This window comes from Chiloscyllium punctatum, chromosome 33, assembly GCF_047496795.1.
Source record: "Chiloscyllium punctatum isolate Juve2018m chromosome 33, sChiPun1.3, whole genome shotgun sequence".
Taxonomy (NCBI): domain Eukaryota; kingdom Metazoa; phylum Chordata; class Chondrichthyes; order Orectolobiformes; family Hemiscylliidae; genus Chiloscyllium; species Chiloscyllium punctatum.
This window is the reverse complement of record NC_092771.1, coordinates 61,141,715-61,202,662: the sequence shown is the minus strand read 5'-3', so window position 1 is coordinate 61,202,662 and position 60,948 is coordinate 61,141,715. Positions and strand designations below refer to the sequence as shown.

General features: G+C 40.2%; 1 long non-coding RNA gene across 1 annotated transcript; it reads left to right on the top strand.

The window, feature by feature from the left end:
* Nucleotides 1-2,797: 2,797 nt before the first annotated feature.
* LOC140458615 (uncharacterized) lies at nt 2,798-23,308 on the top strand. Its single transcript, XR_011953614.1, has 6 exons — nt 2,798-2,890; nt 3,554-3,719; nt 3,881-3,974; nt 9,439-9,564; nt 15,996-16,111; nt 22,643-23,308. It is a non-coding gene; the product is annotated as an uncharacterized lncRNA (long non-coding RNA).
* The last annotated feature ends 37,640 nt before the right edge of the window (nt 23,309-60,948 follow it).

Sequence of the window (60,948 nt, the reverse complement as noted above, 5' to 3'; positions counted from 1 at the left end):
ACTTGCGCCCACACCTCCCCCCTTACTTCCCTCCAAGGCCCCAAGGGATACTTCCGTATCCACCACAAATTCACCTGCACCTCCACACACATCATTTATTGCATCCGCTGCACCCGATGTTTCCTCCTCTATATTGGGGAGACAGGCTGCCTTCTTGCGGAATGTTTCAGAAAACATCTCTGGAACACCTGGACCAACCAACCCAACCACCCCATGGCTCAACACTTCAACTCCCCCCCCCCACTCCACCAAGGACATGCAGGTCCTTGGACTCCTCCATCGCCAGACCATAGCAACACGACAGTTGGAGGAAGAGCGCCTCATCTTCCGCCTAGGAACCCTCCAACCACAAGGGATGAATTCAGATTTCTCCAGTTTCCTCATTTCCCCTCCCCCACCTTGTCTCAGTCAAATCTCTCGAACTCAGCTCCAACTTCCTAACCTGCAATCTTCTTCCTGACCTCTCTGCCCCACCCCCACTCCAGCCTATCACCCTCACTTTGACCTCCTTCCACCTGTTGCATTTCCAACGCCCCTCCCCCAAGTCCCTCCTCCCTACCTTTTATCTTAGCCTGCTGGACACACTTTCCTCATTCCTGAAGAAGGGCTTATGCCTGAAACGTCGATTCTCCTGTTCCTTGGATGCTGCCTGACCTGCTGCGCTTTTCCAGCAACACATTTTCAGCTCTGATCTCCAGCATCTGCAGTCCTCACTTTCTCCTCCAGTGCGAAGATAAAATCTAATACCTTGGCCCTGTGCTTGAACATGAGGAACTAAAATAGAATGAGGGAGAACCTGGATAATGTAGACTGGAAACAACGATTTTATGGTGGGACAGTTGATGAGCAGTGAAAGATTTTCAAAGACATTTTAGGAAGTGCTCAGCAAAGGCATATTCCAGTGAAAAGGAAGGACTGTAAGAAAAGGCGGTGGACAAAAGATAGGGAATTCTAAACCAGTTAGTTTATTCTCCGTAGTTGGAATGATGTTTGGCTCTATTATCAAGGAAGAAATAGCAGGGAATCTCAATACAAATTGTCCCATTGGGCAGACAGAGCATGGATTCATGAAGGACAGGTCATGCTTGACAAATCGTTTGGAATTCTACGAAGACATTTTGAGCAAGGTGGACAACGGGGACCCAGTGGATGCGGTGTACCTGGATTTCCAAAAGGCCTTCAACAAGGTGCCATGCAAGTGGCTGTTGCATCATATAAGGGTGCATGGGATAGAGTATTAGCATGGATAGAAGATTGATGGACGAACAGGAAGCAAAGAGTGGGGATAAATAAGCCTTATTCTGGCTGGCAATCAGTAACTAGTAGTGTGCCTCTAGGATCTGTGTTGGGACTGCAATTATTTAGAATTGATACAGATGATTTAGACTTGGGGACCACATGTAGGGTGTCAAAGTTTGCATATTAGACTAAGATGAGTAACAGAACAAAGTGTGCAGAGGACTGGGAAACTTTGCAGGGGAACATAGATACATTGAGTGAGTGAGCAATGGCTTGGCAAGTGGAATATTATGTTCATGTTTGGTTGGAGTAACATTAATAAAAAGATTATTACTTGAATTTTAAAAAAGTTACATTATTTGATATGCAGAGGCACCTGAACATCCTTCTGCAGGAGGGTTAGTCACTAGGTATAACAATCAATTCAGAAGGCAAATGGAATTTTGTCCTTCATTTCTGAAGGGATTGTGTTTAAAAGCAGAGGTTATGTTCTAGCTATAGTGGGTGCTGGTAAGGCCACACCTGGAGTACTGCATGCAGTTTTTAACTCCTTACGTGCTCAGGGATGTACTGGCCCGAGAGGGGCTGCAGAGGAGGTTAACTATATTGATTCCGGAGGTGAGGGGTTTGGCTTAAGAGAGACTGAGTAGGTTGGGATTATATTCATTGGAATTCAGAAAAATGGATAGATGTAAAATAATGAGTGGAATAAATAAAATAGAAGTAGAGAGGATGTATCCACTGGCAGGTGAAGCTAGGACAAGAGGGCATCACAACAAGGTTAGAGGCAGCAAATTTAGGAGTGAATTGAGAAGGAATGTCTTGACCTTGATGGAGTACATTGCCCAGGGAAGTATTTGATGCTAGTTCAATGAACATTTTTAAAGCTAAGTTATTTTTTTTTTATAAAGAAATAATTAATTAAGGAATACGGTGAGAACGTGGGTAAATCGTTTTGCATCCACAAAATGATCAACCATGATCTTATTGAATGGTAGAGCAGGCTCGAAGGCCTGGACGGCCTTCTCTTTTTCCAAGATCTTTTGTTCTTATGTTATGCATTCCTCCCTCACTCGTGACTTGGAGGTGCTGGTGTTGGATTAGGATGGACAAAATTAAAATTCAGAGAACACCAGGTTATAGTCCAACAGGTTTATTTGGAAGCACTACTTTGCTGGTCCTTCATCAGGTGGGTGTCTGATTTTTAACTTTGTCCCTCACTCTTGTAACTGAGAAACAGCAACAAAAGCCACGAAGCAGTGCGCAAGCTCCAGCCAACAGTTGGTATTGAGGATAATGAAGAAGGTTATCTCAGAATACAATGGGATATTGATCAGATGGGCTAATGGGCTGAGGACAGGCAGATAGGATTTAATTTAGATAGATTAGGTTAGGATATCTGGTTAACATTGACAGGTTGGACCGAAGAAGTGATTGATGTCAGCGGCGGACCAATGGAAAGGCAGGGGAGGAGCTGGAGGACCGGGCGGGGCATTGGTCCTCCGGCCAATCAGTGACTGAGGGCGGGACTAGACTATACCACGTGATCATCCTCGCGGTGGGCGCGGATGTTTGGAATGTGTGTGCGCGCGCGGAGTGCTGTCGGGAAGGAAAGAAATAAACAGCAGGAAGCGGGAGGGAAATGGTGTTGGTATGGGCTGAGAGGTTTTACAATCATTTGCTGCACGTCGGAAAATACAATTTGGAAACTTAGTTCCGTTTTTGCAGCAAACGGGAATATGCCTCGTTGAGTAATCGGCCCGAGTGATCGCCGCCATCTTTATTCGGGGCAATGATTCACTGGACACGTGCGCGGCCGCCAGCTTTGTAGGGGGCAAAGTTCAGAGGGATGTATGTACAGCCTTCCCTGGTAAAAAGACTCATAGGGCAGGATTTACACAGAGCACATTCAAACCCAGAGAAATGGATTTTTTTTCTGGACTCGTTTCGTCATTTATTTAAATGATTTAGGTGTGAATAGAGGCCGTATAGTTAGTAAGTTTGCTGGTGACACCAAAATTGGAGGTATTGTGGACAATGAAGAAGGTTATCTCAGAGTACAGTGGGATATTGATCAGATGGGCCAATGGTCTGAGGAGTGGCAGATAGCTTAGGTTAGGATATCTGGTTGGCATAGGTTGGACCGAAGAAGTCTGTTTCTGTGCTAGACAACTTTGACTGTGGGATCATAAAAGTGAACTCTGCTCTGGTTCATCTCTGGGTTCTCTGATGTCCACTTGTTCATTATCTAGCTTCCTCAGTCTCTCATGGGTATATTTTTGCTCTGTATAGTATTTTACTATTATTTTCACAGCTGTTTTGTAAATGAATTGAAAAATGTAGAGCTGGAAAAATACAGCAGGCCCGGCAGCATCCGAGGAGCAGGAGAATCGACGTTTTGGGCATAAGCCCTTCTTCAGGAATGTAAACGAATTGTCCACTGCTGCCTGGCTCCTGACCATATGCTGTTCCATTATCAGGTTATTTTTTCCACAATATCTTTGACAGTCAAGAATTCTTTTGTCCAATAAGCGAGTGCATTTTCCTTCAATTTCTGACAGTCAAATTCTGCACCATTTTCATTCCCTGTGATTCATATTGCACTCCCTGAAACATCAACTGTGTATTTCTCCTTCCACAGAAACCAGTGATCAATGCCAAAGCCTTGTTGCCTGTGGAGAGGGTGATGTTTGACTTCCTTGTACTGCTGCAGTTTGTGTGGTGAAGGTGTTTGGGTAAGAGACATTACAGATTATTCACTCAGCGATATTGAAGAGTAGAAGATATCATCTGTACAAATCATCATGGTTTTAATTTCACAAAAATATTATTGAGAACTTTTGACATAACGCTACAGATGGAGAATATTGCGTCCAGTGATCAAAACCATTGCCAAATAAGCAGTTTTTCAAGAATGCCTTAAAGGAAGAAAGTAGATCTTAGTGGGTTAGAGTGGGGATTCCAGACCATGTTCCCTTGGAGTCTATAGAAACAGTCACACAGGTGAACTCAAAAATAAACACATGATTGAGAGTCTGATCTATAATGAGTTATTGAGATATGAAAGGGTGTGTGGTACAGGGAGATAGGAATGATTACAACCAGCAATTAATTCAAAGGTGCGAAAGTAAATTGTTGTTGATTATAAATGGGAGTCTTTTGATTGATCAGCAAGTTCTGGTACAAGTGAGCACTTCAGCAGTAGAGTTTTCAATATTCTTGAGATTATCGGGAGGGTGAATGTGGGATGCTGGCCAGGAGTGGGTTTAGATAATGAAATCTAGAGTCAACAAAAGGAATGAATGAGAGTTTCAGCAAATGAGCTGAGACTGTGGTGAGGTCAGGTGATATCACTGAAGTCGAAATAGAGGACTTGGAGGGGGTCTGGCCTCAGCCTCGACTCCCCTCTGGGATTCAGAAGCTTGTCGGTTTGTGAATCAAGTCTGTAACAAGCTCAGGAACTGAGTGGCCCAGGCAGAACCCAAACTGGGCATCGCTGAGCAGGTTATTGCTGAGCAGTTGCTTGACAGCACAGTTGATGACACCTTCCGTCACCTCACTGCTGAGCGAGTGTGGACTGATGGAGGGGAATTGGCTGAGTTGGATCTGCCCTGTGTTGTTGTGTTGAACATCCCTGAGCAATATTCCACAAAGTCGGTAGGTGCCAGTGCTGGAGCAGTACTTGCCTTGGTGGGCAGCAGGTTCTGGAGCACAGCCAACAGTATTATTGCCAGAATATTGGCAGGGTCCATAACCTTTACACTGCTTATCCATTTCTTGATCTGATTTGACATGAGTTTTAAACCATTTCGATTCATATTTGTGATGTCAGGGACCAATTGAGAAGGCTCATCCACTTGGCACTGCTGGCTGAAAATTGCTGCAAATGCTGTCCTCTTATCTGTGGAATGGATGTGGGAGACCCCTCCATCAGTCAGGGTGGGATATCTGTGATGCTGTAATTGTCCATCACCATTCCTGACTAGGTGTGGCACAACTGCAGAACTCCGATCTAATCCATTGTTTATGGGATCACTTAGTTCTATTTGGTGTTGCTTGTGCTGCTTGTAGCTGCACCAAGTTGGCACCTCATTTTTAAGTATGCCTGGTACTGCTGGCATGCCCTCCTGCATTCACTATTGAACCAGGGTTGATTCCCCTGGCTTGATGTTAATGGTTGGGGGATATCAGGCCATGTGATTTCAGATTGGGCTGGAGTACAGTTCTGCTGCTGTTGTTGGTCCACAGTGAGGCAGAAGTTGCAGAGTCAATAGGGCTGATTGTGTGGTTGTATTTGCTAGTTCATTGGTAGATGTAATGTGGTCCATCCAGTTTCATTCCTTTTAGATTAGATTACTTAGTGTGGAAACAGGCATTTCGGCCCAACAAGTCCACACCTACCCGCTGAAGCACAACTCACCCAGACCCATTCCCCTACATTTACCCCTTCACCTAACAGTACGGGCAATTTAGTATGGCCAGTTCACCTAACCTGCACATTTTTGGACTGTGGGAGGAAACTGGAGCACTCGGAGGAAACCCACGCAGACACGGGGAGAATGTGCAAACTCCACGCAGTCAATCGCCTGAGGCAGGAATTGAACCCGGGTCTCTGGCACTATGAGGCAGCAGTGCTAGCCACTGTGCCGTCCTTTGTTGAGACTGTGCAGTGATTAATACAATGAGTGATTTGATGGGCCGCTGTCAGGTTTCTTTCCCTCAAGGACATTGTCAATGGCAGAAAGAACATCCCCAGTGGTTCCGTGGCAAACAGTAGATTCTTCATTCCAGTTTCTTTTTTTTTCTTGACTTCAGAGCAACCCTCTACCAATTTGGGATTCAAACCTGAACTTCAGTTGTATATTTTAATATTCGTGATAAATGCAACAGGTTTGTTCACTTATTTTTAGAATCACTATCACAGGTTTTGTTTTTTTTTAATTTCGAAAACAATGTCTATTATCCTGTCTCCTCCATCCTCCCTTCCAACAACAAGAGTGAGGAGCACATGGGGTTTCTCTGTCCATAACATTGAGACAATCCAATCAGCTGCCTCTGCTTCTTTCCTCCCTCTCCACTAGCCCACCGAGCCACAGTGCCTCACAAGGGTGCTCCTCATTTTAGTCCTAAACTTGCATTTCCTAGAGTCTCTTGTCAAGCCTTATTAGAGATTTTCTTGACCATTTACCCTAGTGTAGCTAAATGATGGACATTCCAAATCTCTGTCTCATCCTCCCGCTTGTCATCGCTCTCTCTCCTGCCCCCCAGCCCCACGCCCCACCCCCCCCCCATTGCAATTCACAGATATTGTTCCATGATCTGTCTGTCTGTCTTTTCTGGTTTTGTCCTTCTCTCCCATTCTGCTAAAACCTAATATTTGACCTCACCATCATTGGCAAATCCTGCTCCATCTCCACTCTCCCTTTCCTTTCTGAATTCATTGTATTTGGTGTCCCTCCAGGATCTCTCCTTGGTCCGTCCTGTTTCTCACCTACATACTGCCAGGAGGTAATTTCGCCCAAAAGCACATTGTTAGGTTTCACATGTACACTGACAATGTCCAGCTCTCCCTCCCCATCATCCCTCTCCATTACTCCACTATTATTCAGTTATCAAACTGCTTACCACGCTTCAATTGGCTGCAATTCACTCCAATGAAACACTGTAATTCTTAAACCCATTGCCTTCAGTTGCTATTCCAAATTCATTTCCCTTACTGCTGTGTCCCTCCCTCTCACTGGGAAGTGTCTGAGGCAGAACTACATTCTTCACAATATTGCTCTCATATCTGAGCCCAAGGTGACCTTCTGATCAGACATCTACACAATTACAAACACCAGGAATTCCAATCTCAAAAACGTTGCTTATCTCCTTCTCACGCCAGCTCCATTGCTACTGAAACCCTACCCTGTATCGGTGTTGACTTTAACTTGACAAATCTGAAACAGAACCCTTGATTCCGCGAGTGACCCAGAATCTGGTTCAAGACCAACCTGTAATGGGACACATCCTCTCCATATTTACCCTGTCAAACCTCGACAGAATCCTGTATGTTTCAAAGAGATCACCTCTCATTCTTCCAAAGTCCAGTGAGTAGATTCCCAATTTATTCAGTCTTTGCTTACAGAATAATCCCTTCAAAACAGGGATCATCCCAATGGATCTTCTCTGAAATGTTCTATTTGGTTAAATAAAGTGACCAAATCTGTTCCCGTTACTCCAGATGTGGTCTCACTTGTCATTTGTTTAGTTGCCCTAAGGTATATACTCCAAACTCTTATATTGCAAACTCTTTGAAATAAGGGACAACATTCCATTCCCTTTCCTGATTCCATGTTGTAACTGTGTGCTCGCTTCCTGTGTTTCCTGCTCATTTTCCCCCAGTCCCTTTGTGGTGCAGCTTTCTACAGTTTATCCCAAGTTATACTCCATTTGCCAACTTGTTGCCCAGGTAATCCTGTGAATATCTCTCTGTAAACTGTTTATAACCTTTTGGAACTTTCCTGTTATGCCTTTTCTAGGAGATTTCCCCTCTCATTATTCGAAACATGTACTATGAGCATGCTCAGTTGCTATCTTTCAGGGATACTCTGTTTCATGACTGGGAGGAGCTTGCTGCCCATTGGTCAGAATGGAGACATCTTGCCCATCAAGGTGCATGAGCCTTTCACACCCCATGTCTTACTGTGGAGGCACAGCGGCAGCACGGAAGGAAAGAAAAGGAAGCAAATCCTGCTCTCTATATCTCACTGAATCTTGGGATATTCTGTCCCATGTTCAGTCACATGAAGTCCCAAGGTGGAAACTCATAGAAACCCACATAGATTTGCCCTTGAAGTGCCTGCTAACCTCCACCAGGGGTAATGTGTCCAGTCGTCCTGGACCAGGAGGAGGGGATTGTATGAGTTTCAAACTTGAACTGACAGTGACAGATTTTATAAACTTGTATTACAGGCAGATATTCAGATGGTAAGCTCAGTCATTGTAACGCCAAACTCTGACACAATTACTCCATTCATCAGGACCTGGATATTCATATTGTGTGAGAGTATTGTGTTCCAGATCAATACCATTTGCTGAATAAAAGTTCTCCTTTGAATCAAACCATCCTCTCAATAGATCTTCCCAAATCTTCAACATGTGTCTTGTAACCCTTGTATAATGAGCTGATGGGCCTAAGGTTTATTATTACAACGTGTAACTTTTGTAAACCGCTTTGTCACAGCTCCCCAAATTTCCTTTGCTACAAGGAGAACAATCTCAGTCTTTTCCAAACCCCTGATTCCCCAATCTCTGTTTGCTCTCTATAAGGTACACATCAGGGTTGTGTTGGAACATTCTCCATTTGCCTGCATCAGTGCACCCCCCCCCCCAACAATATTAAAGAAAGTGAACATCCTCCAATTTCTGCAACTAAAATCCCCCATTCCTTGAACCACCCTGGTAAATCTCCTGTGCCCTCTCTCAGGGACCCTGCCACCCTTCACAATGTGTGGGCGATCTGTGTTTCGCACAGACCCAGCTGCTCTGAACCCTGTGGGTGATAGCATAGAGCAACAGTTGCACTAAACATCACTGTCTGGAAGAGAGTGAGAGACAGAAATCCCGATGGCATTTAAAATCTATTTAGGAACACACTTGCAAGGGCAAGGCTGACAGGTCTATGGGCTCAGTGCTGGAAAATGGGATTAAAATAGTTAGCTGGGAGATTTCTTTACAGCATAAAGCCAATGGACCACAAAACCGTTTTCCGTCATGTAGACCACAGACGTGTAATATAGGAATATGACAAGCCACAATAGAAACCAGGTCAGAGAAGGTGATATTAGAATAGTTGATACGTGATTGATTAATGTTTTTTGGAGGAAAATGTGACAGAGGTTAAGCGGGTCATTTTGGAGCTCTAACTGCAGGAATCTGAAATAAAAATGGGTTTTCTTGAAGGCTGGAATTAAAGAAAGGTACATCACAGAGATTAGTGAGGGTGGACAAGATTAAAGATAGAGAGGGTGTTGAGACTGGAGGAGATTAGATATTGGAGGATGTTGCAGAGATTGAGATGTTTTTGATGCAGAGATAGTGATAGTTCTGAGACTAGAGAGGAATTACAGAAATAAGGATAAGTTGTTAGCCTTCCCAACGCTACCTCTTTACTTATAATGATTGTTTCTCTGTCCTCCTCTGCCATTGCCTCCATAGGCCTGCGACAATGAGACTACACAGACAGTATGTTCCTGTTAAGGCCAAGGCTGGGAGGTGTCGAGAATGCTGCATGACCTGGAACATTGAGGCTCTAGTCAAGAAAATGAAGGAAGGATATGGCAGGTACAGACCACTGTTTGTGTGAATCCCTAGAGGACTATAAGGGCAAGAGGAGTATACTCGCGGGAAACCAGGAGGCAAAAAAGGGGACATGAGATGGCTTTGGGAAATAGGTTTAAGGAGAATCCAAAGAGATTCTACAAATACACTAAAGACAAAAGAATAACTAGGCAGAGAATAGTGACTCTCAATGATCAACAAGACTGTCTATGGAACAGCAGGAGTTGGGAGAGATTCTGTGAGTATTTCACGTCAGTTTTTACTGAAAGGGGATGTGGAAGTTAGAGATGTTGGAGAAATAAATAGTGATAACTTGGCAAGTGTACAAATTACAGAGGAGGAGGTACTGGATGTCTTAAAATGCATAAAGGTGGATAAATCCTTGTAATCCGATCAGGTGTATCCCAGAACTTTGTGGGTAATTAGGGACGCTTTTGCTGGGCCTCTCGCTGTGATATTTGTATCATCGATCACCACAGGTGAGGTGCTGGAAGATAGGTGCCATTATTTGAGAAAGGTGGTAAGGAAAAGCCAGGGAACTATAGACCGGTGAGCCTGAAGTCAGTGGCAGAGAAGTTGTTGGAAGGGATTCTCCGGGACAGGATTTACATGTCATTGGAAAAGCAAGAAATAATTAGGGAGAGTCAGCATGGCTTTGTGCATTGAAATCAGTAACTTGGACTTGAGAAAGACACAAGGTTTCACATAACACACTGGTTAGCAGGTTCAACACCATAGAAATCTGGCGGAACTAGCTGTTTGGATACGGAATTGGCTGGAAGGTCAAAGAGTCATAGATGGACAGCACAGAAACAGAGAACTGTCGGTCCAACCAGTACATGCTGATCAGATATCCCAATGCAATCTAGTCCCACCTGTCAGCACCCAGCCCATATCCTTCCTATTCATATACACGTGAAGATGTCTTTTAAATGTTGCAATCATAATGGCCTCCACCACTTCCTCTGACAGCTTATTCCATACACGTACCACCCTCTGTGTGAAAACGTTGCCTCTCAAGTCTCTTTAAAGTCTTTCCCCTCATACCATAAACCTATGCCCTCTCGTGCTGGGATCCCCCACGCCAGGGAAAAGACTTTGTCTATTTATCCTATCCATGCACCTCATGTTTTTATACACATAAATAAGATCACCTCTCAGCCTCTGACGCTGCAGGGAAAACAGCCCCAATCTATTCAACCTCTATTCAACCCCCAGCCTAGCTCAAATCCTCCAACCCTGGCCATGTTCTTGTAAATCTTTTCTGAACCCTTTCAAGTTTCACAACATCCTTCCAAAAGGAGGGTGACCAGATTTGTATGCAACGTTCCAAAAGTGGCCTAACCAATGTCCTGTACAGCTGCAACATGATCTCATAACTCCTGTACTCAATACATTGTCCGATAAAGGCAAGCATACCAAATGCCGCCTTCACTATCCTATCTACCTGCACTCCAAGGCCTCTTTGTTCAGTAACACTCCTCAGGACCTTACCATTAAGTGTGTATGTCCTGCTAAGATTTGCTTTCCTAAAATACCACTCCTCAGCCATTCACCCATCTGATCAAGATCCCATTGTACTCTGAGGAAATCTTTTTCACTGTCCATTACACCTCCAGTTTTGGTGTCATCTCACTCACTATACCTCCTATGTTCACATCTAAGTTATTGATATAAATGACGAAATGATCCAGCAGTGATCCTTGTAACACTCCACTAGTCACAGGCCTCCAGTCTGAAAAGCAACCCTCCATCACCACCCTCTGTCTTCTGCCTTTGAGCCAGTTCTGTATCCAAATGGTTAGATCTTCCTGTATGCCATGAGCTCTAACCTTGCTGAGCAGTCAGTGTCATAGTGCAGGATGCTTTTTTGACTGGAAGACTGTGATGAGCAATATGCTGTCAGGCTGGGTACTGGGTCCACTGCTTTTTGCCATTTATATAAATGATTTCTATGTGAATACAGGAGCTATGGTTAGTAGGTTTACAATAGTCACCAAAATTGGAGGTGCAATGGATAGCAAAGGTACCTGAAAATACAATGAGACTCCGATCAAATGGGCTGAGGAGTGGCAGATGCAGTTTAATTTAGATATATGTGAGGTTCTGCATTTTGGAAAAGCAAATCAGGGCAGGACTTCGACACTTAATGGGAAGGTCCTGGGGAGTGTTGCTGAACAAAGAGATCTTGGAGTGCAGGTTCATAATTCCTTGAAAGTGGAATCATAGATAGGCAGGGTAGTGAAGAAAGTGTTTGGTGTACTTGCCTTTATTGGTCAGTGCATTGCGTACAGGTGCTGTGACGTCATTTTGCGGCTGTACAGGACATTCATTCAGCCACTTCTGGAATTCTGCTTTCAGTCCTGGTCTCCCCGCTATTAGAATGATACTGTGAAACTTGAAAGGATTCAGAAAAGATGCAAAGATGTTGCCAGGGTTGAGGGATTGAGCTATAGGGAGAGGCTGAATAGACTGAGGCTGTTTTCACTGGAGAATCGGATGCTGAGAGGTGACCATAGAGGTTGATAAAATTGTGAGGGGCATGGATAGGGTAAACAGCCAGGGTCTTATTCCTGTTTAGGTGAGTCCAAAACTAGAAAGCACAGGCATGAGGGAAAAGATTGAAAAGGGATATTTGGGGGAAAGTTTCAAGCTGAATGTAGTATGTGTATGGAATGAGCTGCCAGAGAAAGTGTGGAGGCTGGTACAGTTACAACATTTAAAAGGCATCTCATTGGATATGTGATTGGGAAAGGTTTAGAAGGCTATGGGCCAAGGGCTGGCATCTGGGACGAGATTAATTTAGGATATCTGGTCGGCATGGACAAGTTGAACCGAAGGGTCTGTTTCTGTGCTGTACATCTCTATGGCACTAATAAATTAAATTAAAATTAAGATAGGTTTCTCTTTTATGGAGAGTTAGCAGAAGGTCAGACAATTCTCCTTGGAGCTGAGAAGGTTAAGCAGTGATTTCGACCAGGAGTTGATTTGTTTCCAGGGTATTTCATTTACAGAGAGACAGAGTGAGAAATCTTTAACGTCACAATTTTTAGTAACTATTTTCAGGGAACTGGCAAATAATGCAAAGAAAAATGTGAAGATTATTTTACTCACTAAGTTCTGAGCATCTGGAACAGTTTGACCGACAGCTGGATGCAGATTCAGTAGTTATTGTCAAAACAAATTTGAAATTTAACATTTTTAAGGAAGGATTTGGAGGGCTATGTCCAAATGGGAGGTGAGTTGGGACTGACTGGCACCATCTCCAGAGGGAGAGAGTACAGCCCCAATGGGCTGAATAGCCTCCAGCCCCTGTGCTCTGTGATACTGACCCATTCACTGTGAATGATGAAGCTCATCACAGGGCAGAGCCGGAGAGATGTACAGCATGAAAATAAACCCTTTGGTTAAACTGGTCCATGCTGACCAGATATCCCAACCTAATCTAGACCCGTTTGCCAACACTTGGCACATATCACTCTACACCCTTCCTATTCATATACCCATCCAGATGCCAAATGGTTTAATTGTACCAACATCCTCCACTTCCCGACAGAAGATTCCATACACGCACCAACCTCAGTGGGGGAAAAAAATTGCCCCTCAGATCCATTTTAAATTCTTCCCCTCTCATCTTAAACATATGCCCTCTCATTCTGGACTCCCCGACCCCAGGGAAATGACCTTGTCTATTTATCCTACCCAGGCCCCTCATGGTTTTATAAACCTCTATGAGGTCACCCCTCAGCCTCTGATGCACCTGGGAGGATCCCACCACTCAGGTCACAATGGGGCCTGGCTGATTGACACAGCTTCAGACCAATAGGAGAATTGGCATGATCCTCCAGCCAATGGGAGTGAATGAGGGGTGGGTCCAGCAGGCCAACACATGACCATCAGCTTTGCAGGCGCAGTGTCACTGTGAGGGGGGACTGAATGTGAAGGAGTGGGAGAGACAGCAGATACTGGGAGAGAGATGGAGTTAGTGTGGACTGGGAAGGTTGATAAACGCTGTTTCAGTCTGCTGGACCTGAATTAGATACTCCGGGTAAATTAGAACCAAAAGAACTTCGGATGCTGTAAATCACACACAACAACCAGAAGGTGCTGGAAAAGCTCAGCAGATCTGGCAGCATCTGTGAAAAGAAATCAGTTCATATTTTTGATCCAGTGACGCTTCCTCAGGAACTGATGTTACTGAGAAAAAAAAGTCTGTTTTTATGCAGAAGGTAGGGGTTAAGGAGTAAATGATAAGTGGGGATAGAGTCCAAAGAGAGAGATAAGAGCAGTTGGACAAAGGAGCGAATAACGATCTGACGGGGGGAGGGTGAATAGCTGTTTATGGGGACTGTTAGTGGCTAACCATAGGTAATGTGTAATGGTAGGCAACGTGATAACAAGGCCTGGTATGTGGGGTAGGGGAGAAAGACACTAGGACGTGGGAGAGTTCAGGACCTAAAATTATTGAATTTGATGTTGAAGCCAGAGGATTGCAGGGTCCCTGAGTGGGAGATGAGGTGTTGTTCTTCCGGTTTGTGTTAAAGTGCGGCTCTGGAAAACTACAGATGTCAGGCAGCATCCAAGGACCAGGAGAATTGATGTATTGGGCATGTCATCACTTCATAAGAAATGTGGGTGCTGGAATACGGCTGAGAGATAAATAGGGAGGGGGGTTTGAGGTTGGGGGGAAGGGAGCTAGGGAGGCAATAGGTGGTTGTAGATGGAGGGTCGTGGTGAGAGGGTGGAATGGATAATTGGAAAGGAAGGTGCACAGGTGGGACTGTTCAAGAGGCCAGTGCTGAGTTTGAGGGTTGAATCTGAGATAAGTTGGGGGATAGGAGACGAGGAAACCTTCATGCCGTGTGGTTGAAAGTTCCCAAGATGGAAGATGAGGTGTTCTTCCTCCAGGTGTCGGGTGGCTCGGATTTGGGATGGAGGACTTGCATGTCCTTGGCAGCGTGGTGACGGAGGGGCTGGGGGTAACCGAAGTGGTCGGCCACAGGGCGGTGGGTTTGGTTGGTGGATGTGTCCCAGAAATGTTCCATGAAATATTCCACAATTTGGCGTCCTGAGAGCATAGGACACAATAGGTGAGGTGTTTGGGTGGGCAGGGAAATCTCTACTGGATGTAGGAGGATCCAGTGGTGCCTTGGATGGAGGGGAGGGGAAGGTGTGGGCACAGGTTTTCCACCTCTTGCAGTGGCAAGCGAAGGTGCTTGGAGTGGAGGGTGGGTTGGTGGGGACCGTGGATCTAACGTGGAAGTCACAGAAGGTATGGTCTCTGTGGAATGCTGAAAGGGGTGGGGAGGGAAATATATCTCAGGTGGTTGGATCTGATGGTGGAAAGAGCAGGGGATGATGCGTTGTATCTGGGTGGAAGATGAGGATGGTGGGATTCCATCTTTGTTGCATTTGGAGGGGTGGGGTTCAAGGGCAGTGGTGTGGGAAGTGGAGGAGATACACTGGAGGGCATTGTTGACCACATGTGAGGGGAAATTGCAGTCCTTGAAATAGGAAGCCATTTGGTATGTTCTGAAGTGTTCTTCCAGCTTGCATCAAGCTTCACTGGAACACTGCAGTAAGCATGAGACAGAGATGTTGGACAGGGAACAGTCTTGTGTGTTAAAGAGCAGGCAATTGGAAGCTCAAGGTCTTTTTTGCAGGCACAATGTAGATCATCAGCCGCCATTTCCACCACCGCCACTGAGATTCTAGAAGGTTCCTGTCTCCTCCATTAACAGCTTTCCACCTTCCCACTCCTTTATCTTTCCAAATGTTCCTGTGTCTCTTTGGGCTCTGTCCCCACCTATTATTTACTCTTTAACCCCTATCTCCTGTAGTCCAATGATCTGTAGGTGAGGTGAATTGGCCCAGCTAAGTTTCCCGTAGGGTTCGGGGATGTGCATTAGTTCGGGGGAAATGGAGAGTAATAGAATAGGAGAATGGGTCTGGGTGGGATAAACTTCGGAGGGTGGGTGTGGAATTGTTGGGCCAAAGGGCCTGTTTCCTGAAGGGATTCTAATTTTCCCAGCTGTCATCGGTTCTGAGGAAGGGTCACTGGACCCGCGATAACCCATGGTGTGTGCAGGAGGCGGAAAGGGGAGAGTGGCAGCAGAAACCAGATGAAATGTATCAGTGTAGACTGGGAGGGTTTAGTTACACTCTGGGCAGGTCGTTCGTCTGAATTAGAAACTCTTGGTCCCACGTTTGCAGCAAAGGGGAAGATGGCTTGGGCCTCAGGCAGTGAGAGGTCCTGGGTTATGGCCACCATCTTTATTTGGGGCAAGGTACAGCAAGGAGCATGAACATGTCTTCTTCCTGGGTGGGGGCGGGGTGATTTGAAGAGGAGCATTTACACATCAAACACATACCAAGAGAAGTGTTTGTCTTCACTATTCATCTTGCACTGACTGAGCTTTGTTTTGTGAATTCAGTTTATAGGATATTAATTGAGGATAATTGAGACTGGGATCTCAATAAACAAGTTTCTACAGTCAGCGGAGTCATCGGGATCTGAATATCATTGGCATTTAACTGTGGAACGAGAAAGGTTTGTCTGTTCTGTATGTGGGAAAATATCTTCAATATTTTTGTCAAGCCAAAAGCAGAAAGATGTTCAAGTCCATGGTTGGATCACCCTTGGGGTATGTGTTCAATTCTTGGCCCTGTAGCTGCGGAAGGAGGTATTGGCCTGAGAGAGAACACAGACTTATCCAAATTACACCTCGTCTTTTTGCAGGAACTGTCAGATTTAGTCTCAATCATCCTCTTTGTAATGTTAAACTGTAAACTCCCTACTTCCAATTCTCTGCAAATTTCTCGTGGACTCAAATTCCAGCACCATTTCAGGTGGAACGTTCCAGATTCTGACAACTGTCTGTTCATTCAGAAACTGCTGAAGTCCATTTTGACTCTGGGGTTACAAAGGGCTGAATTGAAAGATGCAATGCTGGTCCTGAGCTCCCATTGAGGTGCATTGGAACAATACAGTGTAGGTGTGAGCAGACAATGAAAATGACAGGGCTGCACTATGAGGGCTGCTTGGCTCAATGAGAGTGTTTTGGAGTTGGGTGTAAATAGTGAGGTGAGACAGGGAGAAGGTGAAGCTGAAACTCTGTTTTAGTTCAGGCCTTTCAGAAATTCACATTCCCAATGGGAATAGCCAATTTGTCAGTGATACCTGTGGAGTATTTAAGTTTTTAAAGTATGACATATCAGCTTAAGTAAAGATTTTTTTTGTTATTATAATGGACATGTTTGAAGTGAAGGAAGGTTACTCACTCATTTAAATTCTCTTAATAGGAGTAACTAGATGAATGTAGAGAGACATTGTGACGGGAGCCCTCAGACCCGTGGTGTGCTCCTCTTGCACAATGTGGGAAATAAGGGCCGCTTCCAGTGTCCCTGACAGCTATGTGTGCAGCAAGGGTTCCCATCTGCAGCTACTGGGAAACTGCTTTTCAGAGCTGGAGCTGTGAGTGGACTCACTGTGGAGCATCTGCAATACTGAGAATGTTATGGACAGCACGTTTAGTGAGTTAGTCACACTGCAGGTGAGGGTTACACAGGCAGAAAGGGAATGGGTGACCATCAGATCTAGTAAAAGGCTCAGGAAGTGAGTACAGGAGTCCCCCGTTGTTATCCCCTTCTCATACAGATACTGTATATCACTTGGGATTCTGTAAGGGCGGGAATGGGTGGGGTGGCTCCTCGGCAAATCAGCATCAGCCAGGTTAATGACACCACAGAGAGCTCTGCTGATCACAACAAGAGGAATGAGAGTGGCAGGGTTATATTGGCAGGGGATTCAATAATCAGGGTACAGCCAGGCACTTCTGTGCCCACAGACATGAATCCAGGATGGTATGTAATCTCCCTGGTGCCAAGATCCATGATATCATGGAGTGGCTGCAGGACATTCTGGAGCTGGAGGGTAAACAGGCCGTGGTCGTGCAACACACAGATACTAAGGACATCGCTAAACAGAGGGATGAGGGCTTGAAGGCTGGACATAGGGAGAGTAGACATGCATTAAAATGTAGCTCCTGAAGTGTAATAATGTCAGACTTACTCCCAGTGCCATGTGCTAATGAGAGCAGGAATGAGAAGGCAGATCAGCTGGATGTGTGGCTGGGGAAATGGTGTACCAGAGAAGGGTTTTGATTCTTCAGGCACTGGGACTGTTTCTGGGTTAGGTGGGACCTATACCAGCCTGACCGGTTACCCCTGGGCAGAGCTGAGACAAATCTGGTTGGGGGCTTTTGCCAGTTCTGTTGGTGAGCTTGTAACTAGTCTAGCAGGGGGATCGGAACTAAAGTGTAGGCTTAGAGGGTCAGATTCAGGACAGGGAATGGGAGGTAGAATATTAGTGATGTAGTTAGCAGCTCAGAAAGCCAAAGGAAAGGATGATTAAACTAAGATCGAGTCCCTGTTCAGCCATCAGTCCTGACATCCCAGGAATGTGAGTCAACAAAATATGGAGCTGTGTACATGTCGATGACTCTATGTGCTTCAGGAAAATGGTGGAAATCCACAATAAAATCAAAAAGCGCTGGAGATCCTCAGCAAGTCTGTCAGCATCTGAAATGGTGACAGATGCAGGAAACATTGCAGCCTTGAAGAAGTGTTTAGATGATCACACCATGCACTACAATATCGGTTACACGCTGAGTGCCAGAACGTGGGACTAGAATAAATAGGTGCTTGATGACCAGCATGAATACGATGGGGCTGGAAAGTTGACGTTTCAGGTCAGGGCTATTTATCAAGACTGACAAAGGGTCCTGACCCAAAACATCAACCTTCCTGCTCCTCTGATGCTGCCTGACCTGCTGCACCTCCCCAGGTCCACATTGTACAGACTCTGACTTCCAGCATCTGCAGTCCTTAACTATCTTCACATCCCAGGACTCATCTGGTGATCCTCCTTTACTCTCTTTCAATTACCAGGAGAGCCTTGTTTGGAAAAGGGGAACAAAGGTGTAAACAGTACTCCAGGTGTGGTCTCACCAAGGCCCTTCCAGAAAGGGATCCCTGTCCCCACCTTATCAATAATGGTCATCAAGCGCACGGGCCTGGTGTGATCATCTAAACACTTCTTCAAGGCTGCAATGTTTCCTGCATCTGTCCCCATTTCAGATGCTGCCAGACCTGCTGAGGATCTCCAGCACTTTGTTTTCTCTGCTGTAGAGTGTTGAAAGGGGGGATTTGCAGTTGAGAAATTCAAATTGAACTTCATGTTACTTGATCCGTGCTGATCTGAATATCATTGGCCTTTTCATCTGGAAGGAAAGGTTTGCATTTTGTCCGTGGGTGAATATTTCAAATCTCAGTGTGACTGGAAACATTACTGAGACACAGCCAAGTCCATGTTAGCGTGGGGACTTGGTTTTTGAAAGTCTAAAAAAATCATGGCACGTTTCCCTGGAACAGTCAAGCCACGGATTGGTTTTGTATGAGGACAATTAGTCATGAAACCAGAAAGACTAAAGGATTCCTGCATCATGGAAAAAGCTATGAAAATGGGATTGTTGTAATGGAGTGAGTTATCAATCATTGATTGTAATCCATTGGTGTTGTCACATCGGTTCCAGTGCCGTGAGGAAACACTGGAAATGTGATGAGTGCAGTGTAGGTTTCAGTTATTCAACTGGAAAGGTGAAGAAGAAATTTACAAGGATGATGCCAGGGTTCAGGGGTCTGAGGTACAGGGAGAGGTTGGATAAGTGAGGACTTTTTTTTGTTTAGAGCAGAAGAAACTGCGGCGGAATATTTTATAGAAGTGTATAAGACCATGAGAGGCATGGGTAAGGTGAATGCACTCGGTCTTTTTCGCAGGGACTCAAGGATTGGAGGGCATCAGGTTAAAGTTAGAGGAGAAAGAATACATGGGAACCTGAGGGGCAACTGTTCTACACAAAGGTGGCATGTATATGGAATGAGCTGCCAGTGGAAGTGGTTGAGGTGGGTATATTAACAACACGTAAAAGACATTTGGACAAATACATGGATAGGAAAGTTTCAGAAGCAGATGGGCCAAGTGCGGGGAAATGGGGTTAGTGTGGATGGGCATTCTGATTGACATGGGCCATTTTGGGCCAAAGGGCCTGACTCTGCGGTAGGATTCTATAACTCTAAGTGCATTTGCTATTTCTCCCCCTAACTCTGTTGGTATCCTGGGATGTATTCCATCAGGGCAATGAGACTTGTTTACCCAGCTCTAACTCTTTCGTGATAATGGTTGTTTCTTGGTCCTCGCCTTCCTCATTCTCCTTATCAATTACTGCCATGCTCTTCGTATCCTCCACTGTGAAGACTGACTGCTGTGTACTCATATTCCTGAACCCTGCTGGATAGGAATAACTAGGCACAGAACTCTGAGAGGTCTTCTTTGAGTCTTTATTGATGAGACACGGCAGTTACCTGGATAGTGTACATGCAAAACACCTCCAGGCAGCATCAGGTAACTCCCCGCCTGTCCGATGTGCCACTCCCATTCTTAAACCTTTGTGGTTTGGGACCTTGAATAGAGACTGTCTCTCAGTATTATCTCCATGGCAACGGCAGTTAGAAAGTCTAGTTCAGTTCAGCACTTTGTTCTTAAACCACATACCCCTCCCCCACGGCCCCGTGGCTCCCTCAAGTACCTGACAGGTGCTTCAGTTTCAGTGGGGCTGTTTATTGGATTCTGATGTGGAGGAGCTGGGGTTGGGGTGGGGTGGACAAAGTTAAAAATCACGCAACACCAGGTTATAGTCCAACAGGTTTATTTGGAAGTACAAGCTTTTGGAGTGTGCTGTGATTTTTAACTTGATCAGGATTATCTCTATGGTAACAATTGTGCTTCAACAATTACAGAGTCCATATGTTCCCCACACAATAGGTTTCCCTCTAGCAGGGTAAACTGCTATTCTGTCCCTGGGGATAGCTACTCATCACTTTTTATCCCAATTCCATCTCGCTTTCTGTTGATCTTTAAAGTTTTTCCAATCTCCAAATTTCTCCTTGGTCTTTGCCAATTTGTATGCCTTCTACTTCAATTTGATAGACTCCCTTATTTCCTTAGACATGGCAGATTACTCCTTTTCCTACAGTCCTTCCTTTTCACTGATATATACTTTTGCTGAGAAATTTGAAAAATTACTTTGATATTCCTCCACTTTCTGTCAACTGTCCCACAGTAAAGTCTTTGCTTCCACTCTGCATTCGCCAACTCCTGCCGCCTCCTATTGTAGTCTCCTTTGTTGAAGCACAGTATCTTGGGATTGGATTTAATCTTCCTGCTTTCCATCTGTGTTCTAAATTCAACCAGATTAATGACAAGTCTTTTTATCAGATTACGAGGGGAGGCAATGTTTCCTGAGTGTTTTGGGTTTCATTGTCAGCGACCTTGGCTTTGTAATAAAGTCCAGAATAGATATTCACAACAGAGTATTCTGGACGCTGTGAATGTACTACACAGTCTAAAACCATAAATCACTGTCTCCCCTCAGTTTAAAATTGCAAAATCATTATCTCCTACACGCTTCCTCACTACCTAAGTTTGGAACGCTAATCCACCTGACTATCCTGTTGTTTCTGAAAATCTCCTTTGGTGAAGATGGTGAGTTTTGGATTCCTCTTTCCAGTTATTACCGTAAGATAAGCCCTGGGCACAGGAGAGGCAATGCAGCCCTTCGAACCAGCTCCACCATTTAATACCATGATGATTGAGCTCACCTCGGTCTCAGCTGGATTTTCCCGCCTGCTCTCTCTCACGCTTCAACTCATTGCAAATTAAAAATCTGTATCTCTTCATTAAATTGGCTCATTGTCCTGGCATCCACCGCATTTTGAATAGGGAATTCCACAGATTCACAACACATTGAGACAAGTACATTCTTCTTCATGAGAATTGAATAGAGTCCCTATAGTGCAGAAACAGGGTATTCATCCATCGACTCCACACCAACCCTATGATGAGCATCCCATTCAGACCCACCCATTCCCTGTAACCCTGCATTTCCCATGGCTAATTGCCTAACCAGCACATGCATGGACCCTGTGAGCAATTTGGCATGACCAATCCACCTAACCTGTACATCTTTGGACTGTGGGAGGAAACTGGAGCACCGAACAAAACCATGCAGACATGGGGAGAATGTGTAAACTCCACACAGTTGCCTAACGCTGGAATCAAACCCGGGTCCCTGACGCTGTGAGGCAGCAGTGCGAGCCACTGAGCCACCTCTGCTTAAAATCTGCTCCCCATTATTAACCTCCCCACTCCGCAATTGGCTGAATGTATATTCCTTACGTCAGAAGTCCGGGTGTCTAAGTGGATGTCTCGGTAAATCCCAGTGACAGCCCACATGTCCTGTGTGTCTGAATGGATATCCGATACACAACACCCTCCAGCCCACACTTTCTTTCACTTTCCAGGGACAGGTCTCCAGAGGCTTCATGGGGACTACATCTCCCACAAGCCCTGAGGCAGGGACCACACGTGTGTGGGGAAACCCAGCACTGTACATGTACAGAATGTGGGCGGGTTTTGAAGCATGTTCTTTCGGGTAACTCGCGGAAAGCATTTCACACTGTGATTGGCTGGAGAAGGGACGCATCTGTCTATAGTATTGATCTGTTGGGGGGGTCAAAGTGACACTACGCCCAGATGGGACCAAGTTCCATTCGCAACTTGTCATAACACTGGAATCGACCAATGAGAAACAAAGAAGGATGTGATCCATTGTCCCAGACTGAAGGTTCCTCTTCTGTCCAGGATCTGCCACCTCCCTTTCTGTTTCCGTCTGTTTCATTCTGCTGTTACATTATTGACTTGCAGCAACTGAAGGGAAAGGAAGTGAACCCAGAAAGGGTGCAGAGTCTAACCAGGGACGGGAAGTGGTGGCATGGATCTGTTTATCAACAACTCCATGAGAATGGGGAGGGTGTACATTAGGGGTAGTAGAGTCAGAATGGTGGGAGAGAGTAAGTGGGCTGGAGGGTTACAGCTTTGGGGGAAGGAAGAGGAAAAAGATATTCCAGAGAAACTAGAATTGTCTATTCTGAATTTCTAATCTGTACATATTCCTTTATACAGGGTGTGAGATAGTGAAGATTTGCAGACTGAAATCTCAAAATCACGTGCAGATCGTGATTAAGTTAACCAGCATTTGATGAACCAAAGATGGAGAATCACTCGGCTAAAATCCTGCAACACTCTCCTCACAGCATTGTCGGTCTATCTGGGCCAAAAGGACTGTGAATGGTACAAGACAGCAGCTCACTACCATCTTCTCAAGGGGAGCGAGAGATGGGGAATAAATGCTGGCTGAGCCAGTGATGCCCATATCCTGGAAACGGTTTCTATCTCGAGTTGCTGAAACCCAGTTGATGTTTCTGCAGGATGATGAGGGATGCTGAGTGCATCTTCCAGGAGGCAGCACCATCACATTACCTCTGCCTACACCCACACAGTAACATCGCAACGCCACTGGAACAAAAGGCAGTGAAGCTAAATGAGGACTTAGATATAGTTCTTCAAGGTAAAGTCACGAAAGGGGATTGGAACACAGCAGGAACAGGAGACTGAGCTGGATGGTCAGCAGTTTCCCCTTGAATGGTGGAGCAGGATTGAAAGGCCGAATGGCCTCCTGCTGCTATCTCCCAGGTATGTATGTAGTCATGGAGCCCGGGTAGGAAGAAGGGGGCAGGGATTCTCCAGGAGATTGCATTTCCACAACAGTTTTCAGTGAGGGATGGTTTGATGGATTTTATTTACCATTTATCTTTAACACAAGGTTTGTAAATTTGTCTTTAAAATGTTGCAAAAGCTTTTTGCACAGCAAATAAAATTAAAGAAAATAACGTAAACTGTCTGAATATAACAGTTTTAAAGCTTTCAACCTCTGTAAAACACAATCCTGTCTATTCCCAGACACTATCACTTTCCAGCTACTCAAACTCCAGGGAAATATTCCCTCCCTGTCTGAACCTTTGGTTTGATTTAACTGCTTTTCAGTTCTCGTTCTGTGAGCTGTGAAGTGTTCTTTTTCCCCATTTCTCTGACCCAGAAATGTGAGCACAGCAACCTTCCCACCATCAAAATTATCATTACGCCATTTTGCTTTTGATTAACCTATAATCACCAGCAGTGCAAAAGTGAGGACTGCAGATGCTGGAAACCAGAGCCTAGATTAGGGTGGTGCTGGAAAAGGCCTTTCGCCAAAACGTTGATTTTCCAGCTCCCCCCTGACCTGCTGTGCTTTTCCAGCACCACTCTAATCTAGACATATCATCACCAGCAGTAAACCATTTGTGTAACCAATTGAATATGTCCAAACAAAGCCCATTACGGGCCAAGCAAACCATTACAAGGGACAGAGTGAGAAGGGACTAAATCAAAGTAGAGTTGTGGGGAGAGGGCAGCTGTGGAGATAAAGTACTGTATCCCCTACGGTGCCCACCTCTATCTAAAGGCAGAGAAAGCATTGATCCACACCACATGCTCCTTCTCCAAGAACACCCTGCTGTGTAGCCTTTATCCTCAATCAGAGAATAAAATCCCTACAGTGTGGAAGGAGAGCCTTGGCCCATCAAACCCCACCGATCATCCGAAGCACATCACTCCCAGAGCACTCTATCACTGTAACACTGCATTCCCCATGGCTAATCCACCTAGTCTGCACGTTCCTGGATACTGTGGACAAGTTAGCACGACTGATCCACCTAACCTGCACATCTTTGGACTGTGGGAGGAAACCAGAGCACCTGGAGGGGACCCACACTATTACTATCATGGGGAGAATGTGGGAACTTCACGCAGGGCGTTGGACAAGGCTGGACTCCAACCTTGTGCCTGATGCTGTGAAGCAGCCGTGCTACAATCACAATTTAAATCAAAACAGATGATCCTTGCTCCTTGTCACATTGCTGTTTGTGGAGACTTACTGCCCAGAGAGACATCCTGAGGTTCAGAAAGTGGCAATGTAAGTTCAGTCACCTCCAGCCCAGTTAATGTGATTAACAACAACATCAATACTCCAACAGTGTCATCATGTACAAGGTCCACTCCTGACTCTGAACAGTAACATCAGAATCAGAGTCCTGCAGTCCACACGGAGCAGGGGGATGACCACCTTCCTGTGAGCACTCACTGGGCTCTCAATCATGTTGAAGACGCAGCAAATCCCTTGTCACACAGAGGGGTGAACAGCTCCTACCCAGAGTGAACCTGCTGGGGTCTCAGTGGGGCAGGATGAATCACTGAATCCCCTCTCACAGACTGACCATCTGAATGGCCTCTCCCCCTGTGTGGGCTCACTGGGGTCCCAGGGGGGCGGGATGAATCACTGAATCCCTTCTCCCACACTGACCACCTGAATGGTCTCTCCCCCTGTGTGGGCTCACTGGGGTCTCAGTGGGGCGGGATGAATCACTGAATCCCTTCTCCCACACTGACCACCTGAATGTCCTCTCCCCCTGTGTGGGCTCACGGGTCTCGGGGGGGGCAGGATGAATCACTGAATCCTCTCTCCCACACTGACCATCTGAATGGCCTCTCCCCCTGTGTGGGCTCACTGGGGTCTCAGTGGGTGAGATGAATCACTGAATCCTCTCTCCCACACTGACCATCTGAATGTCCTCTCCCCCTGTGTGGGCTCACTGGGGTCCCAGGGGGGCGGGATGAATCACTGAATCCCTTCTCCCACACTGACCACCTGAATGGTCTCTCCCCCTGTGTGGGCTCACTGGGGTCTCAGTGGGGCGGGATGAATCACTGAATCCCTTCTCCCACACTGACCACCTGAATGTCCTCTCCCCCTGTGTGGGCTCACGGGTCTCGGGGGGGGCAGGATGAATCACTGAATCCTCTCTCCCACACTGACCATCTGAATGTCCTCTCCCCCTGTGTGGGCTCACTGGGGTCTCAGTGGGTGAGATGAATCACTGAATCCTCTCTCCCACACTGACCATCTGAATGTCCTCTCCCTCTGTGTGGGCTCACTGGGGTCTCAGGGGGTCAGGATGAATCACTGAATCCCTTCTCCCACACTGACCATCTGAATGTCCTCTCCCCCTGTGTGGGCTCACTGGGGTCCCAGGGGGGCGGGATGAATCACTGAATCCCCTCTCCCACCCTGACCACCTGAATGTCCTCTCCCCCTGTGTGGGCTCACTGGGGTCTCAGGGGGTCAGGATGAATCACTGAATCCTCTCTCCCACACTGACCATCTGAATGTCCTCTCCCCCTGTGTGGGCTCATTGGGGTCTCAGGGGGTCAGGATGAATCACTGAATCCCCTCTCTCCCACACTGACCATTTGAATGTCCTCCCGCTGTGTGGGCTCACTGGGGTCTCAGCAGGTGCTGCATTTGAGTGAATCTCCCCCCACACTGGGAACAAATGAATGACCTTTTCCCCAGAGTGAGCTCGCTGGTGTTTCAGCAGGACAGAGGACTGAGTGAATCCTTTCCCACACACTGAGCAGGTGAATGGCCTCTCCCCGATGGGAATGCATTAATGTCTCCGCAGGTGAGAGATTTGAATGAATCCTTTCTCACACATGGAGCAGGTGAAGGGTCTAAATCCACTGTGCCATCTCTGATACCTCAGCAGATTGTAAGATCGTGTAAATCCCTTCCCATAGGTGGGGCAGGTGAACAGCCTCTCCGCAGTGTGACTGTGTCGGTGGGTGTCCCACTGGGAGGGGGAAATGAATTCCTAATTCTAATTGAGTACGTCCTCCTGTTTTCTCGTTTGTTATTGACAATCGCATTCCCCTCGCTCCAGAACCTGTTCCAGTGTTACAGAAACAACAGAATGGTCACTGGACACGAAAGGTTCACTCTCCACAGATGCTGCCAGGCCTACTGAATTTTTCTAGCAATTTCTGATTTCCCAGCATTTGCAGATGTTTAGTTTTCCAATACTCATCTTGTGTGTTTCAGAGCAGTTTATTGATGAAATTAGACGGTTTTGAAAGTTGTACATTAGGTCACACATCAGCTATGATCATCATGAATGGCAGAGCAGGGTTGAGGGGCTGAATGGCCTCCTCCTGTTCCAATGAAAGTGATCCATCTGCAGCTTGTTGTTACATTTCCCCTCACTGCTCACTTCCCCTCCATGTCTAACACACTGTTACTGACTGAACAAACCTCCTGTGTTTGAACTAAACCTGCTCATGTTCAGTGGCTCCCTCTCCTGTCACCCGGGTTTAACTCTCAACATGGAATGCTGTCTTGTATTACTGCAGGAATGCCCACAAGGACTAATCCTGGATGTTCAAAGTTTGGGAGAAGATTTGTAGCTCGGGTGCTCGTTGTTGTGGTTCTGTTCGCCAAGCTGGGAATTTGTCTTGCAAACGTTTTGTCCCGTCTAGGTGACATCCTCAGTGCTTGGGAGCCTCCTGTGAATCGCTTCTGTGCCGTTTCCTCCGGCATTTATAGTGGCCTGTCTCTGCCGCTTCTGCTTGTCAGTTCGAGCTGTCCGCTGTAGTGGCCGGTATATTGGGTCCAGGTCGATGTGTTTGTTGATAGAGTCTGTGGATGAGTGCCATGCCTCTAGGAATTCCCTGGCTGTTCTCTGTTTGGCTTGTCCTATAATAATAGTGCTGTCCCAGTCGAATTCATGTTGTTTGTCATCTGTGTGTGTGGCTACTAAGGATAGCTGGTCGTGTCATTTCGTGGCTAGTTGGTGTTCATGGATACGGATTGTTAGCTATCTTCCTGTTTGTCCTATGTATGGTTTTGCATGCAAGGACTGCACAAAACACATGTAGTGTACAAAATCCCATGCAAGGACAGCACAAAACACTACATAGGACAAACAGGAAGACAGTTAATGATCCGTATCCATGAACACCAACTATCCACGAAACGACACGACCAGCTATCCTTAGTAGCCACACACACAGATGACAAACAACATGAATTCGACTGGGACAACACTATTATTATAGGACAAGCCAAACAGAGAACAGCCAGGGAATTCCTAGAGTCTGTGGATGAGTGCTATGCCTCTATCAACAAACAAATCGACCTGGACCCAATATACCAGCCACTACAGCGGACAGCTCGAACTGACAGCTGGAAGCGGCAGAGACAGGCCACTATAAATGCCGGAGGAAACGGCACAGAAGCGCTTCACAGGAGGCTCCCAAGCACTGAGGATGTCACCTAGACAGGGGACGAAACGTTTGCAAGACAAATTCCCAGCTCGGCGAACAGAACCACAGCAACCAATTCTGGAGTCTGTATCCCCTGGGATCCGCAATCACCATTTATTTCCTTCTTCCTCTTTCATTCTGGCGATTGAACTCTCAGTTTCAATCCATTCTCCTGTCATGCTCTTCAACATGTCCATGTGGGTGGATGAGGGGCAGCTGGGATTTAATGAAGGGAAGTGGGGATTAGACAGAAGCACGAGGAGAGGTGACAGCAAATATGGTTCTCATGGTAAGGGCAGAGTTTCTCCATGACCCAGTGAGTGGTGGGGCACCTGAGATTGTGGGGGAGGCAGATTCAATCAGGGATTTAGTAAGACACTCAGACATTGACCTGTCCATCTGAGTGTTAACTCAGACAGACAGAAAGATGCACATTAAAATTCACCTTTGATGATCTGGGGCAATGAAACATGCTTCCAATCCAATGATTGCAACCTCAAATCTCTGAAAACATAGACACAAAATTTTCTACTTGTCCCAGGCTGTCTCTGAGCCTCCTCTTTTATTGAAAAAAGCGTTTTGAGCTGTTCAGCCTTTTCTGGTGATTCTAACCGCTATGTTCCTGTAAGCTTTGTGACTGAACCTTTATTTTCCTGTTCCTTGTGAGTGATAAAAGAAGCAGAAACAGTTCCTGACCTGTGAGGGGTTTCGGTTGGAGTATTTATATTTACAAATCCATTCCCACCCTCACAGTGTGAAATTGATGTAAAACTGAAGGGAAGGAGTGAGTGAGCACCCACAGAATCATATGTATCTGAGTTGAATGAACCTGGCACTAGGAAAATGGGACAACAATCACAACTAGTTAGAATCACAGAATCCCATAGGTGCAGACAGAGTCTATTCAGCCCATAGTGTCTGCAATGACCTGCTCACCCACCCTACCCCCATAACCCCACATTAACCATGGCTAGCCCAACCCACATAAATTGCACACTGCGGCCATGTTAGCATGGCCAATCCAGTAACGTTACACATCTGTGGGAGGGTCACAAATTACATCCAAACACTCGGAATTGTGGATGAAGGCTCACAAATATTTGACTCTGACACAAGTGCTCTGCTTTTCAAAATAAAATCTGGGGGAAACTGCAACCGGAAAGATTTCTGATTATCTCAGGAGGAAGAGAACTCAAAACTCACGCCATTGACCCAGGGGGCGCAGTGAAAGTTACAGAGATCTGGGAACCATCAGAAATGTAACAGGTTGTGAGCAAGGTGGGAGTGAGACAAGGACATAAAGACAGTCTGTCACACGGGGGAAGGCAGGAGAGATGAAACAGCAGAAATGGTCATCCCGCAAGGCCACAGGGAATGGAGTTAGGGCTGGGAAAGGAACAAGGAAACAAGGTGTACAGCTGTCAGAGAAATATGTTAAAAACAGATTATAAAAGCATAGAAGGCAGAGTACAGTCTGAAATTGTTGCTCTCAATTGTGAGTACAAAAAGCTGTAAAGCCTGGGGAGTTTACAGCCAACACATACTCAGGATTGGCCAAGTGGGCTCGATCTGTGCTGTAACCTTCTGATAATTGTTTTTCTGACATTTGTAGTTAAAGTCTGATGACGCTAGTAACTTTTCAAATTGGACTGGAGTTTAATATTCTGGAGGAGTGTCAAATAAATCACATTGATCACATTCTGCAGATCTTAGTCCTTTACCCTGCATGTTCCAGCATTTCAGTTACATCCATGTCCTGCCGGTGGGAAAGGGCATACAGGGATGGTGACGATGGTGTCTCAGTCATTGTAAGCTATGATTCTGTGCATATGACTGTGTCAGCTTGTTGCTTGACTAGCCTGCGTTCCAGCTCACCCAATAAGATGTTAGCAGGGTGAGACACTACAGTTGGAGCTCCTCTGCTCGCCAGTTCCTTTCATTTCTCCTTTTTAAAAATTTATTTCTCCCTCACTCTCCATTTTGCCGACTCTGACACAAGTGTCTCAACATTGAATCATGACAATTTTTTTAAAAGAACATGTCTCTACAAGAAAACCAATGGAGGAAAATATATTATTCTTGCATCAACTGCATTTTTAAACAAAAACAATCCTGTTCAATAAACACCCACATTTTTTTCCCTTCAATTCTATCAAACGAGCTATTATAATTGATCCCTCAGTTTACCGATCTTAATAAATATCCAATCAATTTCAGAGCAACATGCTTACAAAGTATTGAACCAATGTATCTGTTTAGGTTTTAGCATTAGTTATTAAGTCATTACCATTACAATAATTGCATAATAATTGGTCTGGGTAACAAGTATACTGAGGTTCACAATTTAATTTATTGTACCATTTTTCAAACAGTCAGTATATCCTTTTTTCAGGATTCTAACAGTAGTTATTAAAGAATTTGCATGACAATAATTATTATATAGTTTAGTTTATCTTGCTAACAACCACAGTGAAGTTTATATTTGAATTTAATCCAATCTTCCCTAGTACCTAAACAGTAATATAAAAATCCATTTTACTTCCAATCACACACCTACAAAAGAATCCATTATTTCTGATGCAACACGCACTGTTAAAAATATGACTTTTGCTCATTTGAATGGTCTGTGTTATCCCAGCCTTATAAATTTAGAAAAACCTAATTACTTTTCCCTACAACAATTCCTGTTCATTTTTGCAGATAGCACAGTCAAATAGCAAGATGAAATTTATCATTATTCGTAAGTATGCTCATACAATTTTGAAAATCTATGTGTTGCTAATATATAAATGTTCATTTCCGTCCATAGAATATAGAACAGTACAGCACAGTACAGGCCCTTTGGCCACGATGTTGTTCCGACCTTTTATCCTCCTCTAAGATCAAACTAACCAACATGCCCTTCATTTACTATCATTCATGTGCCTATCCAAGAGACGCTTAGATGTCCCTGATGGATCTGAATCTACTACCACCACTGGCAGTGCATTCCACACACCCACCACTATCTATAAAGAAACTATCTCTGACATCTCCCCACAACTTCCCCCATTCACCTTAAAATTATGCCATTTGTGGGGAAAAGTCTTTCATTATCCACTCTGTCTATGCCTCTCATCATCTCTACACAATGCTGTCAAGTAAACTCTCATCCTCTTTCACTGCAATGATCAAAGCCCCAGCTCCCTCAACCTTTCTTCATAAGACATGCCTTCCAGTCCAGGCAACATCTTGATAAATCTCATCTACACCTTCACTAAAGCATCCGCATCCAATGTGTAATGAGGTGATCAGAACCAAACACAATATTCCAAGTGTAGTCTCACCAGGGATCCATAGAGGTACAACATAACCTCATGGCTCTTAAACTCAATCTCCCTGCTAATGAAAGCCAACACACCATGCACCGTCTTAATAACCCTATCACCTTTTTTTTAGATTACTTACAGTGTGGAAACAGGCCCTTCGGCCCAACAAGTCCACACCGACCCGCCAAAGCACAACCCACCCATACCCCAACATTTACCCCTTACCTAACACTATGGGCAATTTAGCATGGCCAATTCACCTGACGTGCACATATTTGGACTGTGGGAGGAAACCGGAGCACCCGGAGGAAACCCACGCAGACACGGGGAGAACGTGCAAACTCCACACAGTCCGTCGCCTGAGGCGGGAAATGAACCCGGGTCTCTTGTGCTGTGAGGCAGCAGTGCTAACCACTGTGCCACCGGATGTCAGTTATGAGGGATCTATGGACGTGAACCCCACCATCCCACTGTTCTTCCACATTGTCAAGAATCCTGCATTTAATCTCAAAATATGCATTCAAATTTGAATTTCAAAAATGAATAACTTCATATTTTCCCAGGTTGAACTCCATCTGCCACTTCTCAGCCCAGCTCTGCATCCTGTCAATGTCCTCTAGCAACCTACAAAAGTCCTCCACACTATCCACGACTCCACCAACCCTCGTGTCATTGGCAAACCTCCTAACTCACCCTTCCACTTCATCATCCAAGTCATTTGTAAAAATCACAAAAGAGCAGAAGTCCCAGAACTAATCCCTTCAGAACACCATTGGTCACCGTGCTCCAAGCTGAAATCTATCTATGTAATCTCACCCTGTCTTCTATGGGCCAGCAAATTTATTATCTAACCAGGCAGGTTTTCCTGTATCCCATACCTTATTACTTTCTAAATGAGCCTACCATGGGGAACCTTATCAAACACCTTGCTAAAATCCATATACACCACATCCACTACTCTGTCCTCACCAGTGTGCTTGTCACATCCTCAAATAATTCAATAAGGCTTGTGAGGCATAACCTGCCACTCACAAAGCCATGCTGACCATCTCTAATCAATGTCTACTTTTCCAAATAATCATAAATCCTGTCTCTCAGAATGCTGTCCAATAATTTGCCCACAACTGTTATAAGACTGACTCATCAATGATTCCCAGGATTATCTCAATTGCCTTTCTTGAATAAGAATAATTTGCCACCCTCCAATCATCTGGTATGACTCCAGTGGACAGTGAGGTTGCAAAGATCATCGCCAAAACACAGTAATCCCTTGCCTCCCTTCCTGTAACAACTTATATCCTTTCTGGCCGAGGGGACTTATCTAACCCCATGACTTTTCAATATTTTCAGCACATTCTCAGATTTAACATCGACCTGTTCCACCATATCAGCCGGTTTCATGCTGTCCTCACAAAGAACAACGTCCCACTCACTCGTGAATACTGAAGCAAAGTACTCATTAAGAACCTCCCCTACCACCTCTGACTCCTGGCACAAGCTTGCTTCACTATAAGGGGTATAAATGTGGAATTACGCCTTAGCACTGAATTAATGTAAAGATAATGCAGTGTACAATCACTCGATTACTTTGAATATTGAACTGTATTTTAACTGAGAAAACACAGTTGAATTGATTTGATTATGTTTCACTTCAAGCTAACGTTTATTGTATTTTGAACCACAATAAGAGTTTCATTTTTACATATATAAAACCTACATAAAATTCATCGCACGTTTATGTGCAGAAAATAGAATTATCATCTGCTTGTTCCTTCCTTTTTCAATGACTGTTCATTTTGAAATAGTGGAAGTTGTACATTGTTGAAAGGAAGGGAAATTATCTTCAGCTGAATATTCACATTGAATGACTGATGCATTTTTAAATCAAAGTACAATGATCACTCAGTTTTGTCAATTTGTCTTTCAAAGAATTGTCATGAGATTCCTGTTTATTTAAGAGTAACATTCATTTATTTTATTGTTATTGTAAAATATTGCTTAAGTTCCAGTCCATTACACACAGAAACTACCTAATTAATTCCCATTCAAATTACAACAATAAACAGCTGATTAGTTTTCATTTGAGAAACCACATGAAACACAATATTGCAGTCCTGCCATCCTGAGTGGGAACATTATGAAAGGAGCTTGTGGATCTGTGGTAGACCCTCTATTACTAGACCCGAGGGAAGGTTTCAAATCACACCTTCAACAGAAATATATCAAGAGCTGCTCTGAATGTTGATTAGAGAGTACCTAAGCACAGACTGAATTACTTTTCAATCCAACATTAGATCTGCTTTTATCTATTATATCAATAATCACAAAATCTGATCTTATTTGAGTCAGGTTACAAAGAAATATGTGTTGGAAAATTTGCTTTAGCCACTTTGCTTTTACAAAAGACTTATTTACAAAAGTCCCTGTTTTCTCTAACTGAAAGAAATATGAAGAGGATTTTCACTTTTATAAAAAAAGGGGGAGATGTTTCCCATATAAATTAATGCTTCTTCGATTTACGCCTTTTCAGTTTATGAAAGGTTTCATAATAACGCTCTACTTTCGGATAGTGGGGATACCTGTATCTATTTCTGTCGCTTATAAGTTCCTGTAGAATATTTGAAAATGTTGCAGAATTCAAGATTGCGATGTCTAAGTAATTAGATTGATCTTTTTTTGTTGCAAAGGGGCAAGTCGAAACAATTGAAACACATTAAACATTATTATCTCGTGCTATAAATTGGAAATAAAGTTGATAGCTTCTTCAGTAAACTAACAAATGCTATCACCTATTACTTGTCAGTCAGCTGTTTGCCTACTTTGTAACTAAATGTTGTGATTCAGCTAAATATTACTCTGTCCTTTGATCAAAGTGAATTTGTAATTGTTGTTCAGTTTATGAATTGTCAGAAACTTGTTTTTACTTTTCCATTCACCTGTTCATTTTGACCGTAAGGTTGAAATGCTTTGAAAATATTGGAGTTTATTCGTTTAAAAATAAGGTTTGCACATCTCTCACATATCTCATTTCTTGTATTATGATTCAAGAATGTTTCCTGGTGGAATTCAAGTAAATTCCAAACATTTGTTCACTTCAAATTAGGTCTTTAACACCCAGTTATCAATCTGTTGTTAATGTTTCAGTTATTTACATTGACATTGATTAGGTACTCATTCAGAGAGATCAACTGACAGTTATAAACTATTTGCAGGATTATTGAATTGAAAGAAAGATGCAGGCGTCCAAACATATGTTGGAAGAAATTGCTTTTTCATTCAAATGTGTAGGCTGTTCAAGAATTCTATATCGCCTTCCACTGGTTTTCTTGTCGAGAAATCAAATTTATAATTCATGTGAATTTTAATGTGTTCTGTATTTTGAAATTTGTATCAGATTTAAGAAGAAAAGGAGGAGCAATTAACATGAAAACTTCAGTGAATAGAAAGCACAGTAAATTAAATTGACAGAGGCAACTTTTAGTATTATCTCTGAATATTCAGTCAAACATTTCTAATGTCAAAAGAGCGAGGTGCCGGAAAAGCACAGCCGGTCAGGCAGCATTCGAGGAGAAGCAGAATCAACATTTTGGGCATGAGCCCTTCATCAGGAATCTTTTCTGATGATGGCCTAATGCCCGACAGGTTGATACACCTGCTCTTTGGATGTGCCTGCCATTTTCCAATGCTGCAGCTTTCCTCACTTTCTCCAAATAGGTTTAATGAACACAAACTGAATATGTTCGCATCAGCAGTTGAACAAGACCAAATTAGCACTTTTTTTTGCAATATTTATAGTGAAAACCTGTTTGAGAACATGCAACAAATCAGATCGAATAACATCTCTTGCCGTTAGAATTCTTGGTCATTCATAATAAAGAATAACCATGCTTTGAATAGCCAGTATTTTGTATAACTACTGAACTGAAATACCAGAGGACAATGATTGCATTTATTGGAGGGAATGATAACCAGATCCTTACTGTGATAGTGTTGATTGATCTCAGGAACAGTAAGATATTTACTGTGATTATTCCACTGAACAGTAATTAGATGGTCATGAAGATATTTGTGTGGCTTTATGTGCAGTGTTTTGTTTGAACATTGATTTCAGTAACATTGAGATATTTTACAAGATTGACAATTGCCTGTTAAAGATAAGTTTTAAAGGCAACATTTTAAAAAAATTGTCAGTTTTGTTTAGCGAAACACAATTCTAATTATATGGAATCCCTACTGTGTGGAAACAGGCCATTTGGCCCAACAAGTCTACACTGACATTCCAAAGAATAATCCACTCAGCAGCATTCTGCTTTCAGATTACTGGACATTTATCACTGGCTAATGTACCTAACCTACACATCCCTGAACAGACCGTGCAGTTTAGCATGGCCAATTTACCTAATCTGCGCATCTTTGGATTGTGGGAGAAAACCAGAACATGCAAACTCCACGCAAACATGTGGCCGAGGATGGAATCAAACCCAAGTGCATAACACTGTACTCACAAGTGCTAACCACTGATCCTCTGTTCTCAATGCCCAGCCCCCATCCAAGAAGTGAAACAAGTGAGAGATGTGCAAAATAAAAACCCCTGACAAATCATGAATGAACAATAATTAGAAAATTAATATGATCAAAGGACACAACAATATTCAGGTGAATTGCATTGTTTATCAACAAATTTGGGAATGAGCTAAAAAAAACAGTACAATCACATCGACTTCTTCATCCTTAAGACTCAAATATTCTCAATTACTTTACTGATCCTCTGTTCTCAATGCCCAGCCCCCATACAAGAAGTGAGATAAGTGAGAGATGTGCAAAGTCAAATTTCAAATGAACACTCTGATGTTGCCAAAGCGTACCAATTTTACATTCAATATGAATAGCTGAATGGAAAACAAAAAATAGAAATCCCTGACAAATCACGAATGAACAATAATTTGAAAATTAATTTGATCAAAGGGCACAACAATATTCAGGTGAATTTCATTGTTTAATTACAAATTTGGGAATTTGCTAACTAATGAATAACGGGAAGTGACATTCGTTTACTTCACTGATGATGAAATTGATTTGCTTTTCATCTTTGTAACACTGCAGAATAGCAATTTATGTGCCTGAAATGTTTGAATTAAGGTGTTTCCAATAAAAAAAATCAGTAAATTCACATTGACTTCTTCATCTTTAAGACTGCAACAATATCAAATACTTTCCAGGAATTTAGAACCAGCAGAATTAATTAATTTGGTTGCTTGGGAACTCGAAGAGAATAAACAGCAGATACTGTGAATTTGTCATTCAATGTGAATGTTCAGCTGAAGACAACATCCCTTCTTTGCAAAAATGCTCAGCTTTGAAAAATTCAAAATCCATTGTCATTGTTTAATGAAACAATACAGAAATGTTAATTCTTTTTCATTTGACTGAACAAAACGCAGGAATTTTACATGATTTTGTGTCATGAAAAATACTTAAATCTTATGATGATTAGAAATACAGTAAATGTTCGCATCAAAGTGAAATATATTTAACTGAATTCAATTATGTTTCTGCGGGTAAAATAAGAATTAATGTAAACAATGAATGAGAGATTGCACACTATATTAGTTATTCATGTAAAGAGCCATAATTCCACATTCACAGCATGTACTGGATTGAATAATTATTAGGTATGAGCAACAAATGAATTATAAAATTCGATCAATGAATTTAGAAATAATGAGAAATTTCGTTTTGCTATGTGACTGAGGAATATGTGCAAACAAACAGGAATTATTGCAATGAAAAATAATTGCAGGTCTGTGAATTTAAAGTCTGTGATTACAGAGATCATTCAAATAAGCAAACATTAGACATTCATAATTAATGTTGGATCGGAAGTCCTTGGATCCATTGTGGGAAACTTGACCTGAAAATAACATTTCATATTGCAGTGTTGGTACTCAGAAACAATTGGTTAAATTAAAATGTGAGTCTCGCTTTACTTGTTCAAAACACTTTCTTAAATAATTGCGCAATTATTATCATGACAATGACTTGATAATGTTATACAAGCAATTAATATGATTCAATATTTCAAAAATACTTTGCTGTTATGTTGATTGGATATTTATTAAAATTGGTAAATTGTGGAATAAAATGTAGTAACTACCTTAATGAATTGAAGAAAAAATGAGCCATTCAGTGATTATAGAAAAAATTTTTCTTTCTTTACTAAAAAATGAAGGTAACACAAGAAATATGAATTTCTATCAAATGGTTTTATCAAAGAGACATGTTATTTTAATTGAGATGATTAATATTATGATCAGAGTTCAGACATTTGTGTCAGAATTTGGAAGAAAGTTCATAGATAATGAAAGTGAGCATGAAAATGAACAAATGATGCAGTCAATGACATTTGGTACATAAAGGAATTATAATAATTGTTCATTATTGTACAGTGATGAATAATGTTGGAATAGAAAAGACAAAAAGAATCAACATGTTCAAAACAGTTCTTTTCTTACAATTAAATGAAACCAATAATCATTTTGCAGAGCGCGTGATTTTGAAAAAAAAAAGTCATTTACTGTGTTATATAAATTGAAAACTACTTCCATTTTGCAAAAATGGAGATTTTCCCAAATTCAAAACTTTGGTTTGCTGAATTATACAACAAAAATGGTTATAATTTGAAATATCTCTTGACGCAAATTTAAAATAAGTAAACTTAAAGATTTTTAGAATGACAAACGTTTGTTGTTTGCATGATTGTATTACAGTCAATATAAGTAATAAAGTAGAAGCATTGTTTTAAGCAACATAAATCATCTTTAACAACTGAACTGAAATCGAAGATATCAATTACACTTGTTGCATGGAATAGTAAACAAATGTTTACTGTTATCATTGGTTTTAGGAGCAATAAATTACTTCCTCAGGTTATTCGACTGAACAATAATCAGATGGTGATGGAAGTCTTTCTGTTGCTTTATGTGTATTGTTTAGTGTGAACATTAAGTTCAATACAATTGAGATATTTGCATGAATGAGGAACAGATTGGTAATTGGGTGTGAATGATCTGATTTAAAATCAGACAGTTTTTGATTTTTTTCGAGGATTGCTGACTGAAATGTTCTTAAACCACCATGCAATCAACGGGATAAGTGAGAGATATGCAAATTGAACTTTCAAATGAACACACCCTGATATTTTCACACCATTTCAATATCACATTCAATATAAATAGATAACTGGAAAGCTAAAAACAAATCTCACACAATTCATAAACTGACCAATAATTAAAAATTGATAAATAATAGCAAGTGGCATTTGTTTATTTTACTGAGAAATTTATAGCATTGGAGCATAAAATTCTGTGCTGTTTTAACTAAGATCTACAGAACAATAGAAAATGAATGACTCCCATGACTTTGTATATTTCAGCTTTATGACTGTAACATTCTCAAATATTTTCTGAGGAATATTGATTGAGTGGAATTAGATACACTTTGCTATGAGTGACCAGAAGAAAGTATATAGCAGATACTGTGATTATTGGAATGGACGATGATACCTCCAAATAATCTACTGATATTGTGATTGGATATACAGTATTTGTCAGCATCGAAATAAATTATAATCAAATCAATTCAAAGATGTTTCAAAGTTTAAAATAAATGCAATATTCACAATGATTGAGAGATTATACATTGCAATGTCCTTTCAGTATTTATTGTACAGAAGCATAATTCCACATTTGTAGCCCTTACTGGATTGCACAATTATTAGATATAAGATATATTAGCAACAAAGGGATTTAAAAAATATATATTCGTGAATTTGAGAATAATGAGATATCTCAGCTTGATATTAGACTGAGTAATATGTAGAAATGAAGAGTAACATTGCAGGGAAAAGTAATTGGAGCTCTCTGAATTTCAAAGGCTGAGATAATTGTTATATTTCACCTGAGCAAAAATCAGACATTTACAAAGAATATTGCAAGGGATATTATTGGTCGTTTGGTATGTGCATGGGCCTGAACAAATAGGTATTAATATAGTAGCATTGACAATATGAAATAATGAATGGCATTTTTTTTTTAAAAAACTGCATTTTTACCAAGTCTATGTTAAATTGCTGTGCAATTATTGTAATTGATAATTGCTTTTAGAATCCTGACAGATAAATTGACTTAATATTTTGAAAACACTTTGCTCTGATGTTGATTGGATATTCATTAAGATTAAGAAACTGAAAATTAAAGCATAAAACTTAGCTCTATGATGTGAAAAAATCATTCAGCCGCAATTGAAAAAAATGATTTTGTTTAAAAATGCAGGCAATGCAAGATTTATATGCTTCCAATTGTTTTTTTGAAGAGTCATGTCAATTTTGTTGATGTAATTTTTACCACAATAAATGTTCTGATATTTATTTCAGAATTAGGAGGAAAATAATTAGGCCATGAAAGTGACTATTATTGTGAACAAAACACAGGGTCACTGACATTTGATACGGAAAGGAATTCTCATAATTGTGTGATTATTGTTCACTGACATCCAATATGGGAGGAAAAGGAGAATTGTCAACATTTTCAAGCCATTTTTTTCTTATAATGAAATGAAAATAAAAATAATTTTGTAGGGCAATTTGTTTGAAAAAAGAAAACAGTCATTTCATATGACATTTGAGCTGAAGACTCGTTCCCGTTTCCCCCATTGTAGTCTTTACAATAATTTAAAACTTAGTGTTGGTTGAACGAAAGAACAAATGGATATAATCGAAATGTTTTCTTGTACACCAAAAAAAGTAAATGTAAATCAATTTTATCATGAAAATTATATCGCTCTGAATGTAATCATTTCACACACAATAAATGTATGTGTTGAATTGAAATCTCATCATAGCTGTAGAATTGTTTTCACTGGCAGGGAATGAGGACTCAGGAGGCAATCTGAACTCAGGCATGTGGAAGATGTTTACTCATGCAGCAATCAATTAATGAAGGGATCGTCCCCCGAGGCCAATATCAGAAGGGAGATCCATAACACACTGTAACATGTACAGTAAAAAGCAGCATTTTTATGGACTTTCTGCATCACAATGGCCACATGCAATGTGATTACAGCCCTTCCCTCCTCATCCAGCCACCCAATTGAAACACATAATCGCAGATGGGCATTCTAATGGACATCCCCAGATTCCTATTGGGATCTTTCCATGCATCTTATTGACTTAGATTCCAAAGTTATTCCTGAACTTCCTCGGGCCTCTCGGGATACCTTATCAGCTGGGACATTTTGAGTTCTGCTATTCATTATATTTTATTTTATCAAAGCCAATTACTCCTCATATCGCTCACTGTCTTAATTATATATGTACAAAGAAATAGAAAAGACAGTTAATTTTAGCTTACTTGCTATGAGATTAGTAATATGACTTGTGTTATAAAGTTTGTTATGTTGTGTAAAATTATACAGCTACTCTTTCTGTCAGGACTTTATAATTAATGAGCAGTCAACATCATACCGTGAAGTTAATTCCTAAAACTAGCTAACTTCAAATCTCTGTCTAAATGCTTTTCTATAATGCTTTTAGGAAGCATTGGTTACATGTATCAAACTTATGTTGCAAATTTCCCCTATTATACTCAATAATCTGGAATTAGAACCTTTGTTTAATATTCTGAGTAACTGTAAAATAATAACTATTTCTGACAAATGAACTCTTCTGTTGTCATGATAGCTGCTTAGTGAGTTAACTGGGCTGCACCCTGCAGCTGCTGTTTATTCATTTACTGGGACAATTATCCTTTCATTTATGAAGATCAGGATCGGTCATTTGTCTGTATGTCGGCATGCTGTTATCAAGAAATGTCTGGAATGCTGTAGTCCTGGCGTTGGAGTAGGTCCATTGGTAGTGTGCTTTCTTTTAATTTAAGGCTGGAGCAGAATGTTAATCTAGTTTACCACCCCCGACACCTTGTATTTTAGTTCTAAGGTAGGCTGCCTGTTTTTGATTGTCAGGCATTTTGTATGAGCCAATATGGACCATTCTATTCCAGGTGGTGGCAGGCCATGCCCAGAACAGCAAATCAACTAAGATTAAAGTATTGAAATAAAAATCACCATTCGCTACCATTGGTTTCTGTACAATGCAATACGTTTACGTTACTGAGCCTGAATTTCACACTTAAAGCTCATTATACTGGATTTGATCAATTCTTAAATATTTGATATAAGCAATAATTAATCTTAAAAGCATTTCATAGCAAAGTTAAAAATGATTAGAAATCTCATATAGCTGCCCGTCATGTGTAAAAATGAACAGCATTTATTCAAGTGTAAAATAATCAGACGTCTCTTAATATGTAAGGACGAATATTAATCCAATGATTTCTGTGAACGTTCAAATGAGAAGGGAACAGATATTATCTGTGAGTGTTGGATAGGGAATCATTAATTAGTTTGTGTTTGTGTTATCCTGGAATAAGAGAACTATTATTCTTCTTTTAATATTGACACTAAGAAATAATGGATTCAATTAACAAACGATGTTTGTTACAAAACCTAAACTGAATTACTGTGTGATTTTTGGAATGACAATGAATTGATAATTAATTTTAGAACTTTGGCAAAGTAAATGATTCAATATTTCCAAATGGATTTGCTCTGATGTTGACTAGATATTTCTTAATCTGTCAGCTGAGAATGCAAATTCTGGCATGATGACATGAAAAGACATTAGACATTCAGTGAAAATTGATCAGAAATGGTTTATCATTCAAAATTCTCAGATCTTCAAGATTTCTATACTTGGTTTCTCTACTTTTCTTCTGGAGAAATATAATATATAACAAGAACAAATTCTGCATTGTATTTAATTCATGCAATTTTTCATATCATCAATATTTAGACATTTGAGTCAATTATAATGAAAATAAGTCAATAAGGAAGAATTATTTTCACAGAAGCATACAGTCAAGAGCATTTATCAATGTATTTGTTTCAATATTGTCTCTGAATAAACGGATAAATATGCTTAATGGGGATCTGTTGACAATGTAATGAACCACAATATCATTATTATCATACTTTTTGGATTGGAAATCTATCAGAAAAAAATTCCTATATTCAGGACTTGCTTCATCTTGATACATGTTACACGTAGTATTCTCAGTCAAAACGTGTCATCATGGGTCTGGGAAAGATGTAGTGTGTAAATTATAATAAGGTGTCTCCTCCATATGTTTGGATCTGGTGAGACTGTGATGTTTGCTATGATTATTCATCCTGAGAACAATAAGGTACGTACAAAGTGTTTTTCACCAAACAGTAATTAGGTGATCTTGAAGACCATTACAAGTACTTTGATTTCAATAATGTTGAGCAGATTTCCATGATCTGGGAAATGTTTCACAACATTTTACCAAAATTCTGGATTCTAAGCATTCAATGGGTTTCGTGCAAACACCCTTCACTTGTCGTCATTCTCAAGTGAGGTGTCTGATGCTCAGGCACTGGCTGGAAGTCAAGGTGCCAGGAAGTCTGCTTCAACCACTCCAAAACACAGCTCTTGGTCTGGTTGTAACAGGATCTACCGAACCTTTGTGAGCTCTTTGACCGGGATTTCCACTGTTTTCTGGAGCTGATCATTTTGTCTACTGTTTCCTTTAGTTTGACCTTTTTAGCTCTGATTTCCCCAGCTGTAGGAATATTTAGAATGTTCAATTATGGGCCACAGGTCACTTGACCTTAGCAGACAGATAAAATATGGTTCACTTATTGTTGTAATAACGAATTGAGATTGAATCTTTGCATTTTAACAAATAAAATGTTTCAATTTTATCAGTGGTTTACAATGACATTGATTAGATAGTCATTAAGAGAGATCAACTGACAATTATAAGCTAATTGCAGGATTATGGAATTGACAAAGGTTACAGACGTACAGAGATTTTTTTTGGAAGGCATTGCTTTTTCATTCTAATATCTTTGTTGTTCAAGAAGTCTATGTAGCTGTTCATTGGTTCTCTTGTCCAGATAATAATTTTATAATTCATATCACTTTTATTGTGCCCGGAGTTTTGAGATTTGTATCAGATTAAGAAGAAAACGAGGAGCTATTAAAACGAGAACTTGAGTGAATAGAAAGCACAATAAATTTAAATTACTGAGGAAACAGATAGTATTTGCTCCAAATAAGCAAATATTTTTTATGTCGAAAGTGTGGTGGTGGAAAAGCACAGCAGACCAGGCAGCATCCATGGAGCCAGAGATTCCCGATGAAGGCTTATTCCTGAAAAATGGTTTCTCCTGCTCCTCAGATGCTGCCTGACAATCTGTGCTATTCCAGCACCACATTCTTGACTCTGATCTTCAGCATCTGCTTTCCTCACTTTCTCCAAATATTTGTAATGGACATGAACTGAAAATGTTAGCCTCGGCAGTTGAACAAAACCAAATTTACACTTTTTTGTGCAATATTTGGACTGAAAATTGTTTGTGATCATGCAACACATTAGGACATATGAACACCTCTTCCGTTAGAATCCTTTGCCATTCATAATAAAGAATAACCATTGCTTTGAACAACCAGTATCGTGTGTAATTACTGAACTGAAATACCAGAGGGCAACTTCTGCATTTATTGGAGGGAATGATAACCAGATCCTTACTGTGGCAGTGGGGATTGATCTCCAGAACAATCAGATAGTTATTCTGATTATTCCACTGAACAGTAATTAGATGGTCATGAAGACCTTTGTGTGGCCTCATGTTTAGTGTTTTGTGTGAGCAATGATTTAAAAAATATTGAGATATTTTACAAGATTTAGGAACACTGATAATCAAGTGTTAAAGGTATTAACTAAAGTCAACTTTGAAAAAGTTAGAATTGCTGAGAGAAATGCAATTAAACTATTGTAGTATCCCTGTTAGCACAGTGTGGTAACAGGTCATTTCGTTGAAAAAAATGACCCTCCAAAGAGCAACCCATCCAAACACTTTCCCAACCATATTCCTCGACATTTACTGCTGACTAACATACACATCCCTGAACACAATGTGCAATTTAGCATGGCCAGCTCACCTAACCTGCATGTCTTTGGATTATGGGAGGAAACCACAGCAAAGTCACATAGACTTGGAGAGAATGGGCAAAGTACACAAAGTACCCGAGGATGGGATCAAACCGAGATCCCTGGCACTGTGAGGCAGCAGTGTTAATGACTGAGCCACTGTGCAACTATATGCAATAAGTAAAATCAGTGAGAGGTATGCAAAGACAAATTTCAAATAAACACCCTCCGCTATTGTCAAAGCACGTAAAATTTACATTCAATACGCACAGATGAATGGAAAACAAAAAAACTCCAACAATTCACGAATGAAAAATAATTAGAAATTTAATTTGATCAAAAGTCATTCCAATATTTAGATGAATTGCAATTTTTAATAACAAATGTATGTAATTAGCTGACTAATGAATAATTGGATGTGGCATATGTTTACTTTACAGATGAAGAAAGCGACTTGTTTTCCACCCTTGTAACACAGCAGAATAAAAATGTGAATGTCCGAAATGTTTGAATCAAGCTCTTTCGAACGAAAACCTAATCACTTACGATCACTTAGCTTTTTACCTTTAAGACCGCAACATCCTCAAATATTTTTCAGGAATTTAGAACCAGCAGAACTAGTTAATTTCTTTTCTTGGGAACCCGAAGAAGAGAATAAACAGCAGACACTGTGAAGAAGTCATTCAATGCGAACATTCAACTGAAGACAACATTCCTTCTTTCTAAAAATGTTCAACTTTCAAAAATTCAAAATTTATTGTCATTGTTTAATGAAACAATAAAGAGATGCTGATGCTTTTTCATTGGATTTTGTTGCATGAAAAATGCTTAAGTCTTAAGTGTTAGCATTGAATTGAAATATATTGACAACAGGTAAAATAAATATTGATTGTTACAATGAATGAGAGATTGTACACTGCAATACATATGAAGAACTAACATGATTCAATATTTCAAAAGCACTTTACTGTGATGTCGATTGAATATTTATTAAGATCAGTGAACTAATGAATAAAACATAGTAGCTAGCCTTACGTATTAAAGAAAAAATGAGACATTCAGTGATTATTGAACAAAATTCTTTTCTGAACTCAAAAATATATGCAATATACAAATTGTGAATTTCTTTCCACTGGATTCCTTCTGGAGATGGTACATTGATTAATATTATAATCAAAGTGTCAGAATTAGGAAGAGAATTAATAGATCATAAAAATGAGCATGAAAATAAACAAACAATGAAGTCACTGCTAGGTGGTATATGAAGCTATTGTAATAATTGTGTCATTATTGTACAATGATAAATAATGTTGGAATTGAAACAACAAAAATTCAACACTTCTATTCTTACAATGCAATGAAAGCAATAATCATTTTGTAGCATGCTTGTTTGGAAAAAGCAGTCTTTTAATATGACATACAGCGAAGACTAACCTTTTTGCAAAACTGTAAGAAGTTCATAAATTCAAAATGTAGCATTTGTTGAATTTGCGACAAAAATGGTTATAATTTGAATTATCTTTTGCACACACACAACAGAAGAGGAGCTTAAAGATTGTTAGAATATTTTTAAAAAATGTTTCCAGTGTTATTGTATTATAGTCAATATCCATGATAAATTAGAATTATTGGTTTAAACAACATAAATTGTCATTAACAACTGAACTGAAATATAAGATATCAAATGCACTTACTGCATGGACGAGTAAACAAATGGTTACTGTTGTCATTAGTCTCAGGAACAATAAGATACTCAGGTTATTCCACTGAACAGTAATTAGCTGATGATGAATATCTTTGTGTCGCTTTATGTGCACTGTTTTGTGTAAACATTGACTTCAAGAAAATTGAGATATTTAGATGAATTAGGAATAGATTGATAATTGGGTGTTAAGGATCTTATTTAAGATTAGACTTTTTAAATAGTTAATATAATTGCTGAGCAAAACACACTTCAGACATCATACAATAAATGAGATAAGTGATTGTGAGAAACGAAGTTCAGTCACTTCAATAACTTCAGTCCGGAACAAGATCTGAATCAGTTGTATCGTTTATTACGCTGTTGCAAGAGGGGTGTATGGGTTCACTGTCCACAAGGCACACACACACACACACTGAATTTAACGAGTACACAATATTTGTGTAATTTGTTTCTCTTCCCTCCTCCCATTGCTCCTTCACTGGTTACAACTATTTCTAATCTAAACCAGCTGTTTATCTCTGAACTCATCCAGCCTCGTCCCTTACAAAATGTTTATCTCTGCCCTCACAAGGCCATTTGACCACCTCCCTCTGTGGTCTAATTGTTATTTATCCTTCTTCACTGCCATCTGTTTCCGTGCAAACCAAAGCATAATTTCTTTTTATTCTTTATTTACACCGAGCCTTATGACCTTTTGATGGTGTTTTGTTTTGTTCCTGCTGAAGCGGGAAACAGATGCTTGAAACTGTTTGTACAGGCATATCTAGCTTAACCTACACCCCCTCCCCTCACAATACCTTAACTATTTGGCTATAACATCTACCATTATTTGCAGACGCATTTCATTCTTGTATGCACATTTTAGCTAATACAAAAGCAATTATATATTTCCTTCAAATAGTTGTCATTCTTGTCAACTCAGCTCTTGGCTGAAACAATTATACACTGGTGCGAGTTCATTTACCTTGAATAAACAATTATGATTGCAGAAGTAACACTGCTTTATCTATATCCCACAGTGATAAATATGCAAAGTCAAATTTCAAATGAATGCACTTGGATATTTTCACAGCAGTTCAATCTCACATTCAATATAAATAGGTTAGTGGAAAACGAAAAACAAATTTCACACAATTCATAAACAGATCAATAATTAAAAATTGATAAATAAAAGGATTTGGCATTTGTTTATTTGACTGAACAAGAAATTTATTTTTTCTCCTCATTTTTATAGCACTGGAGCATCAAGTTATATGTACTGTTTGAACTCAGCTCTTCAGAACAAAAGAAAATAAATTAATAATATTACTTTGTATGTTTCATCTGTATGACTGCAACATTCTCAAATATTTTCCAACAAATATTGATTGAGTGGAATTAGATACATTCTGTTATTAGTGACCTGAAAAAAATAAATAGCAAATACTGTGATTATTGAAATGAACAACAGATGGAAGCATATCTAATATTAAATTGAAAGGCAATTTAATTGAGTCTTAGATATTTTCTAATCAACATTCAGAGCTGCTCTGGCACAACTCTATGCAAGGTGGGAATTGAAACTGTACCTCCTGGTCCGGTAACAGAGACACTATCAGAGCTGCATAACATTCCTTCATAATGTTCCCAACCAGGCTGGGCAGGTCTATAATCACATGCTCACTGTGGTTACTCAAGTGAAAAATAATCAGATGTTTATTGTAATAATTGGTTTGGAATTAAGTGGATGGATCCTATGTATAATGTACTTAAAATTAAATAGTAATTTACAATAATGATGGGAGTTAACAGATGTCTTAATTAAATATGATTTTATGATAATTTGTGGAACGACAACTTCACAGATTTGTGTGATTACTGTAAATTGATAAATAAAAATGAATACAATCATTCTACATGTTCATAATAGTTTCTCATTTTATAAAATGCAACGTAATTTTTTTTTGTTCTACACGTAAATTGGAACAAAATGATGACTTGGTCAGTCAATGTTAGTATTCAGCTGAAGACAACTTTCATTGTTTCTGAAAATGTCTGATTTCTAAGAAGCCACCATTTCCCGTGAGTGTTTAATGAAACAAGAAAGATGTCGATCCTTTTTTTGTGTACTTCAAAAAAATTCATCGGAATTTAAATAATTTTGCACAAGAAAAATATTCAACTATTATTGTGATTAGAAGCACAAATAAATGTTAACATTGAAGTGAATTACAATCAAATCATTTCAAAAGTGTTTCCAAGTTTAAAATGAAAAGCAATATTCACAATGATTGAGAGATTCGACATTGCGAAGTCCTTGCAATAGTTATTATATGGAACCATAATTCCACATTTGCATCCTTTACCAAATTGAACAATTATTCGATATTAGCAACAAATTGATTTTAAAACTACTATTAATGAATTTAAGAATAATGAGGTATCTCATCTTACTATTCCACTGAGTAATGTGCAGAAATGAAGAGAAATATTGCAGTGTAAAGTAACTGGTGTTGTCTGAATATCAAATGACTGTGATGACTGTGATCTTTCAAATGAGCAAAAGTCAGATATTTACAAAGGATGTCACAAGGGAAGTTATTGGTCTTTTCTGGGTGTATTGGCCCGACCAAACAGGTGTTTATATTGTAGCATTCACAATAAGAAATATGGAAAATATTAATAACACATTAACTTAGACTTCGTAACAAGCACAAAGTGCTGTGTAATTATTGTAATTGTTAATTGTTTCTAGAATATTGATCGATAAATTAACTTCATATTTTGAAAGCACTTTGCTCTGACGTCGATTGCATCATAATTAAGATTGATAAACAGAAAATTAATATATAAAAAGTCGCTTTAATAATTATAAAAAATACTCAGCAACAATTGACACAGTTCAACATTTGATTTTTTTGTTGAGTCATGTTTTTTGAAAATTTTTATCGTGATAAATGTTGAGACATCTATGTCAGAATAAGGAAGAAAATAATTAGACCGGGAAAGTGAGTACTATTGTGAACAAAAGGTCAAATAAATGACATTTGGTACAGAAAATTATTTTGCACAAAATGACTGATAATTATGTGATTATTGTTCATTGACAACTAATGCTGGAAGTAATGAAACAGACTCTAACATTTCCAAAGCAGGTTTTTTTTTCTTATAATGAAATTAAAATACAAATCATTTTGTATTGATTTGAAAAAGTGTCATTTAATGTGATATTTGAGATGAAGAATCGTTCTTTTCCCCCCAGTGTAGTCTTTTCAATAATTTAAAATTTAGTGGTATTTGAGCTAAAGAACAAATGGGTGTACCTACATTGTTTTCTTGCACACAAAAGAAGTAAAGTCAACAACATTTTTAAGTTTCGGAGAGTTAATTAGCAAAATGCATTGAAGCTATCATGCATGAAGTGAGATATTTGAGAGAGAGAGACAAATTAAATGTTCAAATGAACACGTCGATATTTTGAAAGCATATCAATCTTATGAATTATGAATTGGTGGATGGAAAATAAAAACAAATTCCTGACATTTCAAGAATGAATAGTAATAAATTTAATTTGTTCAAAGCACATAACAATATTTAGATGAATTGCAATATTTAGTTACAATTGTAGGTGATCAACTGACCAATGAATAATATGAAGTTGCATTTGGTTATTTTGCTGAAGAGGAATTTTGACTGTTTATTTTTTCATCTTTATAATACCGGAGAATAAGGATTTATGTGCTTGAAATGTCTGAACTAGGTTCTTTCAAACAGAGAAAAAAAAATCAGTGAGTATCATTTCTTAGACTCTTCCAACTTTAAGATTGCAACATTCTCAACTACTTTTTCAGGAATGTTGAACTAGCAGATATGATACGTTTTATTCGTAACCTGAAGAAAATAAGTAGTAGATATGGTGATGATTGAAATGCACAGCAGATTGAAGTATATTTCATGTTGTTTTGAAAAGCAGTTCAATCTATGCCAGGTATTTTCTCATGAATATTTGGAGCTCCTCAGACACATCTCTGCTGAACGCGGGAATTGAAATCATTCCTCCTGATCTTGTCGTAGAGACACTGTCAGAGCTCCACACGGACCCTTCATAATGTCCCCACCCCAGAAGGGTAGGACCATAGTCACATGCTTACTGTGGCAACACAAATGAAAACGAATCAGATGTTTATTGTAATAATTTGTATGGGAATTAATTACATATTTCCTGTGTGTAATGAACTGACAAAATGAATTAGTAATTTACAGTAAAGTTGTAACAAAGCAATAATGACTTTAATTAAATATGAATCTCATGAAGATCCATGATAGGAAAAAAAAAGCCTAATCATTTGATCATTGTACACTGATGAACAAAAATCAATAAAATAGTTCCATATGTTCAAAGCAAGTTTTCACAGAATAAATTAAAATGCATTTGCAACAAAAATGAATAGGAAAATAAATGAATTAGTCACACAATACGACTATTCATCTGAAGACAACTTCCCTTCTTTCACAAAATGTTCAAATTCCCAAAGTTCAAAATGTACTGTGACTATTTCATGAAACAATAGAGATGTTAGCTCCTTTTGTTGTACTTCAAACTGTCACAAGAATTTTAAATGATTTTGTTCGATAATTTGTATCATGTTTATAAATACAATAAATGTTAACATGTAAGCGAAACATAATTAAATCAATTCAACTTTTGCTAGGGTTAAAATAAAAATTGATATTTACAACACACACTGCAAATCTTTGAATTATTTCATGCATGAGCCATAATTCCACAGATATACCCTGAACTATATTGAACAATGATTAGATAAGAGCAGCAATTGGATTGTCAAAATTCTATCAGTTAATTTAAGAATACTGAGAAATCTTAGTGATTATTTCACTGAACAATGTGGAGAAACGACCAGGAATTATTCGAATGAAAAGTAATTACAGTTTTCTGAACGCTTCAGGCTGAGATTACCGTGATCATTCAAATGAGCAATCATCAAATATTTACAATGAGGCATTGAATGAGGCATTGGTTCCATTATGGGATCATTCAGCTGAACAGTAAATTGATTTTTATATTGTAGGGTTCGTACTCAGAAACAATTGATGCAATTAAAATGCGATTCTCACTATATTTGTTAGAAATACTTGCGGACACAGAGATGGGCTCAAATGCGTATACTTCAATGCAAGGAGTATCAGAAATAAGGTGGGTGAACTTAAGGCGTGGATCGGTACCTGGGACTACGATGTTGTGGCCATCACGGAAACATGGATAGATGAGGGACAGGAATGGCTGTTGGAGGTTCCTGGTTACAGATGTTTCAGTAAGATTAGGGAGGGTGGTAAAAAAGGATGGGGGGGGGTTGGCATTGCTAATTAGGAATGGTATAACGGCTGCAGAAAGGAAGTTTGAGGGGGATCTGCCTCTGGAGGTAGTATGGGCTGAAGTCAGAAATAGGAAAGGTGCAGTCACCTTGTTGGGTGTTTATTATAGGCCCCCCAATAGCAGCAGAGATGTGGAGAAACAGATTGGGAAACAGATTTTGGAAAGGTGCAGAAGCCACAGGGTCGTAGTCATGGGCGACTTCAACTTCCCAAATATTGATTGGAAGCTCTTTAGATCAAGTAGATTGGATGGGGCGGTGTTTGTGCAGTGTGTCCAGGAAGCTTTTCTAACGCAGTATGTAGATTGTCCAACCAGAGGGGAGGCCATATTGAATTTGGTACTCGGTAATGAACCGGGACAAGTGGTGGGCTTGTTAGTGGGTGAACATTTTGGTGATGGCGACCACAATTCTGTGACTTTCACCTTGGTTATGGAGAGAGATAGGTGCGCACAACAAGGAAGTTTTTACAATTGGGGGAAGGGAAATTACAATGCTGTAAGACAGGATTTGAGGAGCATACGTTGGGAGCATAGGCTGTCAGGGAAGGATGTGGTGGAAATGTGGAACTTTTTCAAGGAGCAGATACGACGTGTCCTTGATATGTATGTACTGATCAGGCAGGAAAGAAATGGTCGTGTGAGGGAGCCTTGGTTGACGAGGGAGGTTGAATGTCTAGTAAAGAGGAAGAAGGAGGCTTACATAAGGTTGAGGAAACAAGGTTCAGACAGAGCAGTGGAGGGATACAGGATAGCCAGAAGGGACCTGAAGAAAGGGATTAGGAGAGCTAAGAGAGGGCATGAAAAATCCTTGGCGGATAGGATCAAGGATAACCCCAAGGCATTCTATGCGTATGTGAGAAACCTGAGAATGACGAGAACGAGGGTAGGTCCGATCAAGGACAGTGGTGGGAGACTGTGTATTGAGTCGGAAGAGATAGGAGAGGTCTTGAACAAGTACTTCTCTTCAGTATTTACGAACAAGAGAGACCGTATTGTTGAAGAGGAGAGTGTGAAACAGACTGATAAGCTAGAAGAGATACCTGTTAGGAAGGAAGATGTGTTGGACATTTTGACCAACTTGAGGATAGACAAGTCCCCCGGGCCTGACGGGATATATCCTAGGATTATGTGGGAAGCAAGAGAGGAAATTGCAGTACTGTTGGCAATGATCTTCTCGTCTTCACTGGCAACGGGGGTGGTACCAGGGGACTGGAGAGTAGCGAATGTTGTGCCCCTGTTCAAAAAAGGGAATAGGGATAACCCCGGGAATTACAGGCCAGTTAGTCTTACTTCTGTGGTAGGCAAAGTAATGGAAAGGGTACTGAGGGATAGGATTTACGAGTATCTGGAAAGACACTGCTTGATTAGGGACAGCCAGCACGGATTTGTGAAGGGTAGGTCTTGCCTTACAAGTCTTATTGAATTCTTCGAGGAGGTGACCAAGCATGTGGATGAGGGGAGAGCAGTGGATGTAGTATACATGGATTTTAGTAAGGCATTTGATAAGGTTGCCCATGGTAGGCTTATGCGGAAAGTCAGGAGGCATGGGATAGAGGGAAATTTGGCCAATTGGATAGAAAACTGGCTAACCGGTCGAAGTCAGAGAGTGGTGGTAGATGGTAAATATTCAGCATGGAGTCCAGTTACAAGTGGAGTTCCGCAGGGATCAGTTCTGGGTCCTCTGCTGTTTGTAATTTTTATTAATGACTTAGATGAGGGAGTCGAAGGGTGGGTCAGTAAATTTGCAGATGATACAAAGATAGGTGGAGTTGTGGACAGTGAGGAGGGCTGTTGTCGGCTGCAGAGGGACTTAGATATGATGCAGAGCTGGGCTGAGGAGTGGCAGATGGAGTTCAACCCTGCCAAGTGTGAGGTTGTCCATTTTGGAAGAACAAATAAGAATGCGGAATACAGGGTTAATGGTAGGGTTCTAGGTCAGGTGGAGGAACAGAGGGATCTCGGGGTCTATGTACATAGATCTTTGAAGGTTGCCACTCAGGTGGATAGAGTTTGTAAGAAGGCCTATGGAGTATTATCGTTCATTAGCAGAGGGATTGAATTCAAGAGTCGTGAAGTGATGTTGCAGCTGTACAGGACTTTGGTTAGGCCACATTTGGAGTACTGTGTGCAGTTCTGGTCGCCTCACTTTAGGAAAGATGTGGAAGCTTTGGAGAGGGTGCAGAGAAGATTTACCAGGATGTTGCCTGGAATGGAGAGTAGGTCGTACGAGGATAGGTTGAGAGTTCTCGGCCTTTTCTCGTTGGAACGGCGAAGGATGAGGGGTGACTTGATAGAGGTTTATAAGATGATCAGAGGAATAGATAGAGTAGACAGTCAGAAACTTTTTCCCCGGGTACAACAGAGTGTTAACAATGGGACATAAATTTAAGGTGAAGGGTGGAAGGTATAGGGGAGATGTCAGGGGTGGGTTCTTTACCCAGAGAGTGGTGGGGGCATGGAATGTGCTGCCCGTGGGAGTGGTAGAGTCAGATTCATTGGCGACCTTTAAGCGGCATTTGGATAGGTACATGGATGGGTGCTTAATCTAGGATAGAAGTTCGGCACAACATCGTGGGCCGAAGGGCCTGTTCTGTGCTGTATTGTTCTATGTTCTATGTAAAGATTAACTCCAATAATTGTGCAATTATCGTAAAGGCAGTGACTGGAAAAATAACATTATAATCTGAAAAAATAAATTGATTTAATATTCTAAAAGCACTTTGCTGTGATGATTATTGGATATTCATTAAGATCGGTAAACTGAGGAATACAATATAATAGCTAGCTTTATGGATTCACAAAAATGAGCAATTCAGTTATAATTCAGCAGAATTGTTTTTGGGTCAAACATGCAGGATTACAAGAATGATATATTACCATCCATTGGTTTGCTTCTTGAGACGTACTTTTAATTTATATACTTTTGATCATGACCAATGTTTCGACATTCCTGTCAGAAGTAGGAAGTTAATAAGTAGATCGTGAAAGTACGTATGACAGTGAACGTAAGATCCAGGGAACTTCAATAATTTTGTGATGATTGTACATTGATAAATAACTTTGGAGTAGAAAATGTAAATCAACATGTTCAAGCAGTTATTTTGCTCATAACAAATTGAAAATTAAAAAAAATCCTTCTGCAGTGCACATGATTTGAAAACAAAGCAGTCACCAGTCACAAAAAACATCGGTGCGAGACAATAAGACCATTATGAAGGGGATTCTACTCAACAGTAATTCGAGCACCTTGAATATCTTCATGTCGTTCTTGCAAAGAACACTTATTATTCCTAAAGTTTTATTATCATAAATATTTTGACATTTGTATCAGAACTAGGAAGAAAATGAGAAGCGATTCACATGAGTATTTTCATGAGTGAAAGTCAAAATAAATTTACAGTGCCATCTTTCATTATTTTCTCTGAATAAGCAGGTAAAGACTTTTAAGATGCAAGCTCAAAATGTTTTCACCTACAGGTTGTACTAAGCCAAAATACATCATTTTATTTTGTGATACTTCAACTGGATTGGAAATCTGCTATGTATGCTGACGTTAGCGTCCTCGCTCATTTGTAATAAAGCATTGTTATTGGTTTTAGCGAAATATTTTGCGTGCAATTACTGAAGTAAAATGTAAGAAATCAAGTGCATTTATTGGATGGAACTGCTCACCAAATGTTTATTGTGGTTCTTGTTCTCAGAAACAATAAGATACTTACTCAGGTTTTTCTCTGGAGCAGTAATTAGATGACTAGGAAGACATTTGTGTAGCTGTGTGTGCCGTGTTCAGTGAGCATTTCTTTTCAATTACAACTATATTTTAAGAATTATAGGAAGGGATTAATAATCGTGTGTTAGAGATCTGAATTAAAGTCATATTTTCTTTTAAAAATTTTGAGAATTCCTTTGTGCAACAATAATTTGGAGATCTTGGTATTGGACAAGGGTGGACAAAGTTAAAAATCACATGACACCAGGTTATAGTCCAACAGGTTTATTTATAAGCACTAGCTTTAAAGGCTATGGCTCTGCATCAGGTGATCTGGTCTCTTCGGAGAGACACTACTAGAGATACACAAGTGCCTTTCATTATCGTCCCAACAAGGAAGGTTGAGATTATAATAAATTGGGATTACTCAAATGAAAACTAACCAGTGTTCATTCCGATAATTGGGCTGGGAATTAATTAGACTGTTTCTGTGTAATGGACTGAGAATGAAATAGTAATTCACTATAATAATGGTACTAAGCACGTATGCTCTTACTTACAAATTAATATCAGAATAATTGGAAGAAAGATAAATCGACATATCATGAGCTTATTGTAAATTCATAAAAAATACAACTGCTGAATACGTTTAAAGCAGTTTTACTGATAAAGAAAAAGACAAGGAGAATGTTTAGCAGTCGGACGGAATCAGAAGAAAAGGTCATTCACTGTGACTATTCAGCTGCAGACATCTTCTCTTCCTTCCACAAATGTATAAATTGCAACAATTCCAAATGTATTCTGATTGATAAAGGAAAGAGCAAACACCTGTAAATTCTATTTTTTTGTTTACAAAAAAGTCACAAATTTAAATAATCTTACTGTGATCAGAATTACAATAAATCTTTGTGTTGAAGAAAAATGTAATCAAATCAAACCAAAATATACATCGATATTCACACTAATTGGCAGAGTGAACACTGCAATATCTTTCCATCAGTTGATGTACTGAGCCATATTTCCACTTTTCTATCCCTGACTGGATTGATCAATGGTTAGATATTAGCAATAACTAAATTATTAAAATGCTGTCAGTGAACTGAATATTAATGAGAAACTTCACATTGCTGTTTGAACGAGCAATGTGTCAAAATAAACAGTAATTATTGGTGAAATGTCATTAGATATCTCTTAATCGATGAGGCTGTGATTACTTTGATTGTTGAAATGAGTAGTATTCCAATATTTCCAATGAGCATTGGATGGAAAATTGATGCTTTTTGGTGTAGAGCTGAAAATTTGTTTTATTGTAGTATTGGCAGTAATAATCAATGGATTAAATTAAGATGCGCATCACACCTTACTGAATATTTTCAAGTTTTCTAACAGGTTTCTAGTCCAATCTTCAATTTAAAAAGGGTAATTTTGGCTCAGCACATCAGTAACTGCAAACATTTTCAACACATCTCCAAAGTTATTAATCTTATAATTTAAAAAAAATCAAAAAAATTACCTCTGTAAATGTCATTGACTCTATCTTTAGATTATAGTCAAGTTCGTTCTTACTTATTTTCTTCCTATTTCTGACACCAGTGGCTAAATATTGATTAGATTAAAGGTCATATGAGTGAGGTATTAGTTTTCTTTGAAAGATCTGTGCAGCACAGGAGTGGGTCCTTTGGCCCATAACGTTGTGCTGAATATAATGCAAAAGAAACTCATCCCTTCTGCCTATCCTTGGTCCATATCCGTCCAAATTATCTAAATGAACATTAAATAGCCTTAATGTATCTGCCTCCACCACCAACCCTTGAAGTTCATTCCAGACACCTACCACTTCCTGTGTAAAAAGTAAATGCCCCTCACATGCCCCTTGAACTTCCCCCCACAACCTTAAATGAATGCCTCATAGTTTTGACGTTTCAATTCTGGGAAGAAACCCTGACTGACATCCCTACCTATGTATCTCATGATTGCATAGACTTCAATCAATTCTTCCCCTCAGCCACCGCCACTCCACAAAAAAGCAGCCTCTCCAAATCCAGGCAGCATCCTGGTAAACGCTCTCTGTGCCATCTCCAAAGCCTCCATACCCTTCCTGAAATGTGGCGAACAGAAGTGAATACAATACTTTAAGTATGCCTTAACCAAAGTCTTACAAAGTTGGAAAATGATATCCTGACTCTTGTAACCAGTTCCCTGATGAATAAAGGCCAGCATGCCATTTGCCTTCCTTACCACCCTATCTACTTGCATGGACACTTTCAGGGAGCCATGGTCTTCAAAACCAACATCCCTTTGAACAACAAAGCTATTCAGGGTCCTGCCATTAACTATCTACTTTTCCTTAACATTTGAGCTCCCAAAGTGTGACACCTCACACTTGTATGGATTAAGCTTTACCTTTAATTTCTCTGCCCATAGCTGCAGTTCATCTTTTTCCTGCTGCATTCTTTGACAACCTTCTACATTATTCACAACTGCACTGAAATTTGTATCATCTGCAAGCTTATTAACTCACCCAATTAGGTTTTAATTCATGTCCACTTTTATATATTTGTATCGTAACCAGAAGGGTTCCAGTACAGATCCCTGTGGAAAAAAGACAGAAAATGAGGGAAATTTCTTGAATAAATGTGTTTTTTTTCAATGACAAAACGATTCTGATGAATAATCTCTGAAGTTGTGATTTTTGTTTTAAATTAACCCAATATTTTAATTCTCAGTTTACTGATCTTAATGAATATCCAGTACAAACTGCTTTGAATATATTGAATCATTTTAAGTGTTGAGTTCTAACATTAATTATTATTTAATTGTCATTTCAATTCTCACACCATCATGAGATTCACATTTTAGTTGAATCCATTATTTCTTAGTGCCAGTATTACAATGAAATATTAACATTCTTTTCAGGTCAACACCCCTGCAATCAACCAGAGTTTTCTCACCCAACACTCATAGTAACTATCTCATTCTCTTTCATTTGAATTCTCGTATTAATGGAAGGATTATTAATCAGCCTTATCAATTAAGAGATAGCTAATTATTTTTCACGTCAATATTTCAGTTTTTTCAGATATACTGCACAATTACATTGCAATAAGGATTTTCTTATCAACCTTAAATTTGGTTTCAGCCACTTTAAAACTAATTATTGCTAATGTCTAACTGGTAATCATTGTTTAAATGCAATATACACAGCTGTTGATGTGGAACAATGGCTCAATACATCAACTGACAAACAATATTGCACTCTACAATCTCTTAATCTTAGCAAAATAATTTTCAATATGGATGCTTAGTTGGATTGAATTGGCTGTGAGCAAAAATACATTCTGAGGAAGGGTCACTGGACCCAAAGTATTAACACTGAATGCTTCCCACAGATGCTGCCAGACCTGCTGTGTTGGTTTCCAGCAATTACTGATTTTGTTTCTGAGTTCCAGCATCCACAGTTTTTTGCGTTCTTGTACTGATTGTATTTCATTTCAATGCTAACATTTCTATATTTCTGATTATTACAAAAGAGCTAACTATTTTCCACATTAAACATTATTTAAATTTCATGTGTTTCTTGTGTACACAAACCTGAATTAACAAATGTTTGATCTATTCTTTTACAATAAATCTTGAATTCTTAGAAATCACAATTTTGTGAAACTGAGGAAAGTTGTCTTTCGCTGAGTAGTCACGTTGAATGGCGAATGCTTTATTTCCAATTCATGTGCGTTACAAAGCAGGTCAATGTTAATTTATGTCTATGAATAACTGCTTCAAACATATTGAATTATTTGATTATCATGAGACTTATATTTATTTAAGATCATTGTCACTTCGTTCCATCATTATTAGAAATTAGGAATTCTTTTTATCCATTACAAACTGGAAGTGTCTAATATAATCCTAGTCCAATTATCACGATAAATATCTGAGCAGTTTTCCCTGTGAGTAACCACAGTAAGTAAGTGATTTTAGTCCTGCCCTTCCTGCATGGGAACATTATGGAGAGCTCTGGTAATGTCTGTACTAATAGACCAGGAGGCAGGCGTTCAATTCCTTCCTTAAACAGAGATGTGTCAAAGCACCTCAGAGTTGATTAGAAAATATCTAAGTGTCAATTGAATTACTTTTCAATCCAACATTTTCTCAACTTGTATCTGCTGTTGATTATAATGGTCACAATATCTTGAATTTATTTGCTTCAGGTCACTGATTAAAGTATGAATGTTATTAAGGTGAGGGGGAAAGTTTTAAAAGGGATCTGAGAGGCAACTCTTTTCACAACGTGTGTTTGGCATATTGAGATGAGATGTGAGAGGAAAGGCAGCGGCTGGTACAATTACAACATCGAAAAGACTTTCGGACAGTTACATGGATAGAAAACATTCAGAGGGATATGGGACAAACACAGGAAAATGGGACTAGTTTAGTTTCGGAAACCTGGCCGGCTGAATGGCCTGTTTCCGTGCTGTATCAGTCTAACTTTCTACAATTCAAACTTGACTGTGATAGGAAAAGGTAAGCAAAAACGGGTGTTCTATTTTGTGTCCATAAAAAAGTGACATGAATTTTAAATAATTGTGTCACATGAAATAGTTCACTCTTATTGTGATTAGAAATACAATGAATGCGAGCACTAAAGTGAAACATAATTGAATTAATTCAACTGTGTTTCCATGGTTAAAATAAAAATTGATTTTCACAATGATTGTGAGTTTGTACACTGCAATATATTCACATCAGTTCACATACTGAGCTATTATTGCACATTTATACCCCTTACTGAACTGACCAATAGTTACATATTAGCTACACATAGATTTTTGAAAATATATCAGTGCACTTCAAAGAAGGAGATATTTAATGTTGCTATGTGACTGTGCAATGTGTAGACATGAACAACTATCATTGCAGTGAAAAGTAATTACAGTTCTCTGAATTTATAAGGCTGAGATTACTGTGATTATTCAAATGAGCAAAAGTCAGTTTTCAAAGTATGTTGGATGCAAAATCATTGGTTTCATTGTGGGATACTTGACCTGAAAACAATAGTATTGTTACAATGGATTAAATGAAACAATGGATTAAATTAAAATATGGATCTGACTATACATGTTAGAAAGACAAACAAATTATTCTGTAATTATTATAAGGATAATGAATTCATAATAAATGTTGTAATCAGAACAAATAAGTTGACTCAACATTTTAAAAGCACTTTGCTCTGATGTTGATTCGACATCATTAAGCTCGGTAAACTGAAGACTAAAATCTAACAGCTGGATTGATGGATTGAGGACAATAAATGAGTCATTCAGTAATTATTGAAAAAAAAATGACTTTTGCTCAAAATGCAGACAATACCGAAGGAATGTATTTGATTCAATTAGTTTACATGTAGAAATGTGTGTTTTTAAATTATTTAATTTTATCCTGATCGATGTTCAAACATTTGTGTCTGAATTAGGAAGAAAATAAGGAGATAACGAAAGTTAATATCAGAGTGACCACAAGATACAGTCCATGACATTTGATAGAAAAAGGAATTTGCATCATTTTGTAATTATTGAACATTGACAACCAATTAACTCCTCAGGTACTGAAGCAGTCCAACCCCAAGAACAACAAGATGTGGACAATATCCAGGTTTGGGCTGACAAGGGTCAAGTAACATACATCCCACACAAATGCAGGCTGCGACCATCACGTATAAGAAATGACCTAACCACCATCACTTGACATTCAATGCTGTTACCATCACCGAACACCCACTATCAACATTATCCTGGGGATAATCATTGATCAGAAACTGAATTGGTCTCACCACACAAACACAGTGGCTACAAGAGTAATTCAACTCCTGGCCCCTTAAAGCCTGCCCTACAGCTACCAGGCACAAGTCAGGAGTGTGATGGAATACTCCCCACTTACCTGGATTAGTGCCGCCCTAACAACACTCAAGGAACACATGGCCACTTCCATCTCGAAGGACAAAGGCAGCAGCTAGATGGAAATACAACTACCTTCAAGTTCCCCTCCAAGGTACTCACCCACCCTGACTTGGGAA